We start from the raw sequence: 72,089 nt of genomic DNA, 5'->3' as shown, positions 1-72,089 counted from the left end.
GTATTATCTACCTTGACTCAGGGCAAAGCCATGAGTTGAGGGTGGCTATTATGAGGAATGCTCTGGAAAGTGGGGTTCAAAGAACAAACAGAGAGAAAGAACAAAAGTAAAGTGACTCAAGGATAAGTTGAAAGAAAAGTAAAGAAGAAGAAAAATATACAAGAAAAACAAGCAAGAAAAGAAGAGAGTCACTTACACAAATGAAGAAAGAAGAGAAAATAGCAAGGTGAAAGAATATGAGAAACCGGGCGAGATAAAATGATAGAAAGTGGAAGGTTTAGCCGATATGTCAAGGAGGGCAAAAAGTGACTAAAGTATACCTAACTATACCCTGCCTAACCCTGAGCCTATGTTACAAGCTAAGAAAGTCCTATCGTGATCCTAAGGGTTGTATAGCGAACTTAAGATAGTGAACATTAGGGAAAGCTTATGGCAATAGGTATGAATGAGTGTGACTTTGTTCTGAGAGCGAGTGTTGAAAAGTAATCCTTATACTCAAACTGAAATCATTGTGTGAAAATGAGGATTTTGTTTTAAAGTGAGGACACTAGTTGCAACACCGGAATTGTTAGCACCTCGCTAAGAAATTGAAGAGGATAGGTGTTAGCGCATGGTGAGTCTGTGTCATGTTCTGATCCCACATAATTCAAGCCTAATAGTGATAGCATGCATAGATTTGATGAGATTAATCGGGATTGATAGCCAAATGATTGCAAAGGATGAAACATGGATACTATTGTAAAAAGATTTTGTATTGAGTCATAGTGCGTCGCTTGAGGACAAACAACGAATTTAAGTTGAGGGTGTTGATATACCGTGGTTTCACGGTATTATTAATACTTTTTCTGTAAGTTTAGTGTGTCCAAAAGCCTTTTTGTGCTAATTTTTATATAAGTTTCTCTTTATTTTACAGGAAATCTGTCCGAAGATGAATGCAGAGATTTTGAGCGAAGAAATGCTGAAGAGACCACCTACGGAGCTTATGACGATCCGTCGTGCTTGTCACGGTTCGTAGGTGGCAGGGTAGTGCAGCTGCTGATGGAAGATGGGGAAGTCTTACCAAGTGTGGGGCTATGGAGTTCATGACGGTCCGTCGTGTCTATGACAGTCTGTCTTGCAGGTTCGTCATGAAGTTCAGAGAAGTAGTCCTAGTACCCATATTCCAAGAGTTCAAGTGTTTTGAAATGAAGACCCTCGACGGACCGTTGTGCCTATGACGGTCCGTCATACCTGTTGTCGAGGGTAATGAAGAGAGAAGTAGAAGAAATTACATAAGTATGGGACGACGGAGTCCATGACGCTCCGTCGTGACCACGACGATCCGTCGCGAGCTCATCGAACCAGCTGCGTTTTGACAGATTTCCAGCAAATAGAGTCCTTGTTTAATTAGGTTTTTATTTTCTATAAGTAGTTCAAAAAACCTCATTTTTGAGGTTAGACTTCTTATTTTTAGACGCCTTATTGTTAGACTCTGGATCATTATTAGACTCTGTGTATTAGTGTTAGATTGTTGATTATCATTAGACTTTTTGGTGAGATTATTGATTACTTTGAGATTCTTGCAAGTGATTATTGGTGATTAATCAAGCAAACTTTTGGATTTTACTCTTTCTCATTGAAGTAATTACATGAATTCTTATTTAATATATTTGAATATTGTGATTATGACTATGAGTAACTAAACTCCATAACGAGGGTTTTGGGAACCATAGGAAAATAATGAGATAAAACCTAACTAAAATAACAATTCTAGAATAGTGTCTTGCATGTATTAATAATTCTTTCACTTAGAATTCTTTTTAACGGATGGCCAACGTTAGAACTCGCCTTTATGCTACTTGCCGGACCAAGGAGGTAGATAATAGGAAAAAAATTATCAACATAGATTTAGTGTATACTATCTTATAGGCTAGTATTGATTGGTACGATGTAATAACATAGTCAAATATCGAATACGATGCTTAATATGAGGTAAAGATAAGGGTTAGGATATCAACACACGTAGCCGGACCAAGGTGCGGAGTAAGATTTTGTAGATGCCGGACCAAGGATTTACTAATACATAACTTATCACTTTGCATGCAAGATACTAGGAAAGAATTGTTATAGTTAGAATTATCAAGTTATGAACCTCTGGGTAACACGTAAAACCCTAGTTACTTTGATTAATTGATTAAAATCCAACATTCAAAGCTGTTAAGTGTCTCTTTCAATTTAGGTAGTTATTTTCATTCATTTAGAAATAGGAACCCCCTTTTTATTGTTTTTACTTTCCAAGGAAGTAATTGACTAAACAAAAGTAATAATAGATTGAAGTTAAGTCTAGACTATTTTCCTCGTGGGAACGGTCGCAACCTCACTGGTTAGGTTATTTACTTGACACGACCGCTTTACTTCTTATTTGAGAAGTAAGTTTGAGCGTATCAATATTCAACCTCTCTGATACCAAGTTTTGTCACATCTTGCTTTACCCCTAGATGTAATCGGTGTCATCGTCCTTTTGAAGGACTAAGACTAGCTTCTTAGTCTCATGTCATTATATTCATAGGTTGAAAAATACAGAAAAATTTAAAACTTTTATTATCACTACTTGGAGGTTTACATAGACCTCTATATAGACATAATATATATCCATATCGAGTATACATAGACCCTTCATATATGAAGGTTACATAGCCTTCTACTTTTATTGCACGTACGTATACGTAAAATATAGAAATAGTCTCAACAATTGTCTCATCTCATACCATCTAAACGAATATCACTATATGGGCGTAGCCCTTACATCAATCCTACAAGACCATGTAAAGGTCATACGAAATTACAATACTCAATTAAAAAGGAAAGGAATAAAAGAGTAAATAAGTTCATAAAAAAATTCGTAAGCTAGAGAATGACATTGTCTTCGAAATTTGAGGACCTACCCCACTTGGATTAAAGGAAGAATCCAAGTCTTCACCAATGTCGCCTTCCAAACTATTCAATGACCGAAACCTAAAATGTTTGGGAAAAGGGAAGAAAATGTGGTTAGTACTCCACATGTACTAAGTATGGGATCTTATGCACATACACAAGAAAAACATGTTAAAAGGGACTTTTTATCAAAACATGCCAAATTACCCCTTTAGGGAGTTAATGCAAAGTCAAGTAAGTCATATAAACCAATCAAACATGCTTACTATATCAACAAGTATTACTTATCCAAACATACTTGAAACCATTATTTACTGCAACCCTAACATCAAGGAATAATATCATAAGAATGAATAAGAATCAAACATATCATAATAAGCAAGACAAATACTCACAGCTCCTTATCAAGTGAACAAGTGCAATGACCAAACAAGGCCCCATAACCTTACTCAATCAAGTATCCTCAACAAGAAAACATGACCAAGTCAAACTTTACATATTATGCATTTAGGTTTACATTTAATCATATATTAACATTTTAGTCCAAGACATATGCATAAATCAACTAATAAACATATAGTATCAACGATGTGTCTTGGTCATCATGTATACATCATATATTATAATAACATAAATATATATAAGAACCTCATCCTAAGACTTCCCTCAAGGCTAACTAGTGCATTGTTTAGGTAGAGTCCCATACCCCTACCTAGACTAAGCTAGACCACTAAGGTTATCCAAGTTAGAGTTCAAGTCCTTTAATTCATTTTACCTTTTGGGAACATTTTTGCATAACCGACATAGACCAGATGAACTAGTGTGAAATCCGGTGTCATGAAACCCTACACCAAAAAAAGACGAACTACTTGCCAAGGTAGTACCAAAATATGAAATATAGCAACTACGTGGATCCACTATCTAGTATTCCAACGGGGGCAACATAGTTCAAGAACTAGGAGATATAGTTGGGACTCCCTTTTTGCGCCATGCATTATAGTCTCCAATCTCAAGAGTAATGTAGTGTTCCTACCTTTCCTATATGGGAAGGGACACTACTTAATCTAGTTCACTCGGTGCTTAGCTAGAGTCTCTTTTTGTAATGTATTTAAGCCTTTAATTGTCAATCATAGATTAACTTAGGTCATAGGGTCTACCCCTTGTATAATCATCATCATCAATGGCTCTATAAGAATTGTATGACCAAAAGTCCTTTAATCACAATTCATATAAGTGAGTTTAACACATTAGCATTTCATTGCATATCAAGGTACATTGATAGTTTTCACCATTCTTATATCACATACACCTTAACCAACCTCACAACATAGTCAAGAACTTTCAATTCAACATCATACCACCCTATAATCCTAGTATAAAGCATACTCCAACGTAATATCATGACTTAACAATAATTAATTACAATTGGAAATAAAGATAGAGTTTCTAAGACTTACCAAGTCTTCATCATAGTCTATCATCAAGGTCTTACCATCAACCCATAACTAAACCCAACTCTGGGAGTAACATTATGACACAGTGATAACCAATAGAATAACAAGGCCAATTGCTTCTCTATAACACAATTCAACACTAGATCACAACTTAAGACAAGATACATATGCTCATTTCACATTATAATTCATAATCTAAATAACATCTCAAGATCAAGGATGATAGACTTATAATTCATCTTAATTTAATCATAATAACACCATAGGACAGTAATCAAATCAACAACCAACTCAATTGAATGATCACAATTAGTATAGGTCAAGATTACTACTTAGGGTTAGGGATGGAGGATCATATTCTTCAATTTAGACCAAACCATCAAAAATTACAATAAACAAGGTGAATTACATGTTAATCTACTCAATATAACCTTTAGAAATCATTAACAACTCGATTCATAACTTCAATTTCGTAATTGAATAAAACACATAAGAAAACACAACTTTTGAAATCTATTTTGAAGGAAACCTTCGAGGAAAGAGTCTTAAAGGTGAATAGAACCCATACCTTACGTTTGGCAACAATTTGATGGTGAATTATTCCCTTTCCAATCCCAAACCCGAATCCTTGTTAGTCGTCAATGGTAAGTTCATGTACAGAGAGAGAGAGAGAGAGAGATTGAAGAGAGTTTGTTTGAGAGTTGTCATTAGGTTAGTGAGGATTTAGGGTATTTAAAGCGGGACTTTATTAGTATCCCTTTAATCCCTAACTAACCCTAAACCACCTTATTAATTAAATAAACTTAACTAAAAATGTGTAACAACTTAGGACCCTCACAGATGAGACCCCGCTTACGGGCTGTCTGTGAGTCGACGGATACCCCCCTCCTCTGTCATGCACTCTGTCATCTTGGTCAAAGACTATGCAGGCCAGTGTCTTCCTCCAATTATCTAAGTGTGGGATGACAGTGGCATGACGCCCCATCGATCCATATACAGACCATATCCTGCACCTCTACACTCTGTCGATAAGTTCATTGGTTGTGCGGGTGAAAGAGCCTTCTCCACCAGCCTAAGTGTGGGACGATGATGGTATCAATGCCCCATCGATCTACATATGGGCCGTCTTCTATCACGTCGATGCACACTGCCAGACAATGTTGCATCAAACTAGAAGGGTCCTCCTCAAGGGCCCTTGGTTAGTCATTGGGGAGTCATACCCGTACGTTTCAAATATGAAACAACTAAAACACCTATTAGACAACTTTCCACAAATTTTCGTTCATTTTTTACTACTAAAAGTTAGTCAAATAGGCTAAGGCACACTAACATCCTTTTGTACTAACTTCCCGGACGTCATGGATGGTTTGGTTGTTAAACCTCCTAAGTGACCTATATTCCTTAAAAATGGACTTAGAAATAGTACTTAGACCTTATGACACCTATATTAGGCTTTACAATGTGTCTTGGATTTTCAAGGTGTTACAAAAAGTATATGGGGACTATATAATCTCAAATCACGAAAGGAAGTATGTTTTTCAAAATAAAAGTTAATATTATATTATTTTTGGGAGTAGTATTGAGCACCGATAAAGGGTAGAGTTTAGACAACTCAGAACCTTAAAAACCATGTAGCCACTATGGGTAGAAAAGAGTCATACTTTTTAGATGTTTCCTTTAGTGCTTTTTAGCATAGAATAGTGGATTCACTTATAGTTCAGGCTCTCTAATCATGGAAATTAGGTATTGGTTGGCCCTGATAATGTGAGGCAAAATGTTATATCATCACAATAGCTCTTACGTGAGGGTTGTCAAATAGAGAAACTCCCGCATCAGTATTTTTATTCCTACATACACATTTTATTGTATTTTTACATACATTTCAAAGTTATATGTATCTTTTCATATGCACAGAGTTGACATCATGTTTTTAAACAACTTTTCTACACATTATAATTGTTTTAAAAACTGCTTTATATTGAAATGAGTTCAGTTATGTTGTGTTGAGTTGAGCCATGTAAGTTCTTCAGATTTCTTTCAAGCCTATGTTGTATTTATCATTCCAACTCGCACACTAATATATTCAATGTGTTGATGCCAGTTTGTCCGCATCGTGTTATGATGCTGACACATGTTACTAGGATCGGCATCCAGTACATCATTGATCCATTGAGCACTCCAAAGTTATTTGGTGAGCCTCCTTGCATTCCAAAAGGTTTCTTTTATTGTTTTTAGTTATTTCGTTAGTTCATTAGGATGTCGTGGGGTTTGTTCTGACATCCATCTCAGTATTAGAGGTTTCATAGTAGACATTCAGGTGTTATTTCTTTAGACTTTTTTATTTTCATTATCTTATGTGAAAACTTGGGTTTGCAATAATGGCCAAGTTGAATGGCCCATTTTAACATTCCAGTTTATTAAATTGACTTCTCTTTGTTAAAATAAATCTTCCGTTGAGTAAGTAATCTAGGACAAGGGTTCACTTGGTGCCAACAAAGGTTTTCAAGTGCTAGTCTCACATAAGGTGTAAGCTCAAATTTGGCGATAAAATATAAAAAATTCTAGATCACTAAAAATCAATAGACTATAGCACACGATAATCCACAAAATGGGGGTTTAATTTTTCATGGGCTCGTTTGAAATTGAAAATGGGTCCATTTGCCCTTCAAAACTAACTAGCTCCATTACTAAAGACTTAACAGGCGTCCATGTAAAACTTTGGCTAAAAACAATCAATAATTCCAGATCATCAAAAATTCATTGACTATAGAGTTTTACCTACTTTAAAGATCGTCTGAACTTGAAAATGGACCTGTTAGCCCATCCGACCAATTGGATTCATTTCTAAGTTCTTAAAGGATATGAATGAAAACTTTTAACACAAAAGATCCAGAATTCTGGATCACCAAAAATCCATGTACTAGCACATGAAAATTGATATAATGGGGTTTACGTGCGTAGGGGCTCTTTTAAACTTCAAAATGGGCCAGTTTGCTCATCGATACCAACATGTTCCATTACTAAGGTCTTAACAAAAGTCTACAAAATGTTTTGTCAAAAAACTATTTTATTCCAGATCACCAAAAATCCATGAATTATAGCATACAAAAATCGCAAAATAGGGGTTTACCTGCTTTGGGGCTCGTTTGAACTTTAAAATGGGTCTGTTTGCCCGTCATGCACAACTGGCTCCATTACTAAGGTTTTACCCGACGTCCATGAAAATTTCTTACAATGAAAATCTATAAATCCAGATAACTAAAAATCTCTGGGCTATAGCACACGAAAATTGGCAAATTGGGGGTTAAACTTATTTGTGGCTTGTTTGAATTTTAAAATGGGTCCATTTTCCCGTTGAGACAAACTAGAATCATTAATAAGGTCTTAACGAATGTACATCAATAATTTGAGCAAAAAATATCTGAATTACAGGATCATCAAAAACCCATAGACTATAGCATGCAAAAATCGTAAAAATGAGGGTTTACCAACTTTGGGGCTCTTTTCAAATTCAAAATGGGCATGTTTGCTGGTAGGGACCAACATGATCCATTATTGTGGTCTTAACGGACGTCCACGATAAATTTTGTAAAAAATCGAGAATTCCAAATAACCAAAAATTCATACATTATAGAACATGAAAATCGATAAAATGAAGGTTTACCTACTTTGGGGCTCGTTTGAACGTGAAAAATGGGCATGTATGTCCATCATGAACAACTCTCTCCATTACTAGGTCTTAATGGATTTCCACAAAAAATTTTGGTAAAAGAAATACGAAATTTTGAATCGCCAAAAATTCATGTACTATAGCACATGAAAATTTGAACAAACTTGGTCTGGTCTTGTTTGAACTAGAAAATGGGACCATTTTCCTATCGCAACCAACATTCTCTATTAAAAAGGTCTTAACGGACGTCAATGAAAAAATTTGGCAGAAAAATTCAAAAATTCCAAATCATTAAAAATTCATGGACTATATCACATGAAAATCGATAAAAATTGGGGTTTACATGCTCTGGTGCTCGTTTGCCGTCAGGACCAACTGACTCCACTACTAAGGTCCTAATGGACTTCCATGAATAATTTTTACAAAAAGAAATCCATAATATTGAATCACAAAAAATCCATGGATTATAGCACAAAAAATCGACAAAAGGGGGTTTATATGCTTTGAGCTAGTTTGAATGTGAAAGGGACCATTTGACCATTGGGACAAACTATCTCCATTACTAATGTCTTAACAAACGTCTATGAAAAATTTCTGTGAAAAAATCTGCAATTCTAAATCACCAAAAAATCCATGGACTATAGCAAAATAAAATCAGCAAAATGGGGGTTTACCTTATTTGGGACTTGTTTGAACTTGAAAATGGACCCATTTTCCCATCGGGACCAATTGCCTCAATTAATAAGGTCTTTATTAATGTCTATCAAAAATTTTTGCAAAAAATTTTTGGAATTTCGGATCACCAAAATTTGATGGACTATAACACTTGAACATTGGCAAAATGGGGATTTATTTACTTTGCATCTCATTTCAACTTGAAAATGGGTTTGTTTGATCATCGGGACAAACTGACTCCATTACAAAGGTCTTACGCATGTCCATGAATTTTTTTTTGTAAAAAAATCAGAATTCTGGATCACCAGAAATCCATGGACTATAGAACACAAAAATTGGCAAAATGGAGGTTTACCTCCTTTGGAGCTTGTTGAAATTGAAAATGGATATGTTTGCCCGTCAGAACAGTTGGATCCATTGCTAAGTTCTTAAAGGACGTCTATGCAAAATTTGGCAAAAACAATTTGGAATTTTGGATCACCGAATATCCATTAATCATATTTGGGGCTTGTTTGAATTTGAAAAATGACCCTTTGGTCCGTTCGGACCAACTGACTCATTACTAAGGTCATAAAGAACGTTCATGAAAAATTTCAGCACTTTAATTTTCTAAATTCAGAATTACCAAAACGCCATAGAATATAACACATGAAAATTGGAAAAATTGGGATTTACATGCTTTAGGGCTTGGTTAACTTGTAAATGGGCTCGTTTGCCCATTAAGACCAACTGGCTCCATTACTATGGTCTTAACTGATGTCTGAGAAAAATTCTGGGAAAAAAATCTAGAATTCTAAATCATCACAAGTTCATGGACTATATAGAAGACGAAAATCTACAAAAATTGGGTTTTCCTACTTTGGGAGTCATTTGTTACAACCCAAAGTCTGTTGGGCATAACTGGCGTCTTCATCCATTAAGAGGACTAAGACAAGCTTTAGCATACTTCATAGCATATAATAGGTCAAATTTTTTGAAAAATTAAAAACATTACATATAGAGTTTACATACACTCCTCACATACGAAGTGTACATAGACTTCTCTTTTAGTATTACAAATCATATAGAAGTCTAAAGTCTCATCTCACTTATAAACCATCTACAAGAGTATGAATCACAATAGTTTGGGCATAGCCCTTAATCTATTACAATATTCCATATAGGCTATAATGAATGTCTCAACATGAGAATGGAATAATTGTCTCAAAACATAGGCATAACTAATTAGGCTTGATGAGTGGCTTTATCCTCAGAACTCATGAGGACTCACCAATTGACTTAGGAAAAAGGCAAGACTTCTTCTTCAATGACCACGAATCTTCTCAATGGCCCGAACCTAAAATGGTTGGGAAAAAGGGAGTAAATATGGGTTAGTACAAACCGCATGTACTAAGTATGATTCGTTTGCACAAAAATCATCAATGCATTAGAAAGGACAATTTGGTCAAAAATCATGTTTTTAATCAATTTAACTCAAGATGCATATATCAGAATCATAATAAGTTGATTCAACATAATAGTAACCCAACACATATATCACCTAAGCGATACCTGTGCAATGCCAAAGTTAGAATCCCATAATCCTATTTAAGGCTAAATATCACATTAAGCAACTCACTTTGTACTTACATAATATTCTCATAATTTATCATAACATGATTAAATACATGAATATACTCATAGCTTATCAACATAATCATAATCATAGTCATAATCATAAAAAGAACACTACTAGGACCATTCCTTAGGATCCCATATGTGCAATGAATAAGAGAAGTCCCATACCCTCCCTTACCGTATGTAGTATCCCTGAAGACAACTATAATAAGAGTTCACATACTTATCTTGTACATTTAATTTTACATTAGGAAAAGAAGTGCATAACCGATATGAGACCATGTGAGCTAATCTGGTGTTCTACTCCCACATCAAAAAGAGAGGGTTAACACTTGGCTAAGGTGTAACCATTCGTACTAGATATATTGGTGGATCCACTAAGCTAGAGTTCTATGTGGGCACATAGTTAAGGTTCAAGGAGATTGTTGCTATAAATCTTGACTTACTAAGGTAGTGGTTTCCATCGCATGAGACAATACATAATCAGGGAATCTGGACTTACTAACGTGAGAAAACACATGTGAGAGGTCGGACTTACTAATGTGAGACCTCCATCTCATTTACATTCCCTTTAGGTGCTAAGCAATTGTTCCCTTTAGTAATCATATTATTTAATCATACAAGTTCACATTAGTCTCTTCTATTCCCTTATGTAAACATCTTATCATAATAGTTCATAGGTCATCACAAGTGAGAAAAATCCTTTCACTTCGTGCACTACTTCATAAGTGAGTAAGCCTTTCACTTAACACTTTATTATAATCACGAGAAACTACTTTCAACCATATAAAAACATAGCATAACATACTTGCATAATTCATAATCAATTCAATAGTATAGGTTTAAGGATAAGGAATACTTAACATCGACATCAAACCCACACATTATCCATAAGAGCATTACTATCTAACTAACTCATACTTCATAATTGAATCCAAGGAGAACCAATCAACATACCTCATTGACCTTTCAAGAACCTTCATACTTCAATTACCAAGAATACATAAGAAATTACATAAACAAGGTAAATTCAAGAAACAATTACATAATTAACAACAATGTAGCCAATCTACATGTTCATAATCCTCACAATTCACCTATCAATTCAAAGTTTCATGAAATTTGAAAATGACATGGGTCTAGGGAAATATCATAGGAAATCATCAATTAACCATCTATATATACTTAAACAAAATTAATTCTTCATAATTCATCACAATTGATTCACAATTTCATTTTAGAAAGAAGTCCCATGTGAGGACTAAAACCCTTGTTTTGAGTGAATCTAGAAATCATCTTTTGAAGAACCTCTTGGGGAAAGGAATCCTAAGAGTGAAAGAAATCATACCTTATAGATGATAAAGACACGAAATTTAGTAGAAACTTCAAGGATTTGGTCTTCTTATTCAAGCTTCAAAGCTTCTTCAATGGGGGATGAGTAGAGAGAGAATGTAGAGAGAAGGGAGAGCTTTTGTGATTTGTTTTAGGATTTTGATTTAAGTGAGTAATTGTGAGGGAAAATGAAGTAAAATTAATATATAAACCTCCCCTAATATACCCAAAATACCCCTCACTTAGATTGACCATTTAATGAAGTCAAACTCGAACTCTATGTTCAGATTTTTCATCGGGGAACAAATCCGCATCGCGGAGCTGTTCCCACAAGATTTCCAAAAATTATTTTTCATAACAGTAGAGTTCCCGACCTTCCCTTGATGCGAGATTCACTTTTTTCCTTGGGTGAACCAAGTCCGCGACGCAGACTTGTTCCTTCTAAGAACAAAAGCTGCTGCCTCTTGGCAGCCTGCTTGGTCCAATGTGGGGTCCCTTCGTAGACCCCTTGGGCTATCCTTGGGGGTTGGAACCTGAAATTTTTCACCCTATATACTAGGTTTTACCTATTTAAAATCATTTTACATGTCTTGGACTTCATGTAACCCTTGAAACCTTCACCAAACCTAGTGAAGTCAACTAGTTAAATTTGCTATTTTCCGGACGCTAAGGCTTTTCTTTAATGCTATGGCTCAAATACTTCTCAAGCAAGTTGTTTATACTTATTTGGGTATAAAACCATCATTAGTAAACATAATACTATAGTATAAGTTATAGAATTTCCGGGCGTGTCATTGTTTGAACATGAAAATGGGCTCGTTTGCTTGTCAGGACTAATTGACTGTATTTCTATGGTCTTATCAGACGTCAAGGTAAAATTTTGGCAAAAACATCTAGAATTCTGGATCACCAAAAATAGATTGACTAGCATAAAAAAATAGACAAGATGTAATTCGCCTATTTTAGGGCTCGTTTGACCTTCAAAATGGGTTCCTGTTCCCATCATGGCCATAGGCACATCCATCAAAATTTTTGTCAAAGAAAATAAAGAATTGTTGATCAACAAAAAATTTATGGACTATAGGATGTGAAAATTGGCAAATTGATAGTTTACCTACTTTAAGTATCTTTTGCTCTTGGAAATGGACCCGTTTTCCCATCGGAACCAACTAGCTCCATTGTTGATGTCTTAACAGACATCTATGAAAAAATTCGATAAAAAATATTTTATCATTTTTGTTCACCCAAAAACGATGGACTGCAAAAAATAAATTATTTTCATATAATAACAGATAGTATTAAATAAATAGTAAAAAATAATAGTAGTATTTACTATATACTAATCCTAGTCCTATTAGGATTAGTACTCCTTAATCCTAGTCCTATTAGGATTAGTATTCCTTCCTATATCTCCTATATATATCTCCCATGTATTCCCTTATTAGGTTAACACTTTAATACAATCAATATTCCTTCATGGTATCAAGAGCCAGAAAACCTAGATCTTCTTTTCTCTAGGTATTTTTCTCTCGTTAGGGCCCCGATCGTTCCCTCTCTTCTCTTGGGTGGCGGCAGCCATGACAACCGAGGTGGATCCTCTCGATTCACTTCCTTTTGGCGTTAAACTCCTTCTCAGGCATCTTCATGCCCTGATTCCCGAAAAATTATCAGACATAAATTACCCTACATGGAAAATCATCGTTCTTATAGCCCTTGAGGCCAATTACCTCCTCAAATACGTCGATCGAAGCACAGAACCGCCGCCGGCAGTCATCACCGCCATAGACAAATAATAAAAAACCAATCCGGCCCATGCCGCCTTGAAAGCCGTGGATGGCCAGATCCGATCATGTTTGATTGCGGTCATCTCTTCCACGGTTTAGAAACACGTCCGATCCTACACAACTGCTTCAACCCTATGGACGGCCCTCGCAACACGCTATGCATCAATTTCCCACTCTCACATTTTTCAATTGCGTTATTTTCTCCACACAATTACCAAAGGCACAAAAACTATGGCGGAGTATTTAGACGAGGTCTCCACCATCATCATAGCCCTCGACACCATGAACGAAATCATTCCCGAAAAAGATCTCGTCATGTGCATCGTTCGGGGGCTACCATCAGCTTACTCCTCCATTAAACAGGTGGTTTGCATCAGTCCAATGCCCGTTGACCGGGCTACTCTCTCCTCGTGGCTAAAAAGTGAAGAAATCAACATGGATCTGGAGAGCAAACTTCTTCTCCGAGAAGCCGCTTTTATGGAGCCGGCCACCGCCCTCACCGCAAGCCAGAACTATCACGGGGGGCGTGTTGGCGGCCGGCAGTGTAGCCGCGGCGGTTACGGCAGAAACAGCGGAGGCCGCGGGCGCGGCGGTCGAGAGGGCAGTCGTCCGTCGTACGACGGTTAACAGCACGGCAGCAACAACAGCCTGCACTCCTTCGGCAGCGGCGGGCAGGGCACTTACGAGCGGGATCATCCAACTTGTCAATTCTATCAGAAAACAGGACACACCGCTGTTCGTTGCTGGTTTCGATATGAGGAGAGCCGAAATAGTGATAACCCTTCCAGTTATGCATCTCAAGCCGACCCTTCCTCTGACTGGCTGTTGGATACAGGGGCCAACATGCACGTTACTTCTGATCTATCCAAGCTTAACGCTCCAAATCCATATCATGGCTCTAATGGTATTACAGTTGGCAACGGTGAGTCCCTTAATATTTCTCACACTGGCACGGGTACCATTAAAACCCCTACCGCTATCTTTCACCTAGGTAACCTTACCCACGTCCCTTCTATTAAAACCAATCTCTTTTCAGTTCACCAATTCACAAAAGACAATAATTGCTCACTCTTGTTCACCTTTAATGATTTTCAGATCCTAGACAATACTACAAAGAGGGTGATTTTTCAGGGCCCCTGTGAGCATGATCTGTACGTTCTTCCCGACACAAGTTCGTTTGCCCACCTAGTTTCAGAAAGCATTCCAGTGGCTCCGGTGGCTCTTTCGGCTGATGGCCACAGTCTGTTGTGGCACAGTCGTTTGGGTCACCCATCTACTCAAATAATAAATTCTTTAATGTCTCAATTAGGTTTTTCTTCCATTCATGTAAACAATTGTGACTCCTGTTCAATTGCTAAATCTCATAAATTACCTTTTACTTTATCTAAGAAGCGTACAACTGCACCTTTTCAACTTATTCATTCTGACCTATGGGGTCCTACTGCTGTTCCTTCATTTGCTGGTTTTCGCTAATATATTTGTTTTGTGGATGATTTTACATAATACACTTGGTTGTACCCACTAAAACACAAATCATAGGCATACACTTGGTTGTACTCATGTTAAACTTTTTTGAAGTGACAATGGAAAGGAATATGTAAATAACATCTCTGGCCAGTTTCTACAATCCCTGGGAATTATACATCAAACCTCCTGTCCATACACTCCCGAACAGAATGGGGTGGCTGAGCGTAAGCATCGCCATCTCATTGAAACGGTGGTTACTCTTCTACATCAATCTCATCTCCCTGTCTCCTTTTGGGTAGAAGTTCTAGCCACCGCAAACTACTTCATTAACAGACTGCCCAGTCACACCCTCTCCAACAAATCACCCTATCAACTCCTTTACCAAGAACTTCCCAATTATACCAGCCTCCGCGTCTTTGGGTGTCTTGCGTACCCTTGGGTACGCCCTCATATTACTCACAAATTACAACCCCGATCCCGTCCTTGTATTTTTTTGGTCTATCATCTACCTCCAAGGGTTATCGCTGTCTTGACCCACAAACTCATAAAGTCTACATATCTCATCATGTCAAATTTGTCGAAAATGAGTTTCCCTACGAGTCTATTTCCTCCTCCACAAATACATCATTCATTGGCGTCCTTCCCCTTTTTCCAACATACTCACAGGGTCCCTCACCACCTTTTCCCACACCTTCACCCACTACCAAACCACCCCTCATCACCCCTTCGACCTTCACCCACAATACAGTCGCAACCACCAGCCACACTCACAACTAACCCGAACCACCCCATGCCAACAACATCTGAAGCCCGATCCATTTTGGGTCCTTCCCGGCCACCCCCGAATCACCACCGCCCATGCCACCCCCCAATACTCATCCCATGTTAACCCGTGGCAAAGCCGGTATCTTTAAACCCAAAACCTTTCATGATACCATACTACCAAATACACCCCTTCCCGATAGTGAACCAATAACCTACTCTTTTACCTCAAAAAATGCTTATTGGCATCATGTTATGAATGACGAGTTTAAGGCTTTGAGTGATAAGATAACTTGGGTTCTTGTACCTAATCCCCATGGGCGGCACCCATTGGGCTTTAAATGGGTGTACAAAATTAAACACAATGCAGATGGCAGTATTTCAAGGTACAAGGCTCGTTTGGTTTCTACAGGCTACAATCAGGAGTATGGGCTGGATTACTCCAAGACATTCAGTCCTGTTATTCGGCAGGAAACCATTCGCCTGGTACTGTCACTCGCCGTGCGCAACAATTGGCTCATCAATCAGTTGGATGTTTCCAATGCTTTTCTTCATGGCATGCTTGATGAAACTATCTAAATGACACAACCACCGGGCTATGTTGATCCCCGCTTCCCTCAACATGTTTGCAAACTCAAGAAGCCTCTGTATGAGCTCAAGCAAGCCCCCCGTGCTTGGTACACACGTCTGAAAAAGTTCCTCCAGGGACTCGGCTTCACGTGTTGCGTACACGACACGAGTCTATTTACTCGATATTCAGCATATGGTACTTTCATTCTTCTTGTCTATGTAGATGATATCACTATTACAGGCTCTACTGCAGCACTCATTCAAGATGTCACTCGAGCTATGCATCTTACCTTCAAAATGAAGGACCTTGGCCCGTTACATTATTTTCTAGGAATGGAGGTTTCTCGGACAGGCAGCGGCTTGTTTCTTCATCAGTCAAAATATACTCGAGATCTGTTGAAGAAAGCTGGACTTGAAAAATGCACCAGTCAACCAACACCAATGACAGTCTCTTCGTTTACGAATGGAGCCGACACCCCCTTTGCCGATATAACCCACTTCTGCAGCCTCATTGGGGCTCTATAGTATCTGGCCATTACCCGTCCTGACATCCAGTTTGCTATCAACCGAGTTGCTCAGCGCATGCATCAACCAAGTGAACATGGTTACCATTGTCTAAAATGCATTCTCAGGTACATTTTTGGCACTCTTGGTCGTGGTTTACTCATTCGACCCGGGGACTTGGAGCTTTGGGGTTTATCAGATTCAGATTGGGCGAATGATAAAAATGACAGAAAATCTACATCGGGGTTTCTCATTTTTTTGGGGCCGAACCTTATCTCCTGGTGTACAAAAAAACAACCCAAGGTCTCTCGGTCCTCAACTGAATCTGAATACCGCGCCCTTGCTCTTCTTGCTGCTGAGACCATGTGGGTCACATATATTCTTCGAGAACTCCGCGCCACTCACACTGTTCCTGCTCTCTATTGTGACAACAAATCAACCATCTGTGTGGCCAAGAATTCCGTCCTACACACCAGAATGAAGCATGTTGATACCAATTGTCTCTTTGTTCGCGATGAAGTTCAGGCTTGCACCATAACTGTGCAGTATGTACCCACTGAAGAACAACCGGCTGATATTCTCACCAAACCTCTCCCGAGCCGACAGCACGATTACCTCAGTTCCAAGCTTCTGTTCGCTTCCGCTCAGCTCAGCTTGAGGGGGGATGATAACAGATAGTATTAAATAAATAGTATAAAATAATATTAGTAATTACTGTGTACTAATTCTAGTCCTATTAGGATTAGTACTCCTTAATCCTAGTCCTATTAGGATTAGTACTCCTTCCTATATCTCCTATATATATCTCCCATGTATTCCCTTATTAGGTTAACACTTTAATACAATCAATATTCCTTCATCATAATACAATTTCAAATACCTTGAACACTTCGATATACTAAATTCTTGTTTCTTTGGTTTACTCGCTTACCAATCTTATCTTTTCACAAGCAATACATGACATTTTTACCTTATCCTCTAAACCAAAATGTTATATGAAATCCCCCTTAGGTATAATAATCAAAAGTAATCAAATTTGTTTCACCTTATGCGCAAGTTCTTCCAAATGCTCAATACTTAACGTGATAGATTATTTCTTACATTATCAATTCATACCTTGATAAAATATACTACCACGGATATAAAATCACGATGAAAAACTTGAATTTTGATCTCAACCATGTGACACAATATCATTATCTATCAACACTAGCTCATGCATTGAAGATCCTTATGAAATCACGTATCTTAGAATATACTTGATCTCTTCTCCGTTGATGTTAGAGTATTCTTTGTGAAAAAATCAACTACACCAGTTACAAAACTCAAAATTATAAAAGAACTTATCATCACACTTGAGTCATACATATGCAAACTTCTTTCTCAAATCTTATCAAACAACTTATAACTGATATGAACTATATGAAACATTATCACCATAACCATACCATAACAGATAGAACCACATGTCTCTAGATCCAATTCCCCCTCTAAAGATCACTCCTTAGCCTTTGCAATGAGAATAAAATATTTTTGTTCTTATTTCTTTCCTAAGGTTACACTTCATCCTCCAATTTTTTCACATTATGAATCTAATTCCTTTATGTTCTATTCAAGCGGTGTCTCTGCATCACCTAAAATTTTCGTACAACCACGTTACTCCTGAAATACTAGGAAACCATAACCTTAGATACTCCTAAGTCATTATTACCATACAAAATTCATTTAACCAACATTCCTTATTATATAGTTGCATTTTCATCATAATCCATCCCAAACCATTATTACTATCATGCTTAGTTAGCCCTTCCCATCACAGTGAAGTTAACCATTTCATTGACATGACACCTCGACCCCAACTATACAAATAAAATTCAAAGGACTAACTTAATTTTGTATGCATTTTTTTACTAAAATTTCAGTTGCCTTCACACAAGTCTACTCTTTAGGGCTTCCTTTACTTATTAGCTTGTCATTACATATTTATCCACTCATTTGGACTTTAAGATAAGATTATTGGTCCTTATTTATAACCCTCGGGATATAATTTTTAACTTAATACTGACACCATATCAACGATCAACCACTACAATCTTCTTTATACACACTAATTAACCCCAATTATCTATAGTAACAATCTAGTTGGTTTCTCAAATGTGAAATACAATATCAAATCTCATTATAAGAGCATGTGATACAACTGATAACTCTTTAAGTAGTTGGTATTCACACTTGAAATACGACGTATCCATTTTCATGTACCACTAGTACCACATTGTAAAAGTCTATTAGATCCACCACTTAGAACACATCATACCCCTCGAAAAGATTGTATGCAAATATCCCACACATTTATATCCACTTAATAACTGCAAAAATATTATCAAATTCGTAATGTCTCTAGCCCAAGCGATATGCATTCTTTTGTAGAGATAGTTGATAGTAGAAGTAACACACTCCATAGCTCTATTAAGTAAGCATTGGTATCATTGTAGTAGTCATATCATGACCCTCTTTCATATACATTTACTCTATGTAACTGCAAAAGAGATTCTAACCTCAATTTGTGCAACATCACCCTCATCATTTACTAAGAAACCGATACATATTTTGACAACTTTAGTAATTGTAGTTTCCAATGTCACACTATTCATTATCTAGTCATCCTTTTAATCATTCCATTTCTACCACACAAGTATTGATCCCACTACAATATGACTAGCCAAAAATAAAATAAAAATTTAATGCTCATGAAGTCCTCGAACCATTGTTCAACCTAATCCTCTATTTATCATCAAACCATTATTATTTCAAATCACTGAACATTCTAAATTTGACCACACATCTTCTCTACAAGTATATCACTTCAACCTTAGTATCATATTTCACATCCAACCTATACACGATGCCAATTACTAACAAGAGTAGATACACATGAGTCATCACATAAGTGTGAGGGAATAAAATAAAGCGATAAAAAGTAGAACAGACAAATGATGCACGATAAAGATTAAAGAAGTAAAGGTAAATCCTAAAAGTCACCATATTCTTTTGAAGATAAGTACAAACGTCTCTGTATCAATCCTCGAGCCTCTACTTAGACTTGGATTGTACGCATGTTAGACCTATGAACTTGAGGATCTGATACCATTTTTTCACGACCCTAAAATGGACTAATGTCAAACGTCTTAACCCACCAAGAAAAGTATGTTAACAACTCAAACATTTCAATAAAATGTGGAAATTTTATAAAAAAAAACTCAAAAATACCCGCGAAATCTAGTTGTCACGTGTACAAGCCTCTAAAGTATTACAATTGAATCTACAGAAAAAGACAAGCTTTATTTGATATTGTTTCTATGTATAACAAGATCATAAAAAAGGAGTAATAAGGTTTGCTGAGATGACAAACATGTACCTCACAAATTTCCAACAAGTCTCAGAAAAGAAGAGAATATATCACAAATGTTTTGGGATAGTAACCTACGAAAAATTGTAGAAGAAAGGGGTCAGTAGAAAACCACATGATATTCAACAAGTAAACATCTAAAAACAAGCTAAGAGGATAGAATACATGTACTCATTACATCCTTACCGAACCTCCACAACTAAAACCTGCATAAAACCACCCTAACATAACAATCCACAATTTACAAGTACATATCTTACAATTATAACAATCCCATATTCTCCAAAACAAACTTAATAACAACCTACAAATACAACATGCAGAAACTCAGTCCAACCAAATAGTTCACAATTCACATAGTGCCAACTCAACAACAACAGTCTAGCAATTACATATCCTCAACAACAAGTTCATTATTCGTTAATCACAAGTTCCAAAGAAAGACAATCACATGATCTACAAAACACAATATGAAGTTCACTAATGATAATGATGTGTAATGCAATGAAATGCAATGTCAAGTATAGTGATGGATGTCTGACCTAGTGATACACACTCATTGTCTCTTAGTCCGGGACCCATGGGGGACATATCTTTACATGCATTCATTGCAACGCACGATATGAACCTGGATAATATTAATCATCGTGGAGCACGATACGTACCTCGAAATATAGTGTCTATCGTGATGTGTGATATGTCCTTCAAAATGGTACATCCTCTTTAATTTCTTATTATTTCTCAATTCACATAACATGTGTTACAATTATATATCAGAACAATTAAAATGACATGTTTACACAAATAATGAGGATATGTTTATTTTCATAAAATTATACAATTGACAACAACAAACTCATGGCACAACATCAATAATGATTCAATAAGACTTTCAAACCATTCTCAACACATCACACACAAACAATTAATCAGATTGTCGTTTATTATCCTTTTTCATCATTAGAAGTAATCAATGTGGACAAGTCAACCCATCACCAAGCCTCATTACCCCCAAACACATATTACAAGGATATAATAAATTCCATACACTTAACAAAGGTTTAAAAATTCACTTGCCTCGAATACTCGAATAATCACTCGGAACTCGAGCCTTCCCTTTTTGTTGAGCTTCCAAATTGATACAATCTATTCGAGTACATGATCACAAGAAGATTTCAAAACTAACAACACCCAGATTATTATATGTTTAACCTTGACCAAATAATTCACCAAATATAATCAATTTTGTATATCTTGATGTCAACTAACATTTCAGTTATCATATTTTCCAAGTTTCATGTGTAGGGTTAAATCCAGTTTTCCCAATATCATAATTTGAATGGTATTCATGAAATATAATATACTTAATATTTAATTATCTATCGCAATATTTCTTTTATACAGTGAAAATACACTAAGATTAAAATTTCAATTCGCATATTGTTTACAATAATTTTAAGAAAAACAAGATTATAACTCACCATAAAATTTCTTTAATCAAATACATAACCTTGTTGTTCCATGTTTTCGTTCCAAATTTGGTAAGTATAACAGAGAGCTTTAAAGGATAGGGGAGACCTTTTTTTTGGGTTAGTGCGCGCTGACATGCTAAAAATTACTCGGAGTTCTTTCCGTCTAGTCTTGTTTGATTCTTTGCGTTCACTCGCAGTCTTCAAAAACTAGGCTTGCTTTCTCTGTTTGTTTAATTCGCCACTAGGTGGAATCAGACCGTCGGCAAATTTGATGACTTATTAAGGGAAAGACGAAGTAAGAGCATGCTACTGGAGACGTTGCAACATATGTCGGGAAAGCCTCTGTTGATTGTGTACGAACAAAATACGAATGAGAAAATTGCAGTACCCAAAGTAATTAGTTCTCTCTCTTAATACGGAACTTCAATTTTTATATAATAATCTAAGAAATATTTAAAAAGGACTAGAATTCAAACAAATTTCGATAATTCAATTTGCCACACATTAAAATCCTATGAATTATTCATCATATATTTTATTTATAATATAATACTCTCCATTAATTAACTTTACCCAAATCCCAATGCCGCCTCAATAAATCTTAGCAACAATTGAATTCAGTTGATAGAACTAGTTATCTGCATCTTATTAAACTAATGTATAAACATATAAGTACGAAACCTTAAAGCTTGGTTTAGTATTTTTTTTCCTGATAAGTTATTACTTTTCTGATTGGCGGTAACTCTTCATTATGTGCCGCAACAAATATTTTTATCGCTATACTCGTCTCACTTCTTGACTAATTTTGTATATAATGTTTAACCCTACTAAATTGTTTTTTTATCTATTAAATCGAAAAATTCCTAACTTATTTTAATAAATATTGGCCAAGTAATATATTAAATAAATTATAGAAGCCTAATAACAAACAACTAAAATTAATTATTTAAAATCACTCGTCTACAAAACAATCGTGATTAATAAATAGGTTAACAATATTCAATCCAACTTCACAAATTGATCAAAAGTTACTTAGGGAAACTACCGAGATGGGTAAAATGATAATTTAGTAAAAAATTTCAAAATCGACCTTTCCGGTCATTACAATGTAACAAAATATCTACAGTTCAACAAGTCTAAACATGCAGGGATGCAACCCAAATCTAATGAACTAATCAACTTACTCGAACAAATGTCTAAGTCCGAAAATGGTGGACACAAACGAAAGAGAACCCATGACATCCTAGAAAAATTAGCTCTCTCTTGAATTCGAATGATCTGTGATCTCCTAAGCGAGATTTGTCAATAGCTGTCAGAAGATGTCATGTACTCAACAAAAATAAGAGCAAGTTCAGTATTAATACAAAATAATAATGTTTTGGTAGGATCATATTGGTATCCCACTAAGTTCATTATATATAGGTCATTACAACAATATAATCACATGCACATATCGACCATACACAATATTATCAATATTACGAACAAGGAAAAACTTTATATTTTATATAACATCAATGGTCCTCTCATGGAACCTAAATTACAACTGTGAGCTTATGGGAACGTTATATCCGATCCTATAATTAAGCTAGAACGTGACAACTGATTCCATATTTATGTCGGAAGATAGCAATCGATCCAGGTTAGTTATGCCGGAATATGACAACCGATCCATTCAACACATCACAATGACAATCACAAGTATATCCTCAAGGTCATACATTTAAGTCATGATTCCATGACATATATAATTTATATATCTAATTTACATCAAGTTGGATCAATAATGCATCATTCATATACATAAATGTATCATAATGAAGCAAGATCTAACATAATCACAATCATAGAATCATAACCATCACCTACGTCAAAACAAGCTTGAAACCCTAAGAAACTTAATTCTTGCTTTTTCACATTCGTTCCGCTTGTTCTTTGTTTATAAACAAACATAATGACGCTGGAATCATTAAACAATCACTAATTACCGAATAACTATTAAATCTATGGACCCTAGATCAAACCCATGATCTCAAGTATTCAAACTAGGGATGTTTCAACCATCAAATCTATAACAAAGTCCTCTCCCACTGATAATTACCCATATTATTACGTTCTACAGATCAAAAAGTAGAATCGCGAAGTGAAAAACTTACCTTTAGCCTCAAGATTGGTGAAAAAAGAGTAAGAGTGGCCTAGTGTTCGTTCCTTAGCTCTAAAAGTGTAAAAGTTCATAGTAAGGTCGTTTAAGATTTTACTAATGACGCTTAAGTCGCGTCAAATGAAGGATATGATTTTACCTTGCTTAGGCTTGTACACCCCTTTCCACTCTAATTTATTCCTTCCCCAAATTTCTAGATTTACAAACTTAGTATTTCAATTTAACACAGCATAATAGGGGGACAACCAAGTCATGCTTAAAATAATATCAAACTGAGTCATATCTAAAAACACCAAATCAGCCCAAGTTTGAAAACCCATAAACAAAATTGACAAGTTTAAGTTAGGAAAATGAGTTGTGATCATTTTCATACAGCCATAACTTCTAGCTCAGAATGAGTTAGAGGTACGTCCGAATATGGGTTGGAAGATCTTTCCAAAACCACCAAGTTGCGCGATTTTGATATCGTATGAATGAGTTATGCCTTGCAGAAGTTGTGCTATTGGATTAATAAAAGCCTAATCCGGATTTAGGAAAGGCAAATCAGTCTTTTCCTTACCTTATTTTATTAATTCGTTTGTAGGAATTAATTAGGATAGAACAAGACTTTGTTTAGTTTAGCAAAAAGAGAATTTACCTCAGGGCTTGGAGAAGAGATATAAGAAGAGAAAAGAGGAGATAAACCAAGAAATCGCCAAGAATGTTCAAGCTTCGCGTGTGAAATTTGTTGGGGGTGATCCCTACAAGGTATGAGAGATCACATAGCATTAAGTTAGTTCACCTACATGCCAACCACGTTTCAATTCAGCAAGTTTAAGTTTTGATTACTAAGAAATTAAATTCTTGAAGAACATTGTTGAAGTTTTCGTTGAAATCTTTGATGGTTGTGTTGTTGAAGTTTTGATTCATCTTTCTGTGTTTGATTTCAGGTTGAATCTATTGTACATTGAGGGTAATAATGATCCTATGTGCTTGGGTAAAGAACAATGGATGTTTAGAGGGTTTAAAGACGAAAAAAGAAGGAGAGAAGGCCAGCATACCTGGGTAAAGGGGTCGGGACGTCGCGCCTCTTAGCGCGCCCCAAACCAACATCTGACCTTAGGTCCTTGGGGAGCCTTTCCATTAAGAGAGCCCCACCTAGATATCTATAATTTTTGGGTTGATACCCCGCGCCTGTCAAAGCGCCAGGGACGCTAGTTCTCCCCATTCTTTCTCCATGTTTTAGTACTAGTTCCTAAGTGATGTACCTATGTTTCCTTGTTTATTCTAACTCTCTGAACATCTAAACATCATGAAATAATCCATAAACAAGATAAATTGAACCTTGGATCCATAACACAATTCAAGGAAAGTTAAGATCAAAGTCAAAGAAGTTAAGAGTCAAGTCTAAAAGTTAAAAAACAAGTCAAATCAAAGTTCTTAAAAGTTTTCAAAAGTCTTTCACAATGTTTTAACTTTATTTTTAAGACTCAAGTTTAAAGTAAAGTAAAAAATAAAGAGTTGAGTTCATTTTTGAAAAGTTACAAGGGAACCAAGTATTTCCTAAGAGTTCATAAATATTTTCACATTTGAACAAGAAAGGGGACATCGATTCCAAGAGAAGCTTTGAGCTAAGACTTGAGTAATTGTCTCAAACAAAAGAAAAAAGTTGTCTTAAAAACACTTGAGCTAATTATATTTTTGGGAGTAGTATCGAACACCGATATGGAAATGCGAGTTCATAATAACGCAGGCCTCCATAAACAATGTATCCATCATGGGTATTTAAGGATCATACTTTTTAGATAATCACTTAAGTTATGCTAGTGGATCACTAAGTTAAGTATTTCTATGTGACGACAAAATGTATGACAGTTCTGACAGCGTGGACAAGATTCTCTATCACCACTTAGGCTCATAGCGGTGGTTCTCGGTCAGAGAATATCCCACAGAAACTCTATTACTTTATTATAAAAGTATAGTTGGGTTTATTATTGCATTTCTTTAATGAAATAAGTTGTTTACACTATTTTACAAGCTTTTATATATATAGGTAGAATGGTCTGCTGGACCCTTATACTTGTATGAGTTTGTATTATGGATACTTTTACTTAGCCTTTTGTCATATGGACCCTTGAATCTAACCAAGATGAGATTTTAAAACCCGTGTGACCATGTGTGTAGGTCATTCTCCTTCACATAAATGACATGTCATATCCATGTCAGATATATTAATTCAATGTCATAATTATTTCATAACTATTTTTAAAACATATTAATCAAAATTATTCAAAAAAAAAATCTTAATTTAGTTTTTAGAGTATTATTTCACCATTTTCTATTCAACTTTTTCTTCAACTTCATTACTTCAATTTCATATTTTGCATTTTCATATGTTTTTTTGTATTTTGTTTGATCTATTGATATGTTTGTTTAATGATAGAAAAAGTGGTGAAGATCTTGGTGAGTTATAATGGAAAAAGATGAAACCTCCATACATCCAATTTTCCAATTCACTGCCAAAATCCATGGAGAAATTTCATGCCAAATCAACTTTTGTTTTCCTTCTGCATAATCATTTTCAGCAATTTCATCCCAGACACAACCTTTTCTTTTCTTCTATAGAATCTATTAACATCAATTTACCAAATTGGAACACTAAATCACAATAAATCGGAGCACTAAATTACAATCTCCGAAGACTACTATTTCACAGTGGAATAAGGGAAAGAGAGAGGCAGCAACAATCAATGTAGAGAAGAACGAGGTGATGAAGGTGCGAAGTGATGGCGGTGAAGAGGTTTTTTGGTCAGATCTAGTGGTGGAATGACTTAGATTGTTGATTTTGTAAAAGTTGGAGAAGGAAAGGAAAATGGTGATGGTGTGCGGTGAATATGTAGACATGTGAGGGAGAGAGTTTATTGATTTCGTCGACAAAAATGGTGACAACGGTGATAATAGATTTTTCATAAATTTTGAATGAAAATGGTTATAAAAGATGGAATATTTGGTGAACAAGAATTTTTTTTATTTACTTATTTTTTTAAAATTTATTTATTATATAATTTTCTTTTTATTAACCCAAAAATGTCATTCACACGCCTTATGGAGTGTAAAATCACAAATTTTCGCCTACTCAACAATTTTAAAGCCACATAAGCGTGGTCAATGATCAAAAGAGTCAGATATATTGTATTTTATTGAATTTAATGGTCCAAATGAAAAATAAATAAGTAGCCGATGTTGGTGTCGCTTATGTAGACGATGCTGGTGTCGCTTTTAATAGCTCATCTTCTTCATCATTCCCAAAACCATAGAATAGGGAGTTGTTAGGGGTTCCTGCGAAAATTGTGTTGTGTTAGTGAATTAACTAAGTTGGGTGGTAAATGATGAAAGTGAAACTGTTCTAAAATTGAATATGACAAAAAATGTGGGATATAATATTACCAACAAAGCTAAATAACGAACGCTTCACAGAAAGTCAACTGATTGATTTCCATGAGAAGAAGTTAACTAATTCATTTCATTCTCCCTATTGAGGGAACTTGAATCGACTGAGAATAAAATACTTCATTAAACAAAAGTCACAAAATCAAGTGAAGAGGTTCCTATAATTAGACAATTTAAGGTCTGTTAAAAACTGAAAAACAACTGGTTGTCATTGTCCTGTATATATATAGGAAAATAACACATGAGATAAACTTCATTTTGCTCATTCATGGAGTTGTATTTAGTACCCCTACGAAATATGATAATTCACTGTTAGTCAATAATGTGGGTTGGCTATACTATAACAAAAGAAAGCATGAGCAAGTATATAGAGGAAAACAACTGGACATATAATTTTACTAAATAAGGGCTATCTTAAAGTAAAACTATATAGAAACTACTAAGAGTCAATCCTCGTGATCCACTATTATTGAACACATCAGTCAACATTTATCACTATATAATATGTACAAATATTGAAGATCTTACTTCAGTCAAGGCTTGACAGGAATGAAAAATTGTGTTGATTAACTTTTCCCCTAAAAAAGAAGGTCAATAAAACACCTAACATATATACTGGTTATGAATAGCACATATTATGTATTATTAAGTAGATATATTAGTTGAACAAAGGTGAAGGAGAAGGAGAAATCCAACAGAATTGAGTCGAAGATGAATAAGAAAATATTGTGCAGCACAAAGAATTCACACAACAAAAATCAGAAAAATTGAATTTTTGTTGATGAAGTTAGCGGAGTCAATGTAGACAGTTAGCATCTGAATCAAAAATTGTAAAATCCAAAAAAGAAAAAATAATAAAATTTGCTCTTAAAGCCTAATTCCATTATCTGTAAGCACCATATCTTACACAAACATAGCAAAGTTTTAAAAGAGTGGTGAACAAAATATTATTGAACAAGATACACAAAAGGATGTAAGATGGTTTAGCAAAAGTATTTTACATCCACGACAAGAAAAATACATTATTATTTTTGGTTATTTTGGATGGAGAGCACTGCAAGCTGGTATGACCGAAAAGCACTCGGGAGGAACTAAAAACTAGATGAAAAATAGAAAAGCTGATATATTCTCAAATACTCAATGAACTGTAATTATTGAGAAATATCATCTACCATGTCTCCTACACCAAAAAATTAATTCTAAAGGCATCTATTGTTTATATAAGACTTGAATTTTTTTAGTTTCAAAAACATCTCTCTTTTGTTTCTAACCAGATAGTCAAACAGATGCAAACAGAGGCATGGCATACCCGATTTTCTTCAATTTTTTGTATGACTTTCTTGTTTGTACAAACATTTTTAGCAAGTCCCTCACACTATATGAAATCACCAATTTACTGCACTACAGTTAAGGAAGAGGTCCTAATTTTTTTTTTGTATGGCTGTAGTAGAGGAGGCCAAAAAGTAGTGATCCTTTGATTAAAACAAACTAAAAGCATTGCAAAGGAAGGATGTTTTTCACTTAACAACATCGAAAAACATTCAATTGCAGATGATTCTACCCTTAATTTTTAAAAAATATCACATATATCTAAATACTTTGAACTGTTAATCATTGTGATTTATAGTTTGATTTTCAATAATAAATGTGAAAATCAAATGCAGACTGACCTTTTACAGTTTTTTTGGTGTGGGTGGTTCAAATTTCAGAGTTGTACTTGAAGAAAAAGAAGCATTAGGTCTTTTCGTCACCTCCATCTCACTTATCTCCAAAGGCTTTATCTTTTTGGAATTCCTATTAATAGTGCTTGGCACAGTATGTGGCTTTCCATGTAGAAAATAATGGAGTAAGTTGCATTTGTGTTATTTGAGGTGCCCCAAGATGACTTCGTTAGGTGAATTTAAAATAGTTTGTTGGACAACATCTTATGGACATGATTAACAGACAAGGATTTGCCTCTATAAATGTAGAGAGTGAGAAGAAATTCTTTAGATCTAAGCATTTATGTTGTGACAATAGATGTAGAGGCAGGAATAAGAGATCACATTCACACATGTTATGTTAAATATGTCTTATGCCGTCATGGAGAATAGTTTTTCTCCCAATTCACCAGAGATAGATGTTGTGACTGTAGCAGTACCGTCAGTAAGATCAATTTGAAAGATACACCTGAAATCATGATAAGTTTAAAATGTGAGTGTTTCTCACTTTTTCTTTTAATAGACTATTTGAGATTTGATTAAAGGTGCTTTTATCTTTTATTATCAAAGATGCAATTTATGATTCATTCTTAATACATATCAATAATGTTTATTGTTATGTGTGTGATCTATCAGTTAGAGAAGTTGAAGGATAGTCTTCTCCCAAAAGTTGTGTTCATTAACTTCTCACCTAAAAAAGGAGGTCAATAAAACATCTAACATATATACGGATTATCAATAGCACATAGTGTGCATTCTTAAGTAGATATATTAATTGAACAAAAACGAAGGAGAAAGAGAAGTACCAAGGAATTAATGTTGTTTTCCAATTGCATTTTAGACAATGAAAATCCTTTCTATGTTTTGTGCGCTTCTTTTGTTTGCATCGTGAGCATTCAGTACACAAAACTCTTGCTATTCATCCAATCAATTGGAAAATATCATATACATAATACGTGTTAAGTTACTAATGAATAAAAAAAATTTGTTTTAATTATTTATTGAATATGCGTAGTCTTAAATTATCATCTTGAAGTATGACTTACAGAAGCAGGTGATGAAATTTCTTCAATAGAGCTAACTTGGTCGCCAGCAGGAGTCAATACCACGAGAGGGGTAGATGAGCTTGTGGAGGTTTTGTCCGACGCACGACTTAACAACATTGATTTGTTTTATTTTTCCCTATTGTTACAAAAGATAGTGTGTTTAGTAGATTTTTTAAATCCAAATTAAAGCTAGATAATAGGCGGAGCGTGAGTACCATTTGGTGAGTTCTACTGCCTATGGGTAATTAGGAGCAACACGTATTGTTGAATTGTACCTTCTCTACAATGACAACCCTGTACGACAAAAAGCTTGCATAAAGTTTTGTTATTATCTAAATAATGTTGGTAAAAAATTCAATGCATGTACCTTGAAAAGTAGAGATGCCTATACTCCTGCCAAGGATTACAATAAGATCCATCTATTTTTGGATTCCATTTTCTTCTATTTCTCCGAAATCCTCCTATAGAGTGAGGAGAAACTTATTTTTCTTGAGAACGTGAAGAGAGAAGGATAAGTACCATGATGATTACCAAATGATAAGTGATGGTACGATTAAACAAAAAATACAAGTGTTTACTTATTCAAAATATTTTCATTAAATGGGAAAATATAAGGCAAAATGTTGTGCTTACTAATTGTCACAAATGGTAATTTCTCCTGCGTATTTTTGAGGACCACAACAAAGAACGATTGTCAGTATATCTAGGTATATAATATATAATGGAATGGGTTGTAAAAGTGTCTATCAGTAAGCAAGTATAATTTAGTGTTGTAGAAGCTATTAGGAAGGATATACCTATTTCAAAAGCAGAATCAAGAATCATGTGAGGAATGCGGTCAAAGTTTGTGATATTCAGCTTGGTTGGTGGTGGAAGTGGTTTCTCAACTCCATTAGATGGTGTGATATGTTCAATTACTGGTTCTTTGTCAAGAGCCCAGTAAAGTTTATGTATCGGCTTCCCATATGAAGTTTGAGAAACTTTCATGAGTATAAGAATTTCTGCATACTGTTCAATTTCATCGGCATACAATACTGCCTTTATCTGGCATGCCTGAAAGTAAGAGTTGTAGAGAGCTTATAATAACTCAAAGTTTTTACTAACAGTAAAACAAAGCAAAAATATACATATGAGGTAAATATAGATATAGCAGAATATTCATGACACAAAATGTAATGAACTCATCTATTCATCTTCCAAAATCAAATTTTGAAATCTACATTTGTTGTCAGGGCTTTCTCTCTGGCGTCCGATTTCCATAATTTGGACTTTGCAAATTCAATATCGCGTTGCTAATGCTATTTGATCAATGTTCAATCTTAGTTCCATGTTTCTTAGAAATATTTGACCAAGCAGTAGTATCTGCAAGATAGCATTACTATTGAATGAAAGTCCTTTCATTTATGTGGTTGCATGAGCATGAACAATTAATTTAGGAAGAACATAATTGTCCTCCACATACTAAAAGTCAGAAAATGTAATGAAAGTACTATACAAATATTTTTAATGAAATTCAGAACATGCAAGAACATAATTATCCCTAACTTAGTGAATCATTAGAAAATATAATATCCTCAAATCTACCAGCTAGTAATAACATTGGAATTTTAAGTGAAATTTACAAATCTAATTTTGATTTTCCCCTTTGGTAACAACCAAAATCTGCAAGAAAAATTGAAAATGGGAAGAGGGAAAACATGAAAGAGGGAAAAAAACCTGACAAAGGGAGCAATAGTTTTTTTTCTACAATGGAAAGGATGAAAAATTTGTGCTTTATGAGTAATGAATAACGAGTAATAATGTGTGTGTGTGTGTGTGCATATATATATATATATATATATATATATATATATATATATATATATATATATATATATATATATATATATATAGTACAATACAAAGAAGACACGTTATATTATATAAAAGTAAATGTGTCTTCTTTAAAATTGATGTATTCGGCAGCCAATGAGATTGTGCCAAAAAGGAGAAAAAAATTATTGCATGTGATAGTAAAATTTAATGACGTATGATAAAAAAAAATAGTTATTACATTTGACAGTAGAATTTGAATAGCCTTTGGTCCAAGTTTCTTTTTGAGTTCCATATTTTTATTAGATATATAAATTTTGATGTTCTGTCATTTGTGTTTGTGGATGAGAGTGAGATGGTGTAATTATCTATATTTATTTTTGTTTTTTGTATTATTAAATGAATTGACTGAGGAAGAGCACAGAAGGAATTGAGACTTCATAAATATTGAGTATAAAATAAAAGTGGTGGAAATCACTTATCTTTGTTCAAGTATATGTATTGTATATTTATCTTGAATGATTTCTATGAAGTTGCCTCTTAGGATTTTTTGACAATTTGTTTGAGAATTAAGAGTTATTGGAATATCTTTTCCATTGTTTAAAAGGTAGAGTGGATGTGCAAGATTTACAATAACTTCAACAGGTGAATTGTAACTTTTTAAAGAATTTACCTCACTTATGAATCTACCGTATGAGGTGGTACTTCCCACTCTATATTTTTTCAACAAATAAAATGCTAGCAAATGACTTTTAATTCACTAAAAAAAGAAAACCTGTAAAAGTTGATAATTATGTTTTAGATATTTGTATAAGCTATATAATATGTAACTATAAAAACAAACTGAAAAGCAGTATATTATTTTTGAGGTAACAAAATGTTCGTGCAGTAAGTTTTAACTCCGGTCAATGTTTAATTTTACAGTTGGTATGTATATCCATAAAACATTCATCTTTGTCAAAACAAATAAATTACTACTTGAGACAAAAGACATCTTCTTACCTAGACATTACAAAATTAATAAAACTTATTCTTTAAATTTCGTAGGACTAGACAATTTGCTAATGAACTAGGTCAGATATAATTAGTGATTGACATGTTCAAATTTGTCCAATGTTTTACTGATGTTGTTACTGCATTCTTCAAAATTATGAAGCCTAAGTGTCGAAGCAAAAAAGCAACCAAGAAAAAAGTAAAAATAGTTTTATATTCATTTAAGTACATAGCATGCAAATTCCCTGAAAACTAACTCATCGTGAATTCTATAACCTGAAAAGAGCATTTGCATATACATGTGAGAAAGAGATTATCTATTTGTGCCATCAAACAACATTGATCATATTTCAATCTTGCATCATGATAGAACCAATCATTCATTCATGTTGAAGTACCAATAATTTATAGTCTATGTGCAATAGTTGCCTTATAGGGGTTTTTTATTATTATAATAAGCACATAAGATCATACCATGAATCAAACGAACAAATATATAAATTACATATCAATAAATGTGTTATCAAATTTGTCCTCTGACATAGAGCAGTAACAATGAACAGAATTCTTGAACGAATATATTTATCCTAGACCCAAGTCCTAACCTTAATGAAGAAGTGAAGATCACAAAATTTTTAGAAGTTAGATGTTGGAAGTTTGAATTGTGTCACATACACATTTGAAGAGGCCAACGACATCTAAAGGAATGTAATATCACATGTTTCATTTGGTAAAACATGAATTATCAAATGATGAGAACTATTGTGTCTATGAAGGAACTTACAATTTCTAGACTAAGCTCCATCGTTGCTGAGCGTAAGCGGTCTATAGTTACCTACTCTGAGTATGGGCAAACAAAAAATGTAACATCAGCAAGTGTTATTCAAAAAATATAGTCTTGCAAAAACCAAGTAAGATCATCGACATATAGTAATGAGACCCAAGTTTTCAACAATCAATAGACAGAGCTCAATGTCAGAGTTGTGTTATAGTGATAACATATGAAAAGATTATAGAAATGAAGAAGTGGAGACGGAACACTATTTTTTTCATACAAATTCTGATCTTACTATTGTCAACAAAGAGAAAAGAAGAAAATTAGAAAGCATTTAAATTAATATGCTAATAAATTAACATAATCATGTTGACATGCAAATTTATATAGAACTGAATAATATGGAATTAATACATTCAAATACTAAAATTATATCAAAACCAAATAATCCTACAAAGAGATCTTGACAATTGTCAAAATTAGAGCCTATAACAACAACCCGAATAAATTAGAATTGACTACACAATCTCATGGTTCATCTTACTCCATTAAACGTTTGATTCCCTCTAATTTTCATAAATAGTAGGAGAAGGGGTGGGGGGGGATTCCTATTCATATATTAATTTTTTAATTGCTTCGTAGGGATATGGGAAGAGAATTTTGCTTTTCAAAGTTCACCCAATTTTAAAATTTTAAATAAACATTTCAAACTCCTATACAAAAATATATAAAAGCAATAAAGCATAAAGAGAAGGAACTTACTCATAGTATAAAACTCACAAGACAAATTAATAGTGGAAGAACTTGCATCAACAATGTTAGAATTTTTTGGTCTTGTATTTTTATGTTAAAGCATAGTGCAGGAAGTAGAAGGACCTAAAACAACTCTTTGAATATTAGAATCAGGGACTTAAATCATCATGAAGAATAATACAATAAGGCATCCCAAGTGAATAAAAAACTTGAGGAGACGTTCACAGAGAGATATAACGTCTTAAGCTTCTCTGTTAGCCCTTTTTTAAGCCTATCCTGATTTCACAATTCTATTAGTCAAGGTTTTTTAAAGAAAGTCGGCATTTGGCATCGTTTTTATACCTTTTCGGCTTTCAAAAAAATGCTTTAAAAAGGTTTTATGTTTATGAACACTTTCTAAACTAAAAAATAACTTTAAGTCAGAAGTAACATACAAATAAGTCTATCAAAAAACCCACGTAGTCTTTCTTAGATAAAACTGCAGGACACAGAAATTGAGGCTCACATTTGGGCATTGGCAGAGGGAGTTGCTAAATTAGTTGTCCATTGTATTCTATTTGTGTTTCTTTTCCTGTAATATTGTGTTAACAGATTTAGTTATTGTTGGGTATGTAGCAAGAATTAATGGGATATAGAGGGAAGGAGAGGAATTTGAAAAGTGGAGAACTTAAAAAGTTGGGAACTTGAAAAGTCCTCTAATGCTTTAATGAAATAAGCAATTGTCCCTCATCGGTAATGGAAATAAAAATCGAAGAGTTTAAATAAATAAACACTCCTATTAATTCTTAAAAGGGTTGGAAAGAGGGACCCCCCTCGCTCCGTCGTCGTCGTCGCTCTCTTCGGCTTCATCTTCTGATCAAGAGATTTTTTTGGACAAAATTTATTTTAATTATTTATTTAATTAATTAAATGACCAAAAAATATTTTCAATTAATTAGTTGATAACAGAAGTTAACCGAAATATTTTCAACTTTTTAGTTAACCCGACCCGACTCGGATTCAGCACGCCTGACCCGTTTTAATTTCCGTTATATTTAAAATTTATGCCATGATTGTTGGAAAGGTTGCAACTTTCAGGAACACTCAATACCATTTGAAAGTTTGCAACCTATCATTTATGGTCGTGTCAATTCTGAAAGGGTTGCAACCTTTCAGAATATATTCTTCTTTCCTATAAATACCACTCAGTCTTCAGAATATTTTCCAACGAATTTTCTGTTCTTCCTTCTTCTTCTAAATACATTTTTCTTTGTGTACTTTCCTGTTGTGGATTGATTTGCTGACAGTAGAGTTTTTGGTATTTACACTCTACTGATTAAGATCATTTTACCCTGGGAGTTTATATTCCTAATCAAACCTCGGATACTACAGGGGAATGATTTCCTTAAGGGGACACTATGAGTTCAGTTGACTTTATCTTCTTCCAAACTAAAAGATTGTTACAGTTTCTGGTACGTTTGTTTTAACTATTTTCTGAAATATATTTCTCTTCATCTTGCTTACTGATTCGATAAATTTCAGTTTTTTCGTGTTTCTTAATAATTTATTATAATCAGTAATTTATGGTTTTAATAACACATATTGGTAAAAAATCTTAAGGAAATTATTTTTTAAAATCTGTGTTTCTGGTGGAGACAAAAATCTTCGTTATTTTATACTCCTTTAATTCTGCAATTATAGTTTATTGTTTACTTAGATTGTGTCAATTTTGTTTTACATTCTGATTCTGAAATGGCAAACACTGGTGTTACAGTGGCTATTGGTGCACCAACCTTAACTCTTGTAAACAAGCAGAAAACCAGGTAAATTCGCAGGTGTGAATTTCAAAGGATGGAAGCAACGAGTATTTTTTTGGCTTACCACTCTTGGTCTGTAGAAATTTACAAGTGAAGATACTATAGTTCCTGCTGATGATATGCCAGACAGGGAGAAATTCATGATTATTGAAGTATGGAAACAGTCAGATTTCCTATGTAAAGGCTATATTTTGAGTGCTTTAGAGGATGACTTATATAATGTCTATAGTGCAATAACAACTTCAAAAGAGTTGTGGAATGCACTTGAGAAGAAATATAAGACAGAAGATGCATGCTTGAAAAAGTTTGTGGTCGCAAAGGTTTTAGACTATAAAATGGTATATAGTAAAACTGTTGGATCACAAGTGCAAGAACTTCAACTTATTCTCCATGATCTGATTGCTGAACATATGGTAGTAAATGAAGCTTTTCAAGTGGCTGCAATGATCGAGATGTTGCCTCCTGCATGGAACGATTTCAAGAATTATCTAAAGCACAAGCGTAAAGAAATGAAGATTGAAGATTTTCTGATTCGGCTCAAGATTGAGGAAGATAACAAAAATGCCGAAAGAAGTCGCGTAAGAGTTCAACAATCATTGGAGTTAATATCATTGAAAAAGCTCATACCAAAGACAAAAAGAGAAAGAAGTCCAACGGGCAGAAGTCAGAACAGGTCAAGAAGAAATTCAAAGGCAACTTTTACAACTGTGGCAAGGCTGGTCATAGGTCTTTTGATTGTCATGCTCCAAAAAAGGGAAAAAACCAAAGGCAAAGGCAAAAGTCAAGCAAGCATCGTGGAAAAGATGGAAGATGCAGATGACTTATGTGCAATGATATTGGAGTGTAGCTTAGTTGAAAATCCCAAGGAGTGGTTTCTTGACTCAAGTGCCACTAGACATATTTGCTCTGGAAACTAAGATTTTGCAACGTACACTCCTGCTGAGTACAATGAAGATTTATTCATGGGAAATACAGCAACTGCAAGGATTGCAGGAACTGGGAAAGTAATGTTGAAACTGATATCCGGCAAGGTGTTGACTTTGAACAATGTTCTGCATGTCCCTACTTTTAGGAAGAATTTAGTGTCTGTTGCACTTCTCGTTAAGAACAGGTTTAAGTGTGTCCTAGTTAGTTATAAAGTTGTAATAAGTAAGAATGAAATGTTCATAGGAAAGGGCTACCTCAATGAGGTTCTTTTCAAACTAAATGTTATGCTTGTTGACAGTGTTAATAAAAATTCTGCTTCTGTTTACTTATTGGAGTTAAGTGATTTATAGCATGCCCATTTGGGACATGTAAATTACAAAGCCTTGTGAAAATTGGTTAATCTAGAAGTATTGCCTGATTTAACTGCGATAAGTCGAAATGCGAAATTTGTGTGGAAAGTAAGTTTGTTGAACATCCTTACAAGTTTGTTGAAACAAAATCCTAAAACTTTAGACTTAATTCACACAGATATATGCGATATGAAGTCAACACCATCTCGTGGTGGGAAAAAGTATTTTATAACTTTTACTGATGACTGCACTCAATTTTGTTATGTATATTTGCTTAATAGTAAGGATGATAAGCAATTGATGCATTTAAGGAATACAAAAATGAAGCGGAAAACCAATTAAATCTAAATCTAAAAAGTATTCAGAGTGATAGGGGTGGAGAATATGAATCTTTTATTGCAGAGATATGTTTGGAATATGGTATTATTCATCAAACTACTGCACCTTATACACCATAGTCAAATGGTTTGGCAGAACGGAAGTAGAAAAAAACATTAAAGGAAATGATGAATGCCTTAATGATCAATTCTGGTTCACCGCGAAACCTGTGGGGGGAAGCCATCCTTACAGCTAATACAATTCTCAATAGAGTATCCCATCAAAAAACACAATCAATTCAATATGAGTTTTGGAAAGAAAGAAAACCCAACTTCAAATATTTCAAAGTGTGGGGGTGTTTAGCCAAGGTAGAGGTTCCTTTACCGAAGAAGGTTAAAATTGGACCCAAAATAATAGATTGTGTCTTTATTGGATATGTTGTGAATAGTAAAGCCTGTCGATTTTTGGTTCACAAATTTGATAATCCTGAGATTCATGTTAATACGATAATCATACAATGCAGAGTTTTTTGAAAACATTTATCCGTATAAAACTGAAAGTGAGTCAACAAGTGAAAGACTTAAATGACCAAGAGAAGAATCAATGGAAAATATTCTAACTAGGGAGGAACCTAGGCCTAGTACTCGGCAAAAAAAATCTGCTTCTTTCGGACCAGATTTTGTAGCACTATTGCCTGAAAATGAGCCTCAAGCATTTAAAACAGCTACGTCTTCATCAGAGTCAACTTATTGGAAAGAAGCAGTCAACAGTGAGATTGAATCAATTTTAAGCAATCACACTTGGGAATTAGCTTAACATCCTCCAGGAAATAAACCTTTAGGATCAAAGTGGATCTTTAAAAGGAAAATGAAACCTGATGGAACGATTTACAAATATAAGGCTAGACTAGTAGTTAAAGGGTACAGACAAAAGGAAGGTTTGGACTACTTTGACAAATACTCTCCAGTAACAAGGATAACATCAATTAGGATGTTAATAGCACTAGCAGTGGTGCATGTTCTTATAATCCACCAAATGGATGTAAAGACAACTTTCTTAAATGGAGAGTTAGAGGAAGAAATTTACATGGAATAAACTGAAGGGTTTATAGTTCTTGGTAAAGAAAAGAAAGAGTGCGCACTTGTGAAGTCACTTTATGGACTCAAGCAAGAACCGAAACAATGACATGCTAAATTTGACAAAACAATGTTGGCAAATGGATTTAAGATTAACGAATATGATAAATGTATTTAAATTTAAAATATTATGAATCATAAAGTCACTGTTTGTTCGTATGTTGATGACATGTTAATGAGTAAAGAAATTGATGATATAAATGCTACTAAGCGCATGTTGTCCAGCAAGTTCGAGATGAAAGACTTAGGAGTTGCTGATTTGATCTTAGGGGTCAGGATTATCAAAACTCCCCAGGTACTAGCATTATCTCAATCTCATTATATTGAAAACGAATTGGGTAAGTTCAAATACTTGAATTTCAATGTTGTCAAAACTCCAATTGATTTAAGTCGTACATTTAAAAAGAATGAAGGTCAAAGTGACTCTCAATTGGAATATGCTAGAGTGTTAGGAAATTTGATGTATATTATGAATTGCACGTGAACAGATATAGCATGTGCTATTTGTAAACTGAGTCGGTACACTATTAATCCGAATCAAACTCACTGGATGGATATGAAACGTGTGTTGGGTCATCTAAAATATACACAACATTATTCTTTGCATTATAATAAATATCCTGCTGTGATTGAAGGACATAATGATGCAAATTGGACCACCGGGTCAAATAATGTAAATCCACAAGTGGTTATGTATTCATACTTGGTGGGGGAGCAGTCTCTTGGAAATTGTCCAAACAGACATGTATTGCTCGCTCCACAATGGAATCTGAATTCATTGCTTTGGATGAGGCTGGTGAAGAAGCGGAACGACTTCGAAATTTACTAGAGGATATCTCATTTTGGCCCAAACCTGTTGGACCAATTTGGATACATTACGATAGTCAAGCAGCAATAGATAGGGCAGGGAGCGTTATGTACAATGGGAAGTCTCGTCATATACGACTTAGACATAACACCGTAAGACAACTGCTCTCTAGTAGAATTATCACAATTGACTATGTAAAGTCAAGCTATAATGTGTCAGATCCACTAACGAAAGGTCTAGTGAGAGAGGCAGTTGAAAGATCATCTACGGGAATGGGTTTACACCTTAGGACAAGTCAGCATGACGGTAACTCTATCTAGCAGACTGGAGATCTCAAGAGCTAGATTCAAGGAGAAAAACAAAGTTGTGGCTGACGGTTCGACATTGTCAATTAACTCAATCCATTCTCTTGATGAAGACAATGTTCAGGAAAAGTTTAAGATTATAAGGTTTGTTAATGAGGTAATAAAGCTTAAAGTTTTTCATGATTTTCTATGTTTGGTATATTTTGACCAAATAGTGTATCTACGAGATGACATGGTTAGAAATCACATATGTGGGGTAAAGTTGAAGCCACTTCAAAGAGAATTTTATGTCAAAAGTCTATTCTGTATACACTCATGAAACCAGGAGGTGTTCATGGCTGAAACGAACACAACCGTAAGAATCATAAACAGTTAATGGTTAGTTGTGTTACATATGGTTGTCTAAGTATACACCAAAGCTCGATGGTTCAAAGATATCACATCTATCGATTTACCGAGTATATCCGACATATGTTTTATACGGAAAGTCCAATGGGAAACCTACTTATCCAGATGCAATTAATCTTTGCTTGTAAAGTACACAATTGTCTGTGCATTCCTATGTTATAACCATTCCCATCAATGTGGGGGATTGTTTGGTATGTAGCAAGAATTGAGGGGAAATAGATGGAAGGATAGGAATTTAAAAAATTGAGAACTTGAAAAGTTGGGAACTTGAAAAGTCCTCTAATGCTTTAATGAAAAAGGCAATTGTCCCTCATCGGGAATGGAAATCAATATAGGAGAGTTTAAATACATAAACACTCCTATTAATTGTTAAAAGGGTTGGAAAAAGAGACCCTCCTCGCGCCGTTGTCGTCGCTCGCTCACTATGGCTTTGGCAAATGATCGATCGAGAGATTATTTTTTGGACAAAATTTAATTTTATTACTTATTTAATTAATTAAATGGCCAAAAAATATTTTCAACTAATTAGTTGATAACAAAAGTTAACCGAAATGTTTTAAACTTTTTAGTTAACCCGACCCGATTCGGATCCGCGCGCGTGACACATTTTAATTTTTGTTATATTAAAAATTTCCGCCATGACTGTTCTAAAAGGTTCCAACTTTCAAGAACAGTCAATACCATTTGAAAGTTTGCAACATTACATTAATGGTCGTGTCAATTCAGAATATGTTCTTCTTTCCTATAAATACCACTCAGTTATCAGAATATTTTCCAATGAATTTTCTATAATAAACTTCTTCTTCTAAACACATTTTTCTACGTGTACTTTCCTGTTGTAGATTGATTTGCTAACAGTAGAGTTTTTGGTATCTAAACTCTACGGATTAAGATCATTTTACCCTGGGAGATTATATTGCAAATCAAACCTCGGATACTAAAGGGGAATATTTTGCTTAAGGGGACACTGTGAGATCAGTGGACTTGATTATCTTCCAAACTAAAAGATTGTTTTAGTTTCTCGTACTTTTGTTTTAACTATTTTCTGAAATAAATTTCTGTTCATCTTGCTTACTTTTTCGATAAATTTCAGTTACTTCGTGTGTCTGAATAATTTATTACAATCAGTAATTTTTGGTTTTAATAACACAGAACCTTTCATTAATGGTCGTGTGAATTCTAAAAGGGTTGAAACCTTTCTGAATATATTCTTCTTGCCTATAAATACCACTTAGTCTTCAAAATATGTTCCAACGAATTTTCTGATCTTCCTTTTTCTTCTAATAGCATTTTTCTTCGTGTACTTTTCTGGTGTGGATTGATTCGTTGACAGTAGAGTTTTTGGTATATACACTCTACTGATTAAGATCATTTTACCCTGGGAGGTTATATTCCAAATCAAACCTCGAATACTAAAGGGGAATAATTTTCTTAAGGGGACATTGTGAGTTCAGTGAACTTGATCTTCTTCCAAACTAAAAGATTGTTTCAGTTTCTGGTACGTTTGTTTTAACTATTTTCTTAAATAAATTTCTGTTCATCTTGCTTACAGATTCGATAAATTTCAGTTACTTCGTGTTTCAGAATAATTTATTACAATTAGTAATTTCTTGTTTTAATAACATATAACGTTTCAATAATGGTCCTATCAGTTTTGAAAGGGTTTCAACCTTTCTGAATGTATTCTTCTTGCCTATAAATACCACTCAGTCTTCATAATATTTTCCAATGAATCTTCGGTTCTTCATTTTCTTCATGTACTTTTGTGTTGTGGATTGATTCTCTTACACTAGAGTTTTTGGTATCTACACTTTACTGATTAAGATCATTTTACCCTGGGAGGTAATATTCCAAATCAAACCTCGGATACTAGAGGGGAATAATTTCCTTAAGGGGACACTGTGAGTCAGTGTACTTGATCTTCTTCCATCTAAAAGATTGTTTCATTTTCTAGTACGTTTTTTAAAACTATTTTCTGAAATAAATTTATTTTCATCTTGCTTACTGATTCGATAAATTTCAGTTACTTCGTGTTTCTGAATAATTTATTACAATCAATAATTTCTGATTTTAATAACATAGATTGGTAAATAGTTATACTTAAAAAGACATCTCTTATTCCTAGTTAAACAAATAGTTTACATAATGAATAAATGAATAATTTTGAAATTTGTTTCATATGAAAAAGTCTTGCAAGAAAATCATGCAACCAACACAAATTTTCAGTAGAGGAAGAGAGTGACATAAAGGTTTCGCGTGCTGAAAAGTTTCTTCAGAGTTGATAAACTATTATCAGAAATTTGAGTCGTGAAGAACTGAAGTACTACAAGACCCCAAGTAATATAAGACAAAAGCAGTTAATCAGGGCATAAGAACTACTCGTACCTTGTCCGGACCACCAACATCCCACACAGTAAATTTGATGTTTTTGTATTCAATAGGCTCCATATTGAAGCCTATAGTTGAAATAGAAAATGGTTCAAATTACACGGCATGATCAAGAAATCTCTCCTAAGAACACACATGATAAGCATTTCATTAAGATTTATAATTTCAGTCCATAACAGCAATCTGCGAAAATTGTTTGATTCTCCAACATATCATCCCCATTCTTAGAGAATACAATATGTCACATATTATCACCTGTAAATGCAAATAATGTCTAATAATTTTTGTAGAGTAAGCCAATCTTTGGAAGTACACCTACCAAATAACAGTAATCAATGGATAGACATAACACATTCTTTTTAGATATACAGATCAATATAAACTTACTTTCAAGTCTCATACCCCATGATGAGTTAAATTTCTAAACATGCAATAGGGAGAATCAAAATAAGTAAAAAAAGTAAAAGTAAAAGAAAACTAAAATAGATTCCACAGAACGAAGCATACCAATGGTTCGGATAGTGGTAACAATTTCACCCAACTTGAGTTTGTATAGAATTGTGGTTTTACCAGCAGCATCGAGACGAACCATAAGAATTCACATTTTTTTCTTTGCAAAGATGCGAGTAAAGAGTTTAGTGAAAGACAACCCCATCTTTGTTAATCTGAAAAATAACATAAATACTTAATATGAGGGATGAAATCGAATACAAAAACTTATTTCGAAAGAAAATTATTAGCATATGAATTATTCCCTCACCAGAACCCTTTCCCCTGTCGTCGTCAATCCTGTATCAATACTTAACGTATCTTCAGTGCTAAAGATACCCACCAACAGCCATCAATTTCTTCTTAATATTATTAATATGGGAAGAAGTAGACAAATTTTATCACTTTTTATTTTTTATGACAATTTTCTTTTAGACGAAAAAGGGAAACCCGCAGCCGCTACCTTTTGAGTGAGCAGGAGGTAAAATCCTACTCTTATGCAATAGCTCTCAAGAGCTTTGGAAATTCAGACATCCAACATGGGATTCCCAAAAACAAAACACTAGCCCACCCCCACCACCTTGAATAGTAATTTTTTTACCACTTTAAACAAGCCATTTATGGTCACAACTTCAGAGGATATCAAGTAATAACAGATATAGTCACATTTAATAAGACATCTCTTATTCCTATATATATATATATATATATATATATATATATATATATATATATATATCCCATAAATTACTATATTCGTAGCTGTTTTTTTCTCGAAAAGATAGTACAACAACAAAAAGCTCAACAATGAAAGCTTACTCTGAGTTTTCAGCCTTTGATACAATTAGTAATTTCATGGAAACACCAAAAAATTCGACAACTCCATTCTTTCTCAACGAATCACCTGACAGTTGTAAGTTTATCAATTTTATTAGAAAACTACTAAATGAAAAAAGAAATCAAGAGGATACATATCTAGTCACCCTTAGTAGATAGTTCAACTTCATTAACATCTGCCAAGACAACCAGCTGTTCAAACTAATCAATTTTCATAACACATAATAATTGCCTTCATTGTGGAATTTTGTCAAACTGATGACCACATCTATATCTGCAAAAATATCATATTGGCCAAAAAATTTAGTATTTAAGTAGTTGCTAGTTGATACTACAAAATAACTAGAAAAAGATCATGGATGAGCAGAATAATCAATTAAGAGAACATTTTCATATCCATAAAATAAAGGATTCCATCTTTAACTTTTCCCTTTACTCTAATCTCTCTAGAATCAGAACAACACTGGCAAACTTGGACTTAACTCCATTTTTTTGTCCCCAAAAATAAGTCTAACTTCATCTGCAAGTTCAACTATTTCCTCTTTTTCACCTTTTAAATTTCAACCCTAAAATATATAGAAATACCATAACTATGTGCACCAAAACTATTGAGAAAAATGAATGTTTAGGATGCACTATGTGCATCAAGGGTCCAAAGTCATTAGAAAAAAATTGAGAAAATAGACAAAGCTTACCAAGGAGGATAGACAAATCTACAGAGAATTGTGAGATGATAGTACAAAAACTTTTAATTAGAAAACCATTTATATCCATCCATAATAATAATGAGAAAATGGGCATGGGGAAGACCCCTTTTTAGAAACTCAATTGTACACATAAAAGCTGCAACCTTTCCAAATATGTTTCTTTTTTGAATATCAGTTTTAACTTCTTCTAATTTTGCTCGGAATACTCTACTAACAAAATCAGGTCTATTTTGAACTTCTTCCGTTGGTTGTAAATGTTCTTGTATTTCAGGTCAAGAAGGATTATAGGTCATTGTTAAAAATATGTCCGATTTTCCAAAATGTTGTACCAAAGCAATGACATCCATATATCTTTGACGCATATCTCTTGAACCTCCTATGAAACTACCAGGAAGAATTTTTGGTCTCCCAATATTGGAAGCATCTCTTTCTCCTTGCCTCAATAAATCAATGATTCCTTGGAAGGCTTCAACTCTAAATAGATTTTGATTAAATAAAATCTAATCTAATCTTTGTGTCTCTAGTTTTATATATTGGTCAACTATGTATTGTTGAAATACCCTTCCAGAATGTAACGTTTCATTTGGTTCTTCATCTCTTATTTGTATTATATGACAATAATATTCACGATAGGAAACATTCTCTCTTTTTCTCAATCCTTTTGATAAAGTTTTAGATTCCATGTCAAGGACTCCATTAATAGAAGTCATGTTCATTACACTTGGTAGTTGCTCATATTCACAGTAAATTTGACTGTTGGAATAATTGTTATGTCTTTTTGATTTTTTTAATACCACAATGCCAACCATTTTGATTATAAGGAAACAACAATGGATATTGCAATGAATCATAATATCCATAATAGTAATTTACCAATTGACTTCTGTTACTGTGAGTGTAAATTCTAATATGTGGTGTGGAAATTTTATCATTAAATGGATCTTCAATACAAATTGCCCCAACTTGGGATTCAGTTGGTAAGTATGTGTTCTTTGGTGTAAATTGGAACTTGAGTGTTCAGGGAAGGAAGATAACAATATGGTTCGCTAGCCTTCTTGAGGAGATACCGAAGAAGTGCTGATTGTAAGGGCGCCAATACTATTTGATTGATGTTCTCCTGTAGTTAAAGTGACTAGTAGGTTTGTAATTTCAAAAGCTTCAACTACAAAATGAGGAAAAAAGTTGTATTAAGAGTAGGTGAGATGAAGCGTCTATCTATAGCTATAGATATTCAGAAGAGACATTTCAAAGCTTCAACTACAAAATGGTGACCAACATAATTTCATTTAATGGTTGAAAGAAAACTTCAAGTATTTTAGATGGTACATTTAAGGAAATATTGATTATATTTGAGGAGAACATAGAGTTGCAACTAATAGTTCATACCTAGCTCAGAAGTGTTTATTTGTAATTGACAAATCATTCAGCTAGCAACAATATACACAAATAATTCATATGTAATCGTATAAAAAATAGAAGAAAGCACAAGATGGAAACCAAACTCTTAGAAGATCAAACAAAAAAAATGCAGAGGAGAAGCAACTCAGGTGAACTGTGAAGATTAGATAACTCCGACCCAATAGGAAAATTTCAGCAATTATTTCTCGTAAGTGAACTATGCTTCTATTTTCTTTCCTGTTCTGATGACCTTTGGTAAGATATCCCTTATAAATTTGAAACTTAACTCGGTAAACTTTATGAAAGATTAGATACTTGAAGACACTATGAATCTCTCCATTAAATTTGTTAACAACTTTTGCTACATAAAAGTTCCTAATCTGTCCATTATTAAAATTTGACTATGAATTTGGGTACATATAGTTCATGTAAATAACTTTTAGTAGTTTCACATTATACGTGTCCATTATGTTTGATCATATACGTGAAAACTACTAACACAATTTTGTTGCCTTTATTTTACAATAGATTTACCTAAATATGGTTAGCTACCCTTCTTGAGGAGTTAACGAAGAAGTGAAATTGTCAGGGCGCCAGTACTATTAATTGATGCTCTCCTATAGTTAAAGTAACTGATAGGTTTGTGGCATCGGAAGCTTCAACTACAAAATTAGGAAAATAGCTCTAGTATGAGTAGGTGAGCTGAAGCGTCTAACTATAGCTATAGATATTCAGAAGACACATTTCACAGAAGGAAGATAGGAATATGCTTAGCTAACATTCGTGAGGAGATAATGAAGAACTGATTATTCTAAGAGCACCACTAGTATTTGATTGATGAAGGAATTTTTGTCTTTTTGACTCAGCCCTTTGGATAAAAATAATTGTTTTCTCTCTGGTGACATTTGTGCATATCTGGTACGATGACGCAAATTTCTGTCAGAAGTTCTCGCTTGGGCAGATACATTATTTCTATTTTCTTCCATTCTTGTTTCAAGTAGTTCATGATTTGTTAAACTAATTAACAATTTAATCCAATGTGGAAAAAATACATACCTAAATGGAAAAAAGGGCATAGAATTGAGAAATATCAATGCAACATTCACGAAAATAATAATTAGAATGAGAATAAGACAAACAAGCACAACTATTTAACTAATTACATTAGTTTTGCACAGTCAAATGCTGAGATATCGATAATCTTAAAATCTATCTACAACTAAAGCATTGAAAGGGAAAGAAGTTTGAACATAAAAGCAAATTATTTGAAGATAAGAAGCAAATTATCCTTAAAATGCACGACTATTATACAAACACCTTTCTTCCCCCTAAAATCCTAAGCACAAATCTTTAAACAAATATTTTCTTCAAATTAAAATCTATAGGCACCCATGTCTTAACTAATGTTATTAAAAATTGGCTCAAGGTCAGACATAAAGCCAACCAATTTGTGTCCGCTATGTCAAGTTTTCTACAAGTTTGCCCAAATCATTTTCACTTTCAAATAAACTCTCTAATTTCTATTACTTGGACATCATATATAGGAAGAGAAATTGGAGAAAAGTGAGAAGGAAAACTTACTGTAGCTAACAATGCACCAACAATGAAGATAAATTTGAGGAGAGAGGAAGATTAATGGAGATGAATATGGCTGATTGTTGATGAGAGAGAAGTGTCAGAGCAAATGTTGAGTAAAAAATGGAAGATCTAAAGTCGATAAACAACAAACGTACATATCCTAAGATTTAATAGCAAAATTACCAATATGACCTTGTTCATCCTCTAGAAATCCCTTCAATTTAATGGCAAAATTACATAATTGTCTTCCACTATGTTTATATGATTTGATGGTCTATATGGGTCATTTACTTCCATTATGTTTTATTAGTACCAATATCTGAAATTCTATTTGTTGGCATTTTTCAATTAGGCAACCTATGAACAATAGCTTTTATTGAAGTTACCTTCCAAACTTAAAAAAGGCAGTGCTGAAACAATTGAGCAATCAATTTGTTTGATTTTTCAAGTTTCATCCTTACTATAAGAGGGAAGACCAAAACACATAGTAAAACATCTTCCTCAATATATTTATATTACTAAGCAAATGGTTAGAAATTATTGGTTGACAACAAAAAGCATGAATAAGGTGCTATTCAAGGTAAAAGGGATGCCAACAGCTTATAATAAAAATCAAGATATATGACAGTGTAGCTATGTGGAACAATACACCCTCTGTGTAATCCTATAGGTTCATCAATTGTGTGACAAATGTTTAAAGGAATCTCCTTTAAGTTTGTTAGGTATCTCGTATATTGTATTTACCAACTATTATAGTCAACCATATAAGATATATCACCCAAAAAATGTATTAATTGTTTAATATCTTCAAGCACGCCATTAGATGCTTTTAAGTCTTAATACATTTTTCTCTATGAGTTTTAGCTTTAATGCCATACATATAGTAATCACTTTTTTGACTGTATAAATAATGTAGGAGCTTCAAGTTACTTTTGGGAAGAAAGTAAAGAAACAAAATGATGACAATATGGTAAAATATTTCATATGAGAGATAGATTTCAGAAATTGTAAAGGAGAGGTGACGGAGAGTTATGAATCAACTAAGCTGTGACGGAGACTACAACATGTTTACTTGCGTTGTTAACTTTGTTATTAAGATAAACGCTATATCAACATTTTCAACAAATGTTATTACAAGCGAATTATCTGTAGAAACATATGATCAAATGTTGCTACATATAATCATGTGTAGCAACATATAGTTTTAAATAATGATTACGTGAGGAGTGTGCTTTTAGATATATTAGATGTGGCAAGATATTAAACAAATGTTGCTACAGGCGAATCAGTTGTAGCAACATATTACTCAAACATTTGATACATATAATCATCTATCCCAATATACTTTTAGATAATGATTACGTGGGAGTATGATATTAGATATACCTTTTGTTTAATATTTACAACTCTTCAGTTCACTCTGTCGAAACGTCAAGTCTTGCAACATTTTAAAATTGTTGGCCTTTATAAGAACACAAGAAGGGAGCGATAAGTCAAAAATTATCTTCTCTTCTTATTCGTTTTCAAAAATGGTTTCAAATAGAAAAAACTTCTTCGAATTCCTCCTGACTGAATTAGTAATTCTTATCGTTGAAAGGGTTGCTTCATAATCTCTAGAAGATCTAGTTAGTGTTAAATTATGTTATAGGTTCCTCAATTAAGTTGGTAATGAACGTTCTAATTTAACTATTTTTTAATTATTTTTTTCACCTTGCATCAATTTTTTTTGTAATCTTAATGTGTTATTTCTTTTATAGTTTGATTTTGTTCAGTCGTAATTATCCAACTGCACTGAGAATGGTTAAAAAAGCAGCAGAAGGTGGCCACCGTGGTGCAGAGTATGTGCTTGTCATAATTTCAATTTTTGAAGGCGGTATTTCCATGAGATAAGGCTTGATGTACATTAACATTGTTATTAAGATACGCGTATAGGATTTAATTATTCCCCTTGAAGACACTCCATAATGGATATTACTCATTCATCTGAAATTAGGAATGTGTTTTCAATGCTCTTGTAGAGAGTAAGTGACCTCAGACAGGGAAGTGGAAGTGTAGAAGAGCAAGATGATTTTATTTAGACCATACATTTGTTTAAATCAAATTTATTAATGAACGATAAGAAAGAAATAATTTCAAATGGAACTCATTAATCCATCTTTGTATTATCAGAAAAACATAAAACGTAAAAAAGAAACCTCCAAAAATACAAATTATAACATTTGAGTAGTTAACTATCTATTATATTAAAGGTAATTGTCCATCTTCACAAGATGCACACACGAAAGAAGCATGAATAAATTTCTCATTTCCTATAGAGTTTTCTATAAGCAAGATATGAATAGATTTGCAAACCTATCTAAAAATATTAGCAATTTAATTCTAGTGGATATATTGTAACAACCCTAAAAATGGATACACTTATTGATGCTTAATATGTCGAGAATGCCTATAATTAGACTAGGATTCACACATATTGATGACAGTAGAATTAGACCTTAGAACCCTTGCTAGAGCTAAACCAACTAAGTATGGGAGTTAGTTGAGCTAGAGAAGGTTGATTCCAACCATGTAGGTCTCTTGAATACGAAAATTTACTCGAAGAAGTCTTTACTGAACTTAAAAAGAGAAAATCTTATGTTTGAAGGGTCTAGGGGTAAAATAGTCTTTTTCCTGGTAAGGGTAGTATCGTAATTATCCTACATATATAAATTAACTATTTATTTAATAAGGTGGAGGGGCAAATTGGGGAGAGAGAGACGAAATGGAGCTCTTGAAGTTAAGTCTTGCTCCACCCAGGGTCGAACCTAGGTGGGAGCAATGATTTAATATGATATTTTTTATTGGTGAATTAATTTTATAAACTAATAACTAATAACTGATTTAAAAAAGGAAAATCATATTTTTACTATTAATTATTATTTATTTATTAATTAATATGTTTTTATGACTAAGTCTCCTAGTTGACTAAGTCTAAACTACTTCACCTCTTTTAACTCTCTCTCACGCTCATCTCTCTCACGTTCTCTCCACTCTTTGACGTTCTCTCTGCTAGAAAAATACAAGAACAGATCAGCAATTAATCTTTCTTAACACTTAAAAAACTTTCACGTTAAAAAATTTATTCAAACATAGCATAAAAGTTAGGCAAAGAGAGGAGTCTTTCCGTCAAAAACTTTGTGTTAAAAACATGGCTTAGGCGTGAGTTTTGGAGAGGTTCTGGGAAGAAACTTCAAGGTTTGAGCGTCAAAATAAGGTATGATTGCAGGTAGCTAAGTGTGAAATATGATATTCTTTGTGATTTTGTGTTTGGAAATAGAATGCATGTTCAATGATGTCAACTGAAAATGATGTGGTGAAATATGTAAATGTTTGGTGTATTTGTTATCCGTTTTGAAGTCTTAAAATGGTTAGTTTGATGGCTGAAATTAACGTGCATAAAATGTGTAATTTATGATGTTCATATAAGGTACATGTGACTGATTTTAAATTGGAAGTTGCAGCTAAAATAACAATGAATCTACACCTTAGAACGTGGTAAACGAATCCATGAAATACACTCGAAATAGGTGTTGAATGATCCATAACTATTCCTAAGTTTTCAAGTGGTAATATTGGTGAAAATAAGGTAAGAAAATGACTAATTTTCCAGCAAAAACAAGAAGTTTCGTTTAGGCTGAAGTATAGAGGAGTAATCTGGAAATTTAACTTGTTTTAAAAGGGATGAGGCCACCAGGATTCGAACTTGTGACCTCACCCTTGTGAAAAAAAGGAAAAAAAAGGGTTGGGGGGATTTGAAATGGAGTGTACAGGCGAGTAAGGATAATGCAAAAATTGAAATAAATAATATGGGAGGCGTGGGAATCAAACTTATGATCTTTAAGAAACAAATGAAGGGAAAGAAAAATAAAATAAAGGAAGTGTGAGGCGTGGGAATCGAACCCACGACCTCAAGGCTGGAAAGGGGAAAGGGGTGAAATAAATAAGAAAATAAAGTGAGGTTGTGGGGGATCGATCCCACAACCTCACTGCCAAACGCATGGTAAGTCATTTTTTTAAGTAAAAAATAAAATAAGGAGGTTGTGGGGGTTCGAACCCAGAACCTCCCTGTTAGTAGCGAAACAAAAAGTGTATAAAGAGAGGCTGTGGGGGTTTGATCCCACAATCTCTTAGTCTAGGTGAATTGGGCAACACAATTTTAAATGAAAAATAAAAAGGGGTTGTGGGGGTTCGATCCCACAACCCTTCGGCCAAATAAGAGGAGAATCAAAGGAAAAAAAACAAAGATAAAATGTTGATGTTTGGGCTCGATCTTGGGTCCCAATGTAATGAAGACTAAAAATAAAGTCAAGGAAAAATGTAAGTCCCAATGTATTCGAACTTGGGTTTCCTTTCCAAAATTTCCGTATTGATACATCAATAATATGTGAATGTAATGTTAAAGAATAACATCACCTACTTAGATCCAAATTGAAATCTTGGCATACATACAAGATATATAAGTCTTGTACTACATAATCTTACGAATATATGAGTCACTTAATTAACTATGAATGAAGCCTCATGGCTTGTATATATGGACCCATAAATCAAGCATACAATTAAAAATAAGTGAACCTAAGATGTATGTAATGAAATAACGAAACCCTAGAAGGGTAAAGTATGAGTGTAAGATATAATAAATGTACAAGTTCATTGGCATATTATGAAATGAATAATGAAATGATGAAATGAACAATGAAATGATGAAACCCTAAAAGGGTTAAGTAAGAGTTTGAAACACACTAAATGGCCAAGCGCATTGGCATATGATGAAATGAACATTCACGTAAACAGAGGTGAGTAATTATGAAGAGCAAATGTGCTAATGTTAATGAATGTGGTGACAACATGATACGAGGCTAATGTAAAAAATGGGAGCAATCTAAAATGAGACTAAGTAAATGTTACCAGAACGTACTCACCTATGAGAGTGTTAAGTTAATGAAGAGACCAATTTATATGAACACTCTGATGACAATATTAATGTTAATGCATACTTAATAGTTATGATAAGATGAGAAATCATTTATTGAGCTATGATGTCCTCATACTAGAAGACAACTTCCATGACGTATGAGTTAAATGTAATCGAACTTTATACTAAGCACCGATAGACTAGCTATGAGCGGTGATGCCTTCTTTCAGGAAAGGCGGAGGTTCACGTAACTCTCATGAGACGAGACTGTCCTGAATGCTGGGTATGGGTCTCCTTATATCTCCTAGTCTTCGAACCTATACTGTCAATATATGGATCTAGCTGGGTTCAATTCCCATGTACGCTAGCATGTTTTGGGTCACATTAGCAAGGGATTCCAGCTCTTTTCGATGTGGGGGAGACACTAGATTTCATGATTCTCACATGATCTATGTCAGTTAAAGTTAAAGTTCCCAAAGAATGAATGAGGCCAGCATCAAATGATGCACATAAGTAAATAAATGATACCAAAGGTGTAAGGATACGATAACCAAAAGGTGAGCTAGACTTAAGTAATGTCGAAAGGTTATTCTTGGTCGTTGCACAGCAAACCTGATGAGAGTCTTAAACTACATCCTAGGTATGACTGGTGATTGTACTAGTATATGAAAGAATGAAAAATGAAGTACGTATGAATGAATGAAGCAGACTATGTGGTTGCTAAAGAAGGCTCCCTAGTTTAGGTCCCATATGTTGAGCCCTCACTTGGGGAAGTCCTAACGTGAAGTTCATGATCCCAAGGTCTCATGACATATGAAAGAATGATATGAACTACGTGATATCATATGTGAAATATGTTATGTGTTTTTTCCAAAATGATAAGTTTGATGATACATATTACACTCATGGCAAAACCTTCCAAATCCAAATTTGGCAGGTTCATTGACTTTTCTAATCCAAATTTGGCATGTCCACTGACTTGACTTTCCATAAATCATGTTTTTAGGAAAGAGATATTCCTTCTCATGCATATCATTGCATATACCCATATTTAGTACCAGTGTGTACTAATCCCATACAACTCTATATTTTTAAGTGTAGGCACAGGTGGAAGCTAGAGATTCCAGGCGTTGCAGCTATCCGGACGTGAAGCTTTCATTTGGACTTGGTTGGCCCTCATGCTTTCGTGGATGTCTACCGTTATTATCTATCTTAGATGTAGGCTCTATATAGTGGAGTATGGTCCACTAGTGTTTCTTTCCACTTTTATTTCATACTTTGTATTGGTGCCGTTTTGGCAAAAATACGTTTAAGGCAATTAATGAATTGTTTCTTTCATTTGATTATCTCTATATTAAATGGTTGATTTGTTAACGCCTATACTGGTAAGTTTAAAATGTTTAGCATGAAGTAAGAAGATAAAATTTTCAAATTTTCTGCTATAATTAACCTATATGAAGTAAGAATGACGTTTGTAGGCTTGTTTGCAACCTCTGAGAGGTCAACGACGCCGATATCGTCTGGTTTCTAGATTCTTCTCATGACAAAGTTTGTATTAGAGCACTAGGTTAAATTCCAAGGATGAGCTTCACCAAATTAAGTAGATTCTACAGTCATGGTAGTAAAGTGCACCACTATCCTAGATTAGAGACTACATGATGTGAAGGAAAATTTCCCTTCTTATGATCTTATCGTGCTTTTCCTACAGTATGATTTCTTTGTGTTATGAGCGTGTCTAACATCAATCCTTTTTGTTTTCAGAGAATGAATACTAGGAGGAATATTGGTCAGAGAAGAAGAGGTGCAACTGCTAGGGAAAATCAAGTTTCACCCCAGGCTCCAGCTGAAAGAGTGGCTATGACCGTTAACCCTGCTGGGTTGACTAATACGGAGGTACGGGCATCTATGGCCCAGATGGAACAGTCCATCATTATGCAGGACTAGACCATGGCTGCCAAGGTCAACCTGCAGAATGTTGAAAGGGGAAACCCACCAATGCGTAGCATGACTGACAGCTAAGAGACTTCACGAGGATGAACCCTAATATTTTCATAGGGTCTAAGACTTCAAAAGAAACCCATGAGTTTGTGGATGAGGTACCTATGATTTTGGTGTATATGGGGTCCATAGATACTGAGAAAGCAGAGCTGGCTTCCTATCAGCTAAAGGATGTTGCACTGAAGATGTTGCAGGATAGCCACGCTTTAAGAGGAGTTCGGATAACTTGGGAGTTGTTTAAGACAGCCTGTATTGAGAGATTCTTTCCCAGAGAGATGAGGAAGGCCAAAGTTGTGGAGTTTATCAACCTTAAGCAGGGATCCATGAAAGTCGGGGAGTATTCCCTGAAGTATGTTAAATTGTCTATGTATGCTACTTCCCTTGTACCTAACAGCAGGGATGAGATGAGCAGGTTCCTCACACGAATCAACGGAGATCTAGAGGAGGAGTATCAGTCGGCGATGCTCCATGATAACATGGAACACTCCAGGTATATGGTGCATGTTCAGCAGGTAGAGGAAAACAGCTAAAAGAGGGGCGTTCCTAAATCTTAGAAGACCGAAGCTTCAGGATCAGGCAGGTCCCAGCCATGGAGGCCATAGAAACAATTTTGGCATCCGTGAGTGACCCAAGTTCAAGAAGGGGAAGCAGAGTTGAGGCAATTCTAATTACCATAGGAGTACAACACTTAAAGGAGGCAGACCTGAGCCCAAGAGGGGAAATGGAGGTGAGATGCAACGTCCTAAAAAGAATTGTGCTAAGTGTGGCCATTCTCACAGTGGAGAGTGCAGACAGGGCTCTAATACCTATTTCTATTGCAGTAATAGTGGGCATATGGTTAGAGATTGCCCACAAAAAAAAGGTCAGGATGGAGGTAATGCTCAGTCTAGGCCAAATCCACAGGGTGCAGTAGTATCCGAGCCTCATAAGAGGAACAAGTTCTATGCCCTAAAGGCAAAGGAGAAGTAGGAGAAGTCCGCTGATGTGCTCATAGATATGCTTCAAGTATTCTCAACTGTTGTTTATCATTTACTTGATCCAGGGTCTATGATTTCCGTTGTAACTCCTTTGCTTGCTCTAACTTTTGAAATATATCCTCAAGCTCTGCATGATCCAATAGTGGTTAGTACACCTTTAAAATAAAATGTAAGAAATGATAGAGTATACAAGAATTTCCCAAAAGATGTAAGTTGTAAGACTATGTGTGAAGACTTGGTCGAGTTACCCAAGCATGATTTTGATGTGATATTTGTCATGGACTGGCTTCACAGATGTTAGGCTTGTTTGGATCGTCGTAGTAGAGTTGTGAGATTTTGTTTCCCTAATTAAGAGGAACTATTCTGGGAGGGGTACAGCTCGAGTCATCTTAATCCCTTGATTTCGAACCTTAAGGACAATAAAATGATGTCCGAGGGGTTATTATGCCATATTGTTAGTGTTAATGATTAAGATCATGAAATTCCTTCAATAGACTTAGTGCCTATTGTGAATGAGTTCCTAGATGTTTTTCCTGATGATTTTCATGGAGTCCCTCCTCCTTGACATATTGACTTTGGCATCGACTTGGAACCCTATACTAAACTAATTTTTATTCCTCCCTACAGAATGGCTCCAGCTAAACTCAAAGAGTTGAAGCTGCAGTTAAAATATCTCATTGGGAAGGGTTTTATTAGCCGAGTATATCTCCTTGGGGTACTCCTGTTGTTTGTGAAAAAGAAGGATGAGACCCTAAGAATGTGTATCGATTATCGACAACTCAACAAAGTCACTACAAATAATAAGTATCCACTTCCCAGAATATATGATTTGTTTGATCAGCTCCAAGGGTCTAGCTTATTCTCAAAGATTGACCTTCGTTTAAGGTATCATCAGCTTAGGGTTCAGGATGGAGATATACCAAAGAAAACCTTTCGTACCCGTTATGGTCATTATGAATTCTTGGTTATGTCATTTGGTCTCACGAATGCATATGCTCCATTTATGGATCTCATGAATAGGGTCTTTCGTGAATACCTTGACTCTTTCATCATAGTATTCATTGATGACATTCTCATCTACTCTAGAACCAAGGAAGATCATGAACATCATTTGAGACAACCTTTCAGGTACTTAGACAACATTAGTTATACACCAAATTCAACAAGTGTGAATTTTTGCTTAGATCATTGACCTTCCTGGGTCATGTTGTGTCCGATCAAGGTGTAGAGGTCGACCCCAAGAAGACTGAGGCTGTTAAAAACTGTCCAAAAGCTCTTACTCCCACAGATATCCGTAGCTTCTTAGTATTGGTTGGTTACTACCGCGGGTTCGTAGAGGGTTTTTCTTCCATTGCTGCCCCACTAACAATTTTGACTAAGAAGAAGGACAAGTTTGAATGGACGGAGGCTTGTGAGAAAAATTTCCAGGAGCTCAAGGACAGACTCACTTCAGTTTTGGTGCTTACTCTACCTAAGTGTCGTGAGAATTACATTGTTTATTGCGATGCATCTAGGGTTGGTTTGGGTTGTGTTCTTATGCAGGGTGGTAAGGTGAGAGCCTATGCATCCAGCCAGCTCAAGGTTCATAAGAAGAATTATCCCAGTGATGACCTGGAGTTAGCACTTGTGGTGTTTGAAGTGAAGCTATGGAGGCACTACTTGTATGGAGTGCATATGGATATGTTCACAGACCACAAGAGTCTCCAGTACGTGTTCACATAGAGGGAGTTGAATCTATGCCAGCGCAGATGGTTGGAGCTTTTGAAGGATTATTACATGAATGTTCACTACCATATACATAAGGTTAATATTGTAGCCGATTCTTTGAGCAGGATGAGCATGGGAAGCACAACCCACATTGAGGATGAAAAAAAGGAGTTAGCAAAATATATACACAGATTGGCTAGACTAGGTGTGTGATTGGTTGACTCTACTAATGGGGGTGTTTCAGTTCATCCTAGTTCTGAATCATCCTTGGTAGTTGAAGTCAAGAAGGGTTAGCACCTCGATCCTGTGTTTACGGAGCTGAAGGACTCAATGTTGATAAAGATGAACGAGTCTTTCATTTTGGGAGATGATGACATAATTAGGTATCAAGACAAGTTGTGTGTTGATTTGCCGACCAGGATTATTGCAAAGGCCCATGGTTCGAGATATTGCATACATCCAGGTTCTACTAAGATGTATCATTATCTTAAGAATATTTATTGGTGGGATGGCATGAAGAAGGACATTACAGAAGATGTGGCCAAGTGTCAGAATTGTCAGCAGTTTAAGGCAGAACATCTTAAGCTTGGAGGTCTTACTCAGATTATTGAGGTTTTGACTTGGAAGTGGCAGTCTGTTAATATGGACTTCATGGTTGGTCTTCCGAGGACTAGGAGACAACATGACTCCATATGGGTTATTGTGGATATATTGACTATATCTGCCCATTTTATTCCTGTGAAGTCTACTTACAGAACCGAGGACTATGCGAGACTCTACATAGATGAGATTGTGAGATGGAATGGGATTTCTCTAGATATTATTTCGTATAGAGGAGCTCAGTTTACTTCACATTTCTGGAGATCTTTCCAGAAAAACTTGGGCATGCAGGTAAAAGCTTAGTACTGCCTTTCATCCTCAAACTGATGGGCAGGCAGAGCTTACCATTCAGACATGGGAGTACATGTTGAGAGCGTGTGTGATCGACTTCAGAGGTAGATGGGATGACTATTTTCCTTTGATAGAGTTCTCGTATAATAATATTTATCACTCCACCATTGGGATGGCACTATTTGATGCACTGTATGGTAGGAGGTGTAGATCTCCTGTTGGGTGGTTCGAGGTTGGAGAGTCATCCATTTTGGGTCCAAAAATCATTCATGAGGCCGTAGAGAAGGTCAGAATGATTAGGGATGGGTTTACTACTGCTTACACTCGATAAAAGTCATATGCATATAATAGAAAACGGCCCTTAGAGTTTGATGTTGGTGACCAGGTCTATCTGAAGATATCACCTATGAAGGGGGTGATGAGGTTTGGCAGTAAGGGGAAGTTGAGTCCGAGGTATGTTGTGCCTTACGATATCCTACAGCGTGTTGGTGAGGTGGTCTATGAGTTGGCATTGCCTGCGGAGGTAGCTTCTGCCCATGCAGTCTTTCATATATCCATGTTAAAGAAGTGCCTATGTAACCCAACATCGATTCTACCTTTGGAAGGTTTGGAAGTCGATGAAGACTTGTCCTATGAGGAGGTACCTGTTAAGATCTTAGACAGATAGGTCAAGCGGCTAAGGAACAAGGAGATTGCCACAGTGAAGGTATTGTGTAGAAATCATCTTGTTGAGGGTGAAAAATTCTATGTGAGACGCTGAGGCCAACATGAGATCCTATTACCCTTATCTTTTAAGGTCTTGAGGTTAGACTTCCTACTCTTAAGTCTAAGTTTCCTTATCTCTCCATATTTTTTTGTTATTGTTTGATTTTGCATAGTAATTATGTTATGATCTGACTAGCAGTACGCTAAATATTGGTAGTGTCATTCGGTGACGAATGTTCCTAAGGGGGGATAATGTAACAACCCTAAAAATAAATATACTAAGTGATGTTTAATGTGTCAAGAATGCCTATGATCAGACTAGGGTTCACACGGATTGATGCGTGAAAAACCAGAACTCAGAACCCTTGCTAAAGCCAAGCCAATTAACTTGGGAGTTAGTTGAGCTAGGAAATTATGGGTACAACCATGTAGGCGCTCGAATACGAAGATTTAATTGAAGGAGTCTTTACCGGGCATAAAAAAGGAAATCTTAGGTTTGAAAGGTCTAGGGGTAAAATTGTCTTTTTCCTGGCTAAGGGTAGTATCATAATTACCCTAAATATATAATTAGTTATTTATTTATTAAGGAGGAGAGGCAAATTTGGGAGAGGGAGACGAAATAGAGCTCTTGAAGTTAAGTCTTGCTCCACCCGGGGTCGAACCTAGGTGGGAGCAATGATTTAATGTGATATTTTTTATTGGTGAATTAATTAAATAAATTAATAATTAATGGCTGATTTAAAACAAAAAATCAGATTTTTATTATTAACTATTATTTAATTATTAATTTATATGTTTCAATGACTAAGTCTCATAGTTGACTAAGTCTAAACTAATTTACCTCTTTTAACTCTCTCACGCTCATCTCTCTCAGGTTTTCTCCACTCTTTCACGTTCTCTCTACTAGAAATATTCAAGAACTTATCAGCAACTAAGCTTTCTTAACACAGAACAAATTTCACGTTACAAAACTTATTCAAACATAGCGAAAATGTTAGGCAAAGAGAGGAGTCTTTCCGTCAAAAACTTTGTGTTAAAAACTTGGCTTGGGCTTGAGTTTTTGAGAGGGTCTGGGCAGCAACTTCAAGGTTTGAACATTAAAATAAGGTATGGGTTTTCTCTTTTGGAATCCTTTCTCCAATAGATATTTCATTCTACAAAATTCAAACGTATGAAACTAGGGTTGTCCACTTGAATGTTGAACTCCTTGGCCCTAGTCTCCTTCCGATTTCAATCTAAATTAAATTAGAAATCATGTTGTTGGTATGGTTGTTGGTATCTTAGTGTGAAATAGAATATTTTTTCTTATTTTGTGTTTGGAAATAGCATGCATGTTCAATGACGTCAACCGAAAAATGATGTGATGCAACGTGTAAATGTTTGGTGTTGTTATCCGTTTTAAAGTCTTAAAATGGTTAGTTTAGTGACTGAAATTAACGTTCATAAAATGTGTAATTTGTGATGTTCATATGAGGTACATGTGAGTTATTTTAACTGGAAATTTGCAGCTAAAACTACAATGAATCTACACCTAAGAATGTGCTAAACGAATCCATGAAATACACCCCAAAAAGGTGTTGAATGATCCATGACTTTTCCTAAGTTTTCAATTGAAAATATTGGTGAAAATAAGGTAAGAAAATGACTAATTTTCCAGCAAAAACAACAAGTTTCGTTTAGGCTAAAGTATTGAGCATTAATCTGGTAATTAAATTGGTTTAAAAAGAGATGAGGCCACCAGGATTTGAACCTGTGATCTCACCCGTGTGGAAGCTTAATTTCGCAAGAAATAAGGAAAGAAAAAGGGTTGGGGGATTAGAAATGGAGTGTACAGGCGAGTAAGGAGAATGCAAAATTTAAATAAATAATATGGGAGGCGTGGGAATCGAACCAATGACCTCCAGGCAAAAAATGAAGGGAAAAAAATAAAAGAATGGAAGTGTGAGGCGTGGGAATCGAACCCACGACCTCAAGGATGGAAGGGTGAAAAGGGCAAAATAAATAAGAGGATAAAGTGAAGCTGTGGGGGCTAGATCCCACAACCTCACTGCCAAACGCATAGTAAGTTAATTTTTGAGTAAAAATAAGATAAGGAGGTAGTGCGGGTTCGAACTCACCACTTCCCTGTGACTAGCGAAACAAAGAGCAAATAAAAAGAGGTTGTGGGGGTTTGATCCCAAAACCTCTTAGTCTAGGCTAATTTGGCGACACAATTAAATGAAAAATAAAAAGGGGTTATGGGGGTTCGATGCCACAACCCTTCGGTTAAATAAGAGGAGAATCCAAGGAAAACAAAACAAAGATAGAATGTTGATGTCCGGGTCGATCTAGGGTCCCAATGTTATGAAGACTAAAAATAAAGTCAATGGAAAATGTAAGTATTGTCTAAGGGATTCGAACTTGGGTTTCCTTGCCTAAATTTCTGTATTGATACATAAATCATATGTGAATTAAATGTTCACAAATAATGTCACCTACTTAGATCGAAATAGAAATCTTGGCATACATCCAAGATACATACGTCTTGTACTACATAATCTTAGGAAGCTATGAGTCACTTAACAAACTATGAATGAAGCCTCATGGCTTGTATGTATTGACCCATAAGTCTAGCATACTTTAAAAAATAAGTAAACCTAAGATGTATGTAATAAAATGAAGAAACACTAGAAGGATTAAGTGCGAGTGTAAGATACACTAAATGGCCAAGTGCATTGGCATATGATGAAATGAACAATGAAATGATGAAATAAACAATGTAATGATGAAACCCTAGAAGGGTTAAGTAAGAGTGTGAAACACACTAAATGGCCAAGTACATTGGCATATGATTAAATGAACATTCACGTTAAAAGAGGTGAGTAATTATGAAGAGCAAATGTGCTAATATTAATGAATGTGGTGACAACATGGTATGAGGCTAATGTAAAAGATGGGAGCAATCTCAAATGATCCTAAGTAAATGTTCCTAGAACGTATTCACCTATGAGAGTGTAAAGTTAATTAGAGACCAATCTCTATGAACACTCTAATCACATAATTAAAGTTAATGCATACTTAATACTAATGATGAGATGAGAAATCATCTATTGAGCTATGATGTCCTCATACTAAAAGCCAACTTCCATGACCTATGAGTTGAATGTAACGGACCTTTATACTAAGCACCGATAGACTAGCTAGGAGTGGTGATGCATTCTTTCGAAAAGGACAGATGTTCACGTAACCCTTATGAGATGGGACTATCCGACATGTCGGGCATGGGTCTCCTTATATCTCCTATTCTTCAAACCTCTACTTCCAATATAGGGATTTAGAGGGGTTCAATTCCCATGTACACTAGCATATTTTGGGTCACTTTGGCCGGTGATTCCACCTCTTTTCGGTTTGGGGGAGATACTGGATTTCATGATGCTCATATGATCTATGTCGTTTAAAGTTAATGTTCCCAAAGAATGAATGAGGTCAGCCTCAAATGATGCACATAATGAACTGAACTATATGAAAGGTTTAACGATAGATAATCAAAAGGTAAGCTAGACTTAAGAAATTACACAGGTTATTCTTCGTCATTGCACAGCAAACCCGATGAGAGTCTTAAACTACATCCTAGGTATGACTGGTGATCACTAGTTATGATAAATGAAAAATGAAGTACGTACGAATGAATGAAGCAGACTATGCATTTGGTAAGGAAGGCTCACTAGTTGAGGTCCCATATGTTGAGCCCTCATTTTGGGAAGTCCTAACGTCAAATCCATGATCACAAGGTTTCATGGCATGTGAAATAATAATATGAACTACGTGTTATGATATGTGACATATTGTATGTGTTGTTTGCATAACGATAAGTTTGATGATGCATGTTACACTCATGGCATAACTTTCCAAATCCAAATTTGGCAGGTCCATTGACTTTTCTTATCCAAATTTGGCAAGTCCATTGACTTGACTTTCCACAAATTATATTGTTAGGAAAGAGCTATTTCTTCTCATGCATGTCCTTGGTGTGTGCTTGCATATACCCATAGTTAGTACTAGTGTGTACTAATCCCATACAATTCTATATTTTTAGGTGCAGCCACAGATGGATGCTAGAGCTTACAGATTGACGTTGCAGCTATCCGGACGTGGAGCTTTCATTCGGAATTGGTAAGGCCTCATGCTTTCAAGGATGTCTACCGTTGTTATCTATCTTAGATGTAGGATTTATCTAGTGGAGCATGTTCCTCTATTGTTTCTTTCCACATTCATTTCATACTTTGTATTGGTGCTGTTTTGGCAAAAATAAGTTTAAGGCAATTATGAATTCTTTATTTCATTTGATTATCTCAATATTAGATTGTTAATTTGTGAACGCCTATAATGTTAAGTTTAAAATGTTTAGCATGAAGTAAAAAGATAAAAAGTTTAAATTTTCTGCTAAAATTAACCTAGATGAAGTAAGAATGACGTATGTAGGCTTGTCTGTGACCTCTGAGAGGTCAACGACACCGGTCTCGTCTGGGGTCAAGATTCCAGTCGTGACATATATCTTTATCTAAATTTCATTCTCCCGGAAAAATGATTGTAAATGTTTAAATTGTCACCAATTATGTATCACATCCCAACCGATTTTCTATGTACTTCTTATGGGAAGTAAACTTCTAATTTATGTTTTTTTTGTCCAACTATACCCATCGTAAAACCTTATTGTATTTTGTCCAAAGTAACAACTAAATTACTTAAAAGTTGTCAATTAACATTATAGCATCTACAGTTCCAATACCCTATTTATGTTATTACCGGTAGTTCATTCATAACTAAGGAAAACAAGTAAAGGCATAAGCCTCGCATAAACTCCCGGTTATACAATACTCTTTTGTATACATATCATTTATCAATACAATGGGCAGAGGCAGTACTTCTATCAAACTAAACCATAACAACATGAAATCGCATGTTCAAACATCTATTATGCCATTGCACCAAAGCTGTGACATAATAAGTTTGTAATATTGAAGATTACAAGAAGAAAAGTTAGAAAAACTGATTTTGGAGATTACAAGCACTGTAAAACAAGAAGCATAGGATTGACCGTTACTTTATTTGGACAAAAATCCAAAGTTTTAGTTAACATCGCTATTCATTTTCACTATAAATAATTATGCAATTTATAGCATATATATAAATATCACAAAAATTTCTTGTTTTCTGGTTTTTCATTTAATTAACACCATATATCTTTGATATGGCTTCCTTTATTTCAATGTCCACAGCTCCTTCAACCACACTTATTTGCACTTCTACTAATTCCCAATGTCACATTAAGCAAATAAAAAATGTCATGTGTTTTCTTTCTCTCTTTAAATCTTATGATTTTAAATATGTGTGTCATATCTATGACTATAATTTCACACGTAGTAACAACTGAATACAAAAATGTGTGTGTGTTTGTGGGTGTGTGTGTGTGTGTGTGTGTATATATATATATATATATATATATATTGAATATGTCTTGTTACTTTATATTGAGTTAAGTTATTCAAAAGTTGAGTAGAGCCAAAGTAAGTGTTCCTTCTTACTTTTTTCAAGCATAAGTTGTTTTAGCATTCCAACTCGTATGCTCGTACATTCATTTTACTAATGTCAATTGGCTTGCATCGTCTTATGATGCAGATGCATGTAACTAGGATTGACATTCGGTGTACCGGTGATCCAATGGGCAGCTCAAAATTAGTTGGTGAGCCTCCTTACATTCCAGAGGACATCTTTTATAGTTTGATTTTCATTTTTAGTTGTTAGGATGATTGGGGTCCTGTCCCAAAATACCTCTTTGTTGTCGAGGCTTCTTAGAGATATAGTATAATTCTTTAGTCTTATTCATTCCATTTGTAAAACGTATAAGAAATGAGTTGCCATTTTGGCTAAGTATTACTTTTAATTATTACTTGTGTTTATGTCTTCTTATCTTTAAGATATAATTTTCCTATTTATTACCTCAAAAAGGAAACTAGTGGAAGCTCTCTTCTTTTTTCTTTTCTTTTAAGATATTTTTTTGTTTAATAAAAAGTATTTTTCTCTTTTCTTATCACATTTGCATTCTGTTGGATCCAGTTTAAAGTTTTAATAGATGTTTATGATATATTTGGGGAAAAAATCTGAAATTTTGGATCACCAAATATCCATGAAATATGCACCGAAAATCGACAAAAATATGGATTTACCTTCTTTGGATCTCATTTGAGCTTTAAAATGGGAACGTTTGCCAATTTGGAACAACTGGCTCCATTTATAAGGTCTTAATGAATATCCATAAAAAAATCTCAGCATAACTATATATCAGATTCCGGATTACCGAAAATCCATGTACTATAGCACACAAAAATCAGCAAAATAGGGGCATACCTACTTTTGGGCTCGTTTGGACTTGAAAATTGGTATGTTTGCCTTTCGGGACCAACTAGATTTATTACTAAGGTCTTAAAGTACGTCCATGAAAAACTTTCGGTAACAAAATGTTAGATTCTAGATAACAAAAAATTCATGGACTATAGCACACAAAAATAAAAAAAAGTTTACCATCTTTGGGCTTGTTTGAACTAGAAATAGGAACATTTTACCATCGAGACAAACTGACTCCATTTCCAAGGTTATAACTGATGTCCATGAAATCTTCTAGCAAAAATTTATTTAAAACTGTGGATCACCAAAAATCCTTTTACTATAGAACACAAAATTCAACAAAATAGGGTTTACCTTCTTGGGGCTCATTTGAACTTGAAAATGGTCATGTTTTGCTAGTTGGGACCACCTGTCTCCACTACTTAGGTCATAATGGACGTAAATGAAAAAGTTTGGCGGAAAAAGACGAAATTTCATATCATAAAAAACCAATGGACTAGAGCACACGAAAAATCAGCAAAATGGGGGTTGACCTGCTTTGGGGCTCGTTTGAATTTGAAAATGAGCCCATCTTACCGTTGGGGCCACAGGCTCCATTTTCAAGGTTTTTAGCAGACGTCCATGAAAAAATTTCGCAACAAAAAATCTGAAATTCTGTGATCAGCAAAGATCCATGGACTATAAGATACGAAGATCAGTAAAATAAGGGTTTACCTCATTTGGGGCTTGTCTGAACTTGAAATGGACTTGTTCGCCCATCGATACCAATTGGCTTGATTACTAAGGTCTTAAAGGTGTCCATTAAAACTTTTGGCAAAAACAAATGTGTATTTCTAGATCACCAAGAAATATATTGACTATAGAACACGAAAATTGACAAAAGGGAGTTTACTTAATTTGGCGATCGTTTGAACTTGCAAATGAGCATGTTTGCCTATTAGGACAAGCTATATCTATTTCTAAGGTATTAATGGACGTCCATGAAAAATAAGACCACCAAAATTAAATGGACTATAGCACACGAAAATTGGTAAATTAGATTTACCTGTTTTGGTACTCGTTTGAACTTGAAAATAGGTCTGTTTGCCTGTCGGGACCAACTGAATCCATTATAAAAATCTTAAAGAACGCCCCTAAAAATATTTAGTATAAAAAGAATTTGGAATTTTGAATAACCAAAAATCCATTGACTATAGCAGACTTATATAAGACTTAAGTAATTGACTATTGCTTCGTGGCTCTTTTGAACTTATAAATGGGTCATTTTGCCTATCAAGACAAACTGGATCCATTTCTAATGTCTTAATAAACATTCATAAAAAAAATTCAGCAAAAAAATCTGGAATTCTGGATCACCAAAATCCATTGAGTATAGCACATGAAAATCAACAAAATTGGTTTTTACCTATTTTGGGGCTCGTCTGAGCTTTTGCCTGTCGGGACTAACTGGATCTATTACTTATGTCTTAAAGGATGTCTATGAAATTTTTTTGGCAAAAACCTCAATTCTTGATCACCAAAAAACCATGGACTATATGAAAAACGACAAAATTGGGGTATTGCTACTTTGGATCTTGTTTGAAATTGAAAATAGGCTCGTTTTCTTGCAGGACCAATTGGCTCAATAACTAAGGTCTTAAGATAAGTCAATGAAAAATTTTGGCAAAAATAATCTAAAATTCCTGATTACCAAATATCCATGGAATATAACATAGAAAATTAGTAAAATGGAGGGTTTACCTGCTTTAGGAGTCGTTTGAACTTCAATATGGGCCCGTTTTCCCATTGGGACAAGATGGATCCATTACTTAAGTCTTAACAGAGGTCAACAAAAAATTTTGGCAAAAAAATTGAAATTCTGGATCATAATAAATTCATGGACTACTGCACATGAAAATTAGCAAAATAGGGGATTATGAGTTTTGGTGCTCGTTTGAACTTAAAGATTGACCCGTTCGCCCATCGAGACAAACATGATCCATTACTAAGGTCTTAATGGATGACCATGAAAAAATTCTGCAAAAAACAAATACAAAACCGGATTACCAAAGATCAATGGACTATAAAACAGGAAAATCGACAAAATGGGGGTTTACCTTCTTTGAGGATCATTTGAACTTGATAATGGGTAAGTTTTACTGTGGAGACAAATAGGCTCCATAACTAATGTTTTAATAGACAGCCATGAAAAATTTTAGGAGAAATAAATTTGGGATTCCGGATGACCAAAAATTCATTGACTATATAGAACTCAAAAATCAGAAAATTGGGGGCTTACCTACTTTGGGATCATTTGCACTTTAAAAGGGGCCCGTTTGCTGGTAACATAGAGACTTGCGTGATTGACTATAGAGTTCGCCGATAGTAATAGCTATTATTCCAATATTTAGATAACCCCGTATGAGGCATTGAATGGGCGGATGTAGATATCCAAATTGTTGGTTGGAAGTAGGTGAAACTGTCTTGATAGGTCGAGATTTTGATCATGATGCTATGGAAAAATTTCAACAAATCATAGATAGACTTAAGACATATCAGAGTCGCCAAAAGTTCTATGCAAGTTTAAGAAGAAGGACTTGGAGTTCCAACTTGATGGTTGAGTTTTCATGAAACATTCACCCATGAAGGCGTGATGAGATTTGACAAGAAATGAAAACTCAATCCAAGATATGTAGGACCTTACTAGATTTTTAAAAGATATTTTAAGATGTCTTATGAGTTAAAGTTGCCAGTAGAACTTGTAGCGGTCCATCCTATCACACACATTTCGTTGATCATAAAGTGTATGGGTAATCCAACATCTATAGTACCTTTGGAAAATGTTGATGTTAAACATAGTCTCATTTATGAGGATGTTCCAGTTGAGATTCTTGATCATCAAGTCAGAAGGTTGAGAAACAAAGAGGTTGATTTAGTTAAGGTCTCGTGGAGGAGTTTGTCAGTAGAGGGAGCTACTTGGGAAGCAAAAGCAGCCATGAAAGCAATGTATCCAAATATATTTCCTTCTGATTCAATTCCTACTTAAGGTTATAGTTCCTCTCAAGTTTTTCGGTTACTCTTGCATGTATCAATTAAGTTAAACTTGCATTTTCAGCGTATTTACACGTTCAAGAAAGTTACTTCAGCCACATTTAAGTTCTCAGTACTCAGTTGTAGGGTTGCAACTCACTCTCTCCATACTCAGCTAGTTAGAAAAATGTTCCCAGGAAAGAGATAATATGACACCCCTATCCAAAAATATGCCAACTAGCATTTCAAAAAGTTGCAGGTCCAACACAACTTTCCACCCATGGACCATAGGATGAGCCACGGACAGTAGGTGGGGTCCATGGTGGGCCACCTGCAACCACCTCCTTAGAACCCTAAAAATTCAGCCAAAGCGCGACCCACGACAAGGACCATGGACTGTAAGTGGACATTTGTCTATGGTCCAGGTCCGTCGATCGTCGTCCGTAACTCCAACTCCCAATCGTGAGTATATGGAAACTAGAATGGACTATCTTTCCATCGATCTGGTCCGTTAGTGATTAGGAAAAATTTTAGGTCACATGTCTTTTGGTCTTTTCCCTATGCATTGGACCCCTAAACTACTTTGTTTAACCCCGAAACTATGTACTTTTGTCCAATTTTAGCCTAGTCCGAAAATGCAACAAGGTTTCATCTGTTTTAGCTCCGAAATCAAAAGATTTCTCTATGAAATTCGTCAATATGTATGTGGGAGTTTCCTTAGTGGGTTTATTCCATTCATTAGGTCCCTAGAGTTCAGTTAGATTCTTGATTCTCTACATCATTCTAAGGCCCAGGCTTCCTAGAATTTGAGATTTATGTTGTAAAGTAGTTGTTAGACTAATCCATATCAGATTATCATGTTTTCATAAAATTGTTGATTAGTTCTTGCATGAAATTCAGAATCTTAGTTGTGTAGATTTGTTTAGTTCATGAATAACACTTGCTAGGCCAACTTATTCATTTATACATTCTTGAATTAAGAATGTTTTCATAATAACTCTTAGTTTTGCATTTTATTTAACATGTCAGAGTCTCGAGCTATTCAATTTATTAAAGTTGTTATATTTTATACATTCTATTGGGTGTAGGCTTAATAGTGAGTGTGACTATGGTCAATTGCCCTCATATTCTTAGAATTACATGCCTCATAGGTAAGTCCCCTATGTGGACATTATACTTAGTGATCACGCCATACATGCCTCTATACCCTTGACAAGGTATATTGGGTCCTTTTGATGGTGGGGCATATACATCGGACTCCACATTTAGATCATGTGGTTCTATGTTGGTTATTGATAAATCCACAACAAATTTTAGTGCGTTCACGAGGTTATCAGTTACAATTCAGTTTCAGTATGTTATAAACTTAGTTACTACATTCAGATAGTTCATATTCAGCGTGTTTACAATAATTATCATGTTCAGATTTTATCATTGCTTTATCACTTTATTCAGTAATACATTTTATTCAGCTTTATTCTATCTTGTATGCTCAACCCCTCCAAACTGAGACATTCTGTGCGCTACATCTTCCTGTGATGTAGGCTGAGGTCCTCAATATCCATATGCTGCATAACTCAGTTCCTGATCTCCATTTCAGCAGCGTTAGTGGCAATACCTCATTATTGAAGGATGAATGACATGTTATATTTCAATTTCACTCTTTTATTTTCAATTTTGCTAGAGTTAGCTAGGGATATATCTCAGCTTCTCTAGTCAGTAAAGGCTTTTATTCTTACATAGTTTATATTTAGTTTTAGTTTTGAGTTTTATTTTTCAGTTGTCACTAAATTCGTTTATATATATTCAGACTTAGAACAGATATTCACCATTATTTCATTTTATGATATTTTTCTATATTGAAAATCTTTTAATATGCTTATGATATACCAGGGGGTTTATCTTGGGGTCACTCATGATCCCAGGTCCCATATTTATGTCTTGGGGGTAGCCTCGGGGCAAGACAATACTAGAGAAGTGTTAAACCGAGTTTTAAGTTCCTAAAATCTCTTCTCACAAGCATAAGAATAAAAAATTAGATGTTTTCATAGTCAACTTAGTCAACAAGGGATTAAGTAGATGAAAATCTTAAGACTAACCTTCTACAGTAACCAACCAATCCAAAGAAACTCCTTATATCAGTTGGAGACATGGGTTTGGGACAATTCTTCACTGCCTCAATCTTTTGAGTGTCAACTTGAATTCCTTTGGGAGACACAATGTGGCCTAATAGCACCACCTATTCAAGCTAGACCTCATACTTGGAAAACATGGCATATAACTCTCAATCCTTAAGAGTTTGGAAAACTTTTCTAAGATGACTAGCATGGTCCTCCCCATTCTTTGAATATATCGATATGTCACTAATAAATATGATAAAAAACACATGCCGAGATAATTCTTAAACACTCTGTTCATAATATCCATGAATGTTGCACGAGTATTACTTAAACCAAAGGACATCACAAAGAACTCATAATGACCATCATGATATACTTGGAAGTCACATTCTCTGATATTCAACTAATGGTAGCCAGATTGAGGTCTATCTTAAAGAAGCAAATGGAACCCTAAAGTTTGTCTAAAAGGTTATCAATTATTGGAAAGGGACACTTATTATCTATAGTGACCTTATTCAGCTGGAGATAATCGATACACGTCCTAATAAAACCATATTTCTTTCTCACAAATATGACAGAAAAACCCCAAGATGATACACTTTGATAGGATGAAGCCCTTATCAGGAAGATCTTTTAACTACTCTTTTAACTCCTTTAACTAAGTCAGATCCATTCTATATGAAAGAATAGAAATGACTAGAGTATTAGGAAAAATATCTTTTATGAAGTCTATTTCTCTCTCTAGAGGGACTCTGGGAGATCATCTATAAAGACCCATGGAAACTCACTCACAACTGGAACTGATTGAGTAGGTTGTGTCTCAATAGTAGAGTAATTAAATCGGACTAAGTGATAGAAACACACCCTAAAAACTAACTTTTTGACCATAAGGTATGAAATGAAATGATTGTAATGCACTACTGAACTACTCCTCCACTCTAAAGGCTCATTAGGAAATTGAAACTTGATACCTGAGTTCTACAATTAATTCGGGCATAGAAAACATGAAGCAAGTCCATACCTATAATAATATCAAATTCCAGCTTTTCTAGCTCAACTAAGCTAGCTATTGTGTCCTTGTGATTGACTAAGATGGTACAATCATGACAGACTCTTTGTGCTAGACTAGAATCACCAATAGGTGTGGAAATATTGAAGGGACCAAGAAGTTGTTTGGTAGAAATGTAAGATTTCATGCTACATAAGAAGTCACGAAAGACAAAATCGCACCTGGATCAAGTAAGACATACACATGAAAAGTGAAGACTTTAAGCATACCAATGAAAATGCCTAGTGAGTTCTCCTGATCCTAGTGACTAGGTATAACATATAGATGGTTCATACCCCCGTATGTTCCTAAATTAGATCCTCTCTTTGTATTTATATCTTCTAATGATTCTTAAGAAGATTGAGCTTTATTTCCCCTATTACCCTGCCTTTTCTTAGGACATTCTCTTTAAAAGTGACCACTCCTTCCACACTCATAGAAACCATCGACACCAATACGACATTCTCTGAGATGAAGATTACCACACTTACCACAAAGTAGGTTGTGAGTGAACCACTATGCCGCGCTTCCCTACAACTGACAACCCTGAGCT

The 72,089-nt window shown here is 34.8% G+C and overlaps 1 protein-coding gene and 1 long non-coding RNA gene across 2 annotated transcripts; one reads left to right on the top strand and one right to left on the bottom strand.

The window, feature by feature from the left end:
* Positions 1–30,603: 30,603 nt before the first annotated feature.
* LOC112940134 (uncharacterized) lies at positions 30,604–47,863 on the bottom strand. The gene is made up of 6 exons (XR_011212067.1): positions 47,747–47,863; positions 44,043–44,334; positions 43,242–43,399; positions 42,732–42,802; positions 33,555–33,610; positions 30,604–31,327 (listed from the first exon to the last, which is right to left on the bottom strand). It is a non-coding gene; the product is annotated as an uncharacterized lncRNA (long non-coding RNA).
* Positions 47,864–54,814: 6,951 nt separating this feature from the next.
* Positions 54,815–55,664, top strand: LOC138338852 (uncharacterized). Its single transcript, XM_069289935.1, has 2 exons — positions 54,815–55,185; positions 55,373–55,664. The coding sequence occupies exons 1-2, from the start codon at positions 54,815–54,817 to the stop codon at positions 55,662–55,664; spliced, it is 663 nt and encodes a 220-aa protein (XP_069146036.1).
* The last annotated feature ends 16,425 nt before the right edge of the window (positions 55,665–72,089 follow it).

Source organism: Solanum lycopersicum, chromosome 10 (assembly GCF_036512215.1).
Source record: "Solanum lycopersicum chromosome 10, SLM_r2.1".
Classification (NCBI taxonomy): domain Eukaryota; kingdom Viridiplantae; phylum Streptophyta; class Magnoliopsida; order Solanales; family Solanaceae; genus Solanum; species Solanum lycopersicum.
Note: the sequence above shows the minus strand (reverse complement) of the source record. Positions and strands in the feature narration are given on the sequence as shown.

Excerpts from the sequence above, each read along its gene's own strand:
- LOC138338852 (XM_069289935.1), top strand. The coding sequence starts at position 54,815 with ATGGGGTCCATAGATACTGAGAAAGCAGAGCTGGCTTCCTATCAGCTA. Across the intron at positions 55,186-55,372 it reads GATAACATGGAACACTCCAG|GAGTACAACACTTAAAGGAG; the intron begins GTATATGGTGCA and ends TAATTACCATAG.